Source organism: Nicotiana tomentosiformis, chromosome 7 (genome assembly GCF_000390325.3).
Source record: "Nicotiana tomentosiformis chromosome 7, ASM39032v3, whole genome shotgun sequence".
In the NCBI taxonomy this organism is placed as follows: domain Eukaryota; kingdom Viridiplantae; phylum Streptophyta; class Magnoliopsida; order Solanales; family Solanaceae; genus Nicotiana; species Nicotiana tomentosiformis.
In genome coordinates, this window is record NC_090818.1 from 74,328,880 (window position 1) to 74,400,968 (window position 72,089).

At 39.3% G+C, this 72,089-nt stretch overlaps 1 protein-coding gene and 1 non-coding gene across 4 annotated transcripts; both read right to left on the reverse strand.

Annotated features, from left to right (window-relative positions):
• Nucleotides 1–3,595: 3,595 nt before the first annotated feature.
• Nucleotides 3,596–35,983, reverse strand: LOC104097761 (probable anion transporter 4, chloroplastic). Of its 3 annotated transcripts, none has more exons than XM_009604378.4 (8): nucleotides 35,412–35,983; nucleotides 33,595–33,821; nucleotides 33,089–33,455; nucleotides 32,566–32,610; nucleotides 32,343–32,489; nucleotides 18,353–18,490; nucleotides 18,231–18,264; nucleotides 3,596–4,098 (listed from the first exon to the last, which is right to left on the reverse strand). In XM_009604378.4, the coding sequence occupies exons 1-8, from the start codon at nucleotides 35,811–35,813 to the stop codon at nucleotides 3,914–3,916; spliced, it is 1,545 nt and encodes a 514-aa protein (XP_009602673.1). In that variant the 5' UTR covers nucleotides 35,814–35,983; the 3' UTR covers nucleotides 3,596–3,913. The 3 variants fall into 3 exon arrangements, with proteins under 3 accessions (XP_009602673.1, XP_018626877.1, XP_033512415.1); XM_018771361.2 differs by having other exon boundaries at nucleotides 33,595–33,834; nucleotides 35,412–35,551; XM_033656524.2 differs by having other exon boundaries at nucleotides 33,595–33,784; nucleotides 35,412–35,550.
• A 23,638-nt stretch (nucleotides 35,984–59,621) lies between these two features.
• LOC117277110 (small nucleolar RNA R71) lies at nucleotides 59,622–59,728 on the reverse strand. The gene has a single exon (XR_004507389.1). It is a non-coding gene; the product is annotated as a small nucleolar RNA R71 (small nucleolar RNA).
• Nucleotides 59,729–72,089: the final 12,361 nt, after the last annotated feature.

Here is a 72,089-nt window from a genome sequence, read left to right on the forward strand (position 1 = left end):
ACTCTTATATTTCAAAGATTGCAACTAACAATATTAATGGCATCAGATATATGTACGAAATGCAAGGGTATAGACAAACTCAGAGCGATGCCTCATTGTGTCCGTGGTTGGACGTTGTATCCTCTGAAGTTGAAGAGTGACTCTCTCCGGAAGATGTGTCCCAGTTGCTCTTTCGAACAATTATTTCGATGCCCCTGACTGTTTGCGAGATGGTCATTGTGGTTTTCTCCCGCTTGAATACAGGGAGGTCATGTTGCGACCTTCCCACTGTTCACAAGAACCATTTGGTGATTGTCCCCGGTTGTTAACCGGGGCGATTATCCTATCAAGATATTGAAATATAGTGTAAGGATCCGACCGGTCATTTTACTTTCTAGATCCCCGTTCTCCTAATTAAGACTCCCCGTATGTGCTTTTACTGTTTTATGACTTGCGGGGATAGTTGGTTTATTTTTAGAAGGGTTCAGGATGAAATCGGAACACTTAGTTCCTTAATAGTGTCCTAAGATGGCTAAGTTTCACTTGAGTCAACATTTTGAGTAACTGACCTCGAAACCGATATTTGATGGTTCCAATAGGTTCGTATGATAATTTTGGACTTGCGCGTGCATTTGGATTGAGTTTCAGGTGATTCGGGGGCATTTCGGTGCTTAATGTTGAAAGTTGGCTTGAAGTAGACTTTGGTGTAATCCATATCCGTTTAGGATTCTGAGCCTAAGAATAGGTCTGTATGGTGATTTATGACTTGAACGCAAAATTTGGCACCATTCTGAGTTGTCTATGTATGATTCGTCGCATTTGAAGCTAGTTGAAGAAGTTTAAAGTTCATAAGTTGATTAATTTGGTTTTAGGGTGCGATTCTTAGTTTCGAGACTTCGAGGAGGTCCGTATTATGTTTATGAACTTGTTGGTATAGTTGGATTAGGTCCCGGGTTACTCGGGTAAATTTCGGACCACCCAGAGCTAAGTTCAAATTTTTGAAAATTCGTTGTTCTGGTTTCCTTCTTCACGAACGCGGAGAAGACCTCGCGTTCGCGATGAAGGAATTGGGTTGGGGGGAATTTTGTTCTATGCATTCGCGATAAAGAGCTCACGATCGCGATGCTCTGGGCCAATGGCCATCGTGTTTGTGTTCGCGTTCGCGTAGGGTAAGGCCAGCTGGGGAGGGGTCAGGTTGTTGGTGTTCACGTTCGCAAAGAGGCTCACGCATTCGCGAAGGGTAGGTCAGGCAAGACTCCGCGTTCGTGAGGCTTGCTTTGCGTTTGTGAAGTGCATTTTTTTGGGGTAGTAGCATTTTTAAAACACAGGACTTAGGCTCATTTTGTTCATTCTCTTAACTCTTGGCCGATTTTAGAGCTCTTAGGAGAGGGTTTTTTACCTAGCAACTTGAGGTAAATAATTTCTACATAATGTGAGTTTAATACATATATTATGGGTAGATTTTAACATGTAAATTGTGAAAAATTTAAGATTTTGTACCTAGGTTTGAAAATATGGGATTAGACCACGAAAATAATTATGGAATTGAGTAAAAACTATATATTTGTGTTTGTGACGTTATAGGTAATATTTATCTACAAAATTTTTTGGAATCCGGGCACGTGGGCCCGGTGGTGACTTTTAGAAGTTTTCCAAATTGGGTTGGGTAATTACTCTAATAGTTAAATTATAAACTTTTGAGAATATATTGATTAGTTTGTACGACCTTTGGCTAATTTCGGATTGCTTGGCACCAATTTGAGGCAATTAGTATGGTTGAAGAGCCGAGTAGTGAACTTGAAAGCGTGGCAAGTCTCTTGCCTAACATTGTAAGAGGAAATTATCCCTGCAGGTGTTTAAATTGATTATTTGATAATAATTGTGGGTTCTACGTACGCACGAGGTGACGAGTGTCCGTACGTAGCTAAAATTCATGCTTATATCCTTGCAGACTTAGGACTTTACCATGCGATACTTGTATTATTTGAACCCAACTTGTTAGTTTAATTACTTGAATTTATAATTGAAATTGGATAGGGATTTTATGAGACCGAGCTTCATTATCTTGAGTTTTGGCAGAATACTTGATTGTTAGTGGAAATTATGCCTTCTTTGAGTAGAATTCCTATGTGGTAGTCGTTGACCGAAGTTGTAAATAGGTTGGTTATGCCAAATACCTTTTTAGGAGCCATAATTTAAATACGAAATGTAAAAACAAAAATTAAACACACAAATTAAATGCGAAAATGAAACACGAAAAGTAAACACCAAAATAATACGCAAAAATTAAATATAAAAATTAAGAGATGGAATGAGCGCACCGTGATTAAATATTAAAACTTGAAGAAATTGTCCATTAATTTAAAGCTTGAAACTTGCTCCAAATATTTGCCAAAATGCTTGAAACGTAGATAATTATGAGAAAATTGAGAGAAGAATATAGATAGAAAGTTAGAGATTAGAGAGAGAATGATAGAATTTGTGTGGAAAAATGAAGAAGGATGGAGAGTATTTTTAGTTAAAAATAGGGCCAAAGTATAATTTAATAAACTTAGGGGTTAAATTAAAAGTTTAGGAGTGGTAGGGGTATTTGGGGGGGGGGGGAGGGGAGGGGATAGGGGAGCACGTTTGCTGCTTTTGGCTGTTGCCAACGGCTCTTTTTGAAAATAAAGCCGTTGGCCAACGAATACTTTCATTTAAAAAAAATTCAATGGGTTGTCGAGTCGGGACCAGGCCATAACTGCGCCGGGCCGTCGGGACAAAATGGTCATCCCATCCCATCTCGCGCCCCTTGAACCCCCCCCCCCCCCCCCCCCACACACACACAACCCATCCCACCTTCCCCTGCCGGTCCGGGATCAGGTCGGGTCTGGCCGCCCCGTTGCTTTGGACACCCATATTCTTGATACTATTGAGCCTCAAAATTTCTCTACTTGTTCAACTACATATTTATCTTAGCCTCATGAAGGGCCCTCGATTAACGGTGCCTATTTATTATGTATAGCTTGAGAAAGAATGAATATTTAGGTTGATGTTGCACAATTTCTAGGTATATAAGAGATCAATATTGCAGGTTTAAAAGTGGGCTTAGAAATAACAAAGCTTTAACATGGTAATAGTGAGCTGAGAGAAATTGCTAGTTAGAGCAGTTCGAGAGAATACATCTTGTAAATTATCGTGATTGATCGAGAGATAAATGCGGTAAGTTAAGGAATCCAATAATTGGGGAAGTCAAAACTCTAAACCTCCTTAATCTTGCATATAACTTTGTTAATTAGTTGATAATTTTAGTATATTTCTTTAGTTGCAATAATTTTAGTTTAAAAACTCGAAGTCACCATTTGATAAGCTGGAAAATTGGTTTACTTGACTTCTTGGCGATAGTAAAATTTGTGACGGATACGTTAATTTCCTGTGAAACTCAACCTTGGACTCATAAACCAGGTTATATTTATAGCGATCACTTAGTCCTTTTTATATAGCATAGCTGGGCTTGATCAAAATACATGTTATTTTGACGTGTAACTTAAAATGTAATCATTTTAAAACGGCAGAATTAGCGAAACTTTGATATTAGAAGTGCCAATATAAGCAACCATTTAAGGATCAAAAGAGAGGTACCAATGAAGTTAAACATACCAGAAACTCTAAACGTGTTAGTATTACATATTATCCGGTATGACTTATGCAGAAAGGCTACAGGAACTTGTAAAAAATAAAAACAGCAATAGCAAAAGACTCTGAAAGGTGACTGGTATTTACATTGTTTGGCACTTCTTATAGTGAAGAAAGAAACTGGGATATGGTACTTCCATTCCCTCGTTTGATAATGAAACACTATAACCTATCATAGACCTATCCATCCTTTTACACTGATGAAGTAAACAAGAAAAGAAACCACCTAACCTAAAAAAAAAAGAGACAAAAATCTAATCTAAGTGGAATCATCAAAGTTTACTCTCAACCCTGTAGAAAATATATTCCAGAAGACAGCAGCAGAAAAATACAAGAATGCTGTAAGCAGCAAAAATCCCTTGAATGATCCCACCAGTTCAACAAAAAATCCAGCACCAACAGTTCCAATTATCGCAGCAAATGTACCAGCAGTGTTTGATAGACCTATACAGCGAAAAAAAATAATCTGGTTAGCTCACTGAAACAGCATAAACAAGATATATGCATACAGCCGTTGTCTAGTCCGCAATTGAGCTGCCAACACATGATGTGATTTTCCATAACACAAATTGCTTTCATGGGCAAGCATGCATGTTAGAACATACTAAAAACCCAATATGTTATACTAACATCAGCTCAACACAAAAAAAAAACTAGGCCAATTTACTCGATAAATTGACACTCTGACGTATACCATGAGGTAGAGTTTTAGTTAATTCAATAATACACTATCTGGACACTGTAACGACCCAACCGGTCGTTTTGAGTTCTAGCATCCCGTTCTTTGCTTTGACACTTTGAGTAATTTCGTATGATATTTTATGACTTCCAACATGGGCGGTCTGGACCCCGAAGGGCTCGGGGAAGATTTGAAACCTTATCATGCAATTTGAAAGTTTAAAGAGCTTATTAGATAGAACCTTACCCTCGATTCTAGTAATATCCCTTTGGTTCATGTTTTAAAGTATTAGTTTATATGATGTATTTGGACTAGTATGTATGTTCGGATTAGGACCCAAGGGGCTCGAAAACATTCCGCCACTACATCATGAAAGTTGGGATTTTAACAACAACAACATACCCAGTGTAATCCCACAAGTGGGGTCTTGGGGGTAATATGTACGCAGACCTTACCCCTACCTTCAAGAAGGCAAAGAGGTTGCTTTCGGGAGACCCTCGGCTTAGGAAAGATAAAAGGAAGAGCAACAGCAAGCACATCAATTAGAAACCGAAGCAAAAATACAAAGATACAAAACTAAAACTGAGTACTGCAATCAGAAGGCCGGGGCGAAAGCAACGACAAATAATCACAGAAGCCAAGGAATACGAAAATACATAAATAACATTAACCCATGTACTAAAGCTACCGTCACAGACAAGGACAACGCTAGGCGACCTATCCTAACCCTTTACCTTAATTCTCAACCTCTACACCTTCCTATCCATGGTCATGTCCTAAGTGAGCTGGAGCAACGTCATATCTTGCCTAATCACCTCTCCCCAATACTTCTTTGGCCTACCTCTACCTTTCCTTAGGCCCTCCAGGGCCAACCTCTCACACCTCCTCACTGGAGCATCCGTGTCTCTCCTCTTCACATGCCCGAACCATCTAAGTCTCGCATCCAGCATCTTGTCCTCCACAGGGGCCACACCTACCTTGTCCCGAATAACAACAACAACCCAATATAATCCCACTAGTGGGATCTGGGGAGGGTAGTGTGTACGCAGACCTTACCCCTACCTTGGGGTAGAGAGGCCGTTTCCGATAGACCCTCGGCTCCCTCCCTCCCTCCAAGAACTCCCCACCTTGCTCTTGGGGTGACTCCAACTCACAACCTCTTGGTTGGAAGTGGGGGGCGCTTACCACTAGAGCAACCCACTCTTGTCCCGAATAACATCATTTCTAATTCTATCTAGCCTGGTATACCCGCACATCCATCTCAACATCCCCATTCCAATCAACTTCATCTTTTGGATATGAGAGTTCTTGACTGGCCAACACTCCGCCCCATATAACATAGTCGGTCTGACCACCGCTCTGTAGAACTTATAGGTGGCACATTCTTATCACACAAAACACCTAAAGCAAGCCTCCATTTTATACATCCCGCCCTAATACGATGTGTAACATCCTCGGCGATCTCTCCATTCTCTTGTATAACCGACCTAGGGTATTTAAAGCTCTCTCCCCTAGGAATGACTTGAGAATCAAGCCTCACTTCTCCGTTTACAACCTGAGTCGTACCACTGAACTTGCACTCCAAGTATTCTGTCTTGGTCCTGCTCAACTTGAAACCTTTAGACTCCATGATCTGCCTCCAAATCTCTAATCTCCCGTTAACACCGCCTCGCGTCTCGTCAATCAGAATAATGTCATCTGCAAATAACATGCACCACAGTACCTCTCCTTGTATGTGGTGCGTCAGAGCGTCAATCGCCAAGGCAAATAGAAATGGACTGAGGGCCGACTCCTGATGTAACCCCATCATAACTGGAAAGTGTTCCGAGTGTCTCCCACGGTCCTCACTCGAGTCTTAACTCCATCATGCATGTCCTTAATAGCCCTAGTGTAAACCACAGGAATACCTCTAGCCTCCAACATCTCCACAAAACTTCTAATGGCACTTTATCGTAAGTCTTCTCTACGTTGATGAACACTATATGTAAATCCTTCTTCCTCTCCCTGTACTGCTCCATCAACCTCTTAACAAGATAAATAGCTTCTGTAGTCGAACGTCTTAGGCATAAATCCGAATTTGTTTCAGAATATCCACAATCCTTCTCAACCTCAACTCCACCACCTTCTCCCAGACTTTCATAGTATGGCTTAGTAACTTGATGCCCCGGTAGTTGTTGCAACTTAGGATATCACCCTTGTTCCTATACAACGGGACCATCGTACTCCATCTCCATTCTTCGGGCATCTTCTCTGTCCTAATAATGACATTAAATAACCCAGAGAGTCACTCCAAGCCCGCCCTACCCACGCTCTTCCAAAATACCACCGGGATCTCGTCAGAGCCGGTAGCTCTCCCCCTGCTCATCTTACGCATAGCCCCCTTAACCTCCTCGACTCTTATACGCCTATAATACCCAAAGTCCCGACGACATTCAGAGTGTTCTAATTCGCCTAGCTCAATGTTCCTATCCCCTCTTTGTTCAAGAGTTTTATGGAAGTAAGTCTGTCATCTACGTCGAATAAGTGCCTCATCCAACAAAACTCTGTCGTCCTCGTCCTTGATGCACTTCACTTGTTCCAGGTCACAGGCCTTCTTTTCTCGCACCTTGGCGAGAGCCGGTCGCTCTCCCCCTACTCATCTTACGCATAGCCCCCTTTACCTCCCGACTCTTATACGCCTATAATACCCAAAGTCCCGACGACATTCAGAGTGTTCTAATTCGCCTAGCTCAATGTTCCTATCCCCCTCTTCGTTCAAGAGTTTTATGGAAGTAAGTCTGTCATCTACGTCGAATAAGTGCCTCATCCAACAAAACTCTGTCGTCCTCGTCCTTGATGCACTTCACTTGGTCCAGGTCACGGGCCTTCTTTTCTCGCACCTTGGCTAGCCTGTAAAACTTCTTATCCCCTCCTCTACCTACGAGTTCTTCATACAGGCGTTCAAACGCAGCGGTCTTAACAGTAGTAACTGCTAACTTCGCTTCCTTCTTGGCCATCTTATACCGCTCCCTATTCGTCCTCTTCACCTCCACGTCCACGCTCTCCAGAAGCTTCAGATATGCCGCTTTCTTGGCCTCCACTTTATCTTGAACCTCAGTACTCTACCACCAATCCCCTTTACGGCCACCAGTTGAGCCCTTTGAGATCCCCAAAACCTCTCTAGCAGCCTCCCTAATACAATTCGCAGTCGCGGTCCACATACTACTTGCGTCCCCACTACTCCTCCATACTCCCATAGCCAGCAACTTATCTCCCAACTCCTGTGCTCTGTCTTTAGTCAAGCCTCTCCGCTCGATCCTAGGTAGACCAAACACAGCCCTCTTTTTTCGCTTCCTCGTAATCTCCAAGTCCATGACCAAAAGCCTATGCTGAGTCGTGAGGTTCTCGCTCGGGATGACCTTACAGTCCGCGCACAGACCTTTATCAGACTTCCTGAAGAGTAGATAATCAATCTGGGTCCTGGTCACCGAACTCTGAAAGGTGACCAAGTGCTCCTCCTTCGGGAAACTAGAGTTAGTTATCACCAAATCAAAAGCCTTAGCAAAATCCATCAAGGACGTACCACCTCTGTTTCTAACTCCGAAACCGAAACCTCCATGCACATCATCGTAGCTCCCAGACGTCAACCCAATGTGGCAATTGAAATTTCATCCTATGAAAAGCTTCTCAGTGTGCGGATTACCATGCACAACCTCATCAAAATCTTCCCAAAAATGCCTTTTGACCTCCTCGTCCAAGCCCACTTGAGGTGCGTGCGCACTAATCACGTTTAGAGTAAAAACCCCAACAACTAGCTTAATGTCCATCAACCTGTCGTTCACCCTCCTAACCTCCACCACTAGCTCCCGAAGATCCCTATCAACCAAAATACCTACCCCGTTCTTGCCTCCCACGCGTCCAGAGTACCAAAGCTTAAACCCATCTACATCCCGTGCCTAATCACCCACCCATCTAGTCTCCTGTAGACAAGCTATATTGACCTTGCTCTTATGGAGAATCTTCGCTAACTCTACAGGCTTCTTTACTACCCTTACCCTCTTGAGTCATTGTTTTGGTTTGTAGCACTTTGCTTCACGTTTCGAGCCTTTAGACAAGTCCATATAGAGTATTTGAACTTGTCGGATGGTTTCGAGGGATCGAGGGAGGGGGAGAGGGTGAGATTCGGCATTCAGGGAAGGTTCTAAGTGAAAAACCTATGCAGATCTGGCGCATCACGTGGCGCGGCACAACAGGTTATTTTGTCTGCAAATTGTCCTTTTGCATAAATCTATGTTGCTCAGACTCTCCGAAAATATCGTCAGGTATGTGTCAAATACTCCAAAAGTAGTGCATTTTTGGAGGATTCAACACGGGCGCGAAAACATTTTGGAAAGTCGGCACAATATAGGTATAAATAACCTCATTTCATATTTTGAGCTTATTTCATTATTTTTGGAGTTTGAGAGCTCGAGTTGAGGCGATTCTTGAAGCGCTTTTCATTTACAATGTTGGGGTAAGTGATTATAACTCGAATCTATAACTATATCATCAAATTCATCTTGGAAACATGAATTAAAGGGGAAAGCAAGTTGTAAGGCCACGTAAAAGTTCGCCAAGTATATAAGGTTTCACAGTGCCAAACGTCAAGCAAATGTGTTCGGAAGGTTGTAGCTCGCCGCGGTACAGGTTTATGGACTATGCAATGCATCGTGATGTAGGTAGAAGAATTTGTAGAAAATGGCGATTCTACGGTCAATTATGCTAACCACGGATCGGATCCGCTGACCGTAGAACCATCGCGGAACGCGTCAGAAGCAACTTAATTTTGAGGATCATTTCGCAGTGGGTTATGTGGACCGCATAGCCATTCTACGGAGCGCATATCCGTTGCATAATCAGCATGAGAATTTTTGGAAGGAGACTTTGCGGTCCAATATGCGACCGCAGAATCGTTCCGCTGACCGTGGATCCGTCGCGGACCTGACCGGACCCAACCCAAATTTGGAGGCCCATTTCGCGGACCGCATAACCTTTCTGCAATGCATTCCGTGATCGTGGATTTGACATCGGAGGTTATTTTTGAGAATATCTTTATCCGACACTATTTTGATATAAGACCTTAGGGGTTATTTTAGAAGGCATAATCTGGCATATATAGAGAGGGGGGGTGGGGAAAGGTCTAACACTTCTACACTTCAAATTCTTGCACAAATCTTGGGGATTCAAGAGGGAAAACTCATAAGGTCTTCTACTAAACAGGTAAGAATTTATCCCTAGCTCACATGCAATGTTCTATAATGAATCTATGAGTACGATTTTTATGTTAGGGCTTATGGGATGGTGATTGGAAGCCATAAGCCCTTAATTTCGAATTTGGGTATATGTGAAGAGTGGGAGGTGTGATTCTTGAGTTGGGAGTAAGTCGTTAGGCATGCATGTGCCGCTGAAGGTGGTGTGGGGGTTGTTGAACTGTTATGGGTGAATTGTTGACTTGGGTATTGGTTGTGGGGTGAAGATATCTCATAGTAGGGAGCTGTAGTCAAGAATGCACACTATGGGGAATGGCTCAATATTATTATGTTGTTATAGATTGAAGTTGCTAAAAGTAGTGGAATGTTGTATGATCCTAAGGAAAGCTTAATCAAGGTATGTTCGGCTAAGCTCCTTCCCATAGAATTGATTTCTATGAGGTTTTCCTTGATCTTCCAAAGTATGATTTCCACATGCTTCATGCCTTAGCTTCCAAATTGCTAGAACATGATTATGGGTGAGAAGTAACTATATGATATCCATGTGTTCCTTCCCAAGTCATGACTTTTATGCTACGAAACTACGTATTTGAAATGCTTTAAAGATTGAATTACCAAATGCTCATGAAGCTCTACATATTTCGTATTGCTAATGCCATGCTCTATTCCTTCAAAATATTTCAACGTCATTAGTTTTCAAATGCACATGAACATGAAGTTATGCATCTCTATGATTTCAATGACGCAATGCATATGTTATGAAATGAAAGAAAGCATTTGATATGTGGCCATTGCAGCAAGAATGAAGATTATCATGTATGGCCAAGAGTGCTAAAGAAATTAAAAGATTCTATGAAAGGTTAGGAGATGAATGCATTTCTTTTATATAGAAATGGTTTTTGGTAGTATTGTTAGGTCACCGAGAAAGGGTGGGTTATAAAGGCCCAAGCTCGAAACTACACGTACCGGTGTAGGAGATGATTGAGGAACATATCCCCTTTTGTATTATGTTGAAATTATTTCCCCTTGATTGTGATGAATTGATTGCTAGCAAAGACTATGTCGACCCACACGGCATTGTGGAGAAACGGCCTAGCCGATCGGGCCGAGATCGGACTCCATGCCACGTGCATGGTGGTGTGTCGGTAACCAATGAACTCCCAACCAAACATGTTAATGCTTATATGAAAATTGATTATGTCTTAACTTGGCATTTAAATATTATTGATTTTCTTACTGCTTCCATATTTCTATCTTCTTACGTTGACATTCCATTCCATGTGAGCGTACTTAGCTTTACATACTAGTAGTAATCCATATGCACTAACGTCCCTTTTATCGGGGACGCTATATCTTTAATAGATGCAGGTGGTTCCTTAGCAAGCCGCACAGGTTCTTGATAGGTGTACCCTCTCCTCATCTGACTTGGTGAGCCCTACTCCACACCGGGGTCTTATGCTGTTTCGATTTCTAGTACATTATGTTTTGAGGTATAGCCGGAGCCTTGTCACCGGCACTTCCATACTATACTCATGTTTATTTAGAGGCTCCGTAGACATAATGTGGGACGTGTCTTATATGGGGAAAAACAAACTAAAAATGACGTTTTGTCGGATGTTTCCACTTCTAACTATGGACTTGTAATATTTTGGTAATTATCAATGAAGTTCCTTTAAGTAATGAAAATTTTGTGTTGTACATTTACATCCTCCCGATTGTCTTACTCTTGTTTATTCTTGAATCATTCATGGGTAAGGTTGGGTAGTAGGCATCAATAAAGCGTGCTTGACTAGGATATCTCAGTTGAGCACCGGTTCCGCTCTCCAAGGTCGGGGCGTGACACACGTGAAATTTTATAGAAAACCTTAAATCATCTAAATGAAGATTTGAATGCCTAAACGACCTTAGATTGAAAATCGAAGCATAGATTTGGACTCGTGAGGTTATGGTCAATAGGATTTGATATTAGTTTTCGAGTTTGACCATGTGGGCTCAGGTTTAACTTTGAGTTGACTTTTGACTTAACCTTAGATTTTGATTGATTTAATGAGTGGAATAGCTTTGTTGACATCCTTGAACACCCTTATGACTAGATCGAGGTAGTTTGGCGGATTTGAACCGAGGCAAGGGTGTTCTTGAGAAGTAGAGTTTGCTTGGACCGAGGTAAGTTGAGATTTTGACCTCAATGAGGAAATTTTCCCAAATTATCTTGTTTTCTACAGGCTACGTGTTTGGGGGTAATATATATAAGAGGTGACAAGCGTATATGTAAACGCCATGTGATTCCATGTTTGGGTAGAATAATAAGCTTTGTATGCTATACCTATTACTTAATTTGTTTCATGACTATTTCTGCAGCTTCCCATGCTATTATCATGCCATAGGCATCACTCATATACTAGTTTAACATGATTGAACATTGTATGCCATGACTAGTTGTAGCATGACTATCTAAGCATTTCGCTTATACTAGTATAATGTAGCAGGGATCCTTCACATGCTAACATTATAGTTGATGTGTATGCCAGATTACATGTTTAAATTGTTAGTCATGCATGGAACATGTGCATATTATCATTTGCATGTGAGTTTTACACATAGATGTAGTTATGGCACATTGAGTTATCCGTGCCGGTTATGAGATGCACATTGAGTAGTACGTGCAGATTGCTTTGTGTATATTGATTTAGCTATGCAGTTAAGACGTGTAGATCCTCGTTCTTGTTGAGATATTAGTTAGGACATGTTACATCATGTTCCGGTAGCGCGTAAAGGATTTACAATCCTATTTGCGTGTGGATTAGGATCCATCACTCTAGAGTCGTCCTCCCTTGTTTCACTCTTGGTAGCGTAACGCGGGTTTGTAAGAATCTAACGAGTTTTTAGTTTGTTGGACATTCTGACGATATCGGTTGATGTAAAGTTCGAGTCTTTATCATGCATATGCATTCGTAGACTCTTGTTGCATTTTTACATAAAGGTTAACTGGTGCATATCATTAGATATATGTTTTTTCAATGTATTTTTACACAGAGGCGTAGCTAGGATTTGAAGCTTATGGGTGCAAGATTCTAGTTCAATTGAGTTACTAAGTTCTAAATTAATAATTTGTACAAATTTAATGAATTTCATAAGACAAATACAGAAGTTGAACAAAAGCTATTGGGTTCGGCAGAACTCGTAAGTGAAGAGCTAGCTCTGCCCCCTGTTTTTACACATGCATTAGGTTATTTGATGAGAAAGCATGTATCATTACATGCTTAGACTGTGCATATCATTATATATGTTGTTTTGATGTATTAATACATGCATTGAACTTGTTAGTTGAAATAGGGCGCATCACTTTATATGCTCTATCTGTGCATATTATTATATGTTTTGGTTGTGATTAGCTTATTGTACTGCTTTTATGCACTTTCTCTATTGTTGCTATGCATTTGAACTGCACTGGTTAATAAGAGAATATTTTGACTAAACCATCACCACTACTTTCTTAGGGAAATAGTAAGTGATACTTACTGAGTACTGTGTCGGTGTACTCATACTACAGTTCTGACATTGGAGCTTCCATATATTGGAGCTGAACGGTGTACTCATCACCTCCGTTTTGTATATTTCAAACAGATGTTGTATTTTACATATCAGCATTGTATTCCTATTCTTAATCATGACTTGTGACACCAGTTCTTGGGGTAGTTTATGTTAAATTTCGGATTTTAACTTTATTATTTATATAATTATCTTTCGCTTGAGTTATATCTGTGTTGGTTAGTTCTCCTAATGGATTGGGTTAGGTGTCATCACGATTTGATGGGATTTAGGTAACCTCGAGGCCAAAAAGAGTTCTATACACGTCACGCTTCACACCATTGAAGCAATGGTAGCTTTACCTTTTCTTTTTCTTTTTTCATTGGCCTTCTTAGCTATTTGGAATAAAGGGGCTAAACTATTAAGACTTGAAGTAGTAAAATAGATATACCAGTGACATAATGAAAACGAAAGAAAGAAAAGACAAAATGGCCCGAGTAAAGCAAAAGTGTTACCTGTAAGGCTGTAACAGATAAGTTCCTTCATACTTTTGTGAAATGTGCACTATCTAAACAATTAATTTGAATGCTTTGCTCTGATTTTCCAATGTCTAAAAGTAAAGTAGTAGAGGTGACCTTAACAGTGCTTTCATTGAACTATCGAGGTGTGGCTTAGTTTGCATATAGAGGTGCAAAGAGATCTTCTGCATTTGCACCTCCGAATATTCCATGGGCACATGAAGAGGAGAGAGGAGAAGGGAGAGAGTTGGGAACCAAATAAATAGGTAGAGTTGGATTCAAGTACAATTTTCGTCGCAAAGACCGAAAAGCCACCTTATTAGTACGTTGGCAATGAGATGTTAGAGGTAAATTGTTAAAAGAAGAAACGGATACATTGCTATCCTACTACATCGATGGAGTAGGTTAGCAAACCCTATATATATATATATATATATATATATATATATATATATATATATATACACACACACTCCCTCCATTACAATTTATTTGAACCTATTCCTTTTCTAGTCCGTTCCAAAAAGATTGACTTCTTCCTAAATTTGGAAACATTTTAACTTAAATTTTTAATTATATCCTCAATGAGAATCTTTTACAGCTACACAAATACTCTGGCACGTATAACACCACAAGTTTCAAAAGAATTATAACCACACAAATGTTATGACTTGTTTAGGACCACAAACTTTAAAAGTCTTCATTTCTTTCCAAAACTCCGTGCCCAATCAAATTGAGACCGAGGGAGTGTGTGTGTGTATATATATATATATATGTGTGTGTATATATATATATATATAGATTGTTTTAGACCACAAGTTTCAAAAGCATTTCATTCTTTCTTAAACTCTGTGCCCTGTCAGATAGGTTCATTCTTTTTTAAACTTAAGGAGTAGTACATAAAGAAAACAGAAGAGGAACAAGGAAAGGAAGAAAGAAAGATGAAAGTATATCTTGAGGTTTTAGGAATGGACTTTGGTGAAGGTGCAAAAAGGTGCTGCAGCAGGAGTGTTAGGGATTTGGGCAGTTGGGGTCAGATACAACCATTGTGATTTTTCCTGATAAAATAGACTGATAATGACTTGGGTGACTGGGATATGGATTCATTATTATTATAATTATGTTACTTATCCATTTTGCATTCAGATATAGAAAAAGAATAGGGAAAAGGACCATCCTTAAATTTTGATAGAAATATCTTCAAACTCGAAAAAAATAGGCAGGGGTGCAAATGCTTGAAAAAAAATGATTTTAAGTTTACAAAAGATCTAAATATATAATCTCACTTTGACCAGGTATGGATCTCTAGAGCAGAGTCCGAATTATTGGGAACTTAGGGGAGAGGGGTGGCACAAAATTATGACATTGTTATGTTACATGGAAAAATTGAATTTTCATAAGATAAAAGTGGCGTGTACCTAATTTTTGAAATAGAATAATTTTTTAACCAGGTTATAAATTTGTATGTGATACAGATATTACTGTAAGATATAGAGAATTCTAAGTTTAGAGAACCCCTAATTTGCCTTAAAAGGAAGAATTACTTAGTATTTGACTGATACCGGTCGAGTAAACTGAAATAGATATAGAGGATTCATATAGCCAACCCTTACTAGTTTCGGATTGAGGCAAACTTGACATAATAATGATAGTAGAAGAAAAAGGTATCTATTTGGGATGGATGGAGCACAAAACCCAAAATAGTTTACCCTAAAGTAAAGACACCAAATACAATTGAAAAAGTTAAAAGCTCTAGGAGAAACATCAAGGGAAAAAACAAGAACAAGATCTGTTAAAGAATTCACGATTTAGTACTCCGTTCAGTTAATGTTATATGCACTAGACATGGTTTTTAAGACAGAAAGGAACACGCTTGACATATAAACTAAACATATATAATTACCAAAAGTGCCTTAAGTAGCATCTAGTGGTTTTCAACATGCCTGTCAATTCCTAAAAGAGCATGTCAATACGAACAAATGGAATTTTTAAAATAGAAGAGTTTCTAGATAAAAGAAGATGTTCATATGTTTGACCAAAGGGGAAACAATGCTATATAAGATGGTGTTGAGGTAGTAATACAGCCGTTGTACAGTTATGCGCCAAGGAAGCATGTTAAGCTTTTACATGATCATTAATTCAATTGAAATAATCAAATCAGACTTCCTTATTAAATGTACACTGATCTGCTAATAAGCTGTTCAAAGTTAAACCCAGTAAAACGAAAAACAAAAAAGAGAACCAAGAAAAGAGGAGTAAAAAGATCACAGCAACAATGGCAAACAATGGCCATACGGCAGTGGCATAGAGGTGCCATGAAATCTTGAATAACCTGGTTGTGCATATATACCCTTATCTGGGGACAATACTAAGTAAACAACTAGGAAAAATAATTGAGACCAGAGAAAATACTATGAGGGTGTTGCGGACATCTCTTTGAGAATACTTTCTGCACAATGACCAAAAAAATAATCTTTGAAAGATCTTGGCCATGTTTTTCTTTCTTATTTTTCTAGTAACCTCTTCCAAAATGCTCCTGTTTTCTTTCACTATTTATCACATGAGAATGTCATTTTTAGGACATCTAAAATGCCCGAGGAATGGAGGTGGAGTACGATGATTCCGCTGTACAAGAACAAGGATGATATTCAAAATTGCAACAACTATATCGGAATCAAACTGCTAAGCCACATTATGAATATTTAGGGGAGGGTGGTGGAGATGAGGGTGGGGAGGAGTGCGTCTATTTTTGAGAACCAGTACGGCTTCATGCCGGAGCAATCGACTACAGAAGCCATTCATCTTATATGGAGATTGGTGAAGCGGTATAGGGATAGGAAAAGGGACTTGCATATGGTGTTCATTGGTCCGGAAAAAAACGTACGACAAAGTCCCAAGAGAAGTTCGATAGAGGTGCTTGGAGGCATAAGGTGTTCCTATAGCGTACATTATGGCGATTACGGACATGTATGACGGGGTTAAGACCCAAGTAAGGCCACTGGGAAGAAACTCGGGACACTTCCCAGTTGTGATGGGGTTGCACCAGGGGTCGGCTCTTAGCCCGTTCTTACGCCTTGGCGATGGATGTATTGACGCAACACATTCAGGTGGAGATGCCACGGTACATGTTATTTGCAGATGACATTGTGCTGACAAACGAGACGCGAGGCGGAGTTAACACTAGGTTGGAGGTCTAGAGATAGACCCTCGAGTCCAAAGGCTTCAAGTTGTGCAGGACTAAAACCGAGTACATGGAGTGCAAGTGAAATAACTCAAAAATTGAAGTGGAAGTGAGGCTTGATACACAAGTCATCCCCAAGAGAGGAAGTTTCAAGTACCTGGGGCCAGTAATCCAAAATAGCGGGGAGAGAAGATGTCACACACCGTATTGGAGCGGGTGGATGAAATGGAGGCTTGCATCCGGTTTTGTGCAATAAGAAAGTTCCACCAAAACTTAAAGGTAAGTTCTATAGAGTAGTGGTTAGACCGACTATGTTGTATGGGGCGGAGTGTTGGCTAGTCAAGAATTCTCATGCCCATAAAATAAAAGTAGCAGAAATAAAGATGCTGAGATGGATGTGTGGGCATACGAAGAGGGATAGGCTCAGGAACGAAGATACTCGGGAAAAGGTGGGGGAGGCCCATGGAGGAGAAGATGTGGGAAGTGAGGTTGATATGGTTCGGACATGTGAGAAGGATATGCACTAACGCCCTAATGAGGAGGTGTGACAAGTTGAATATGGGGGGTCTGAGGAGATGTAGAGGGAAGCTGAAATGTATTGGGGAGAGGTGATTAGGCAAGACTTGACTTACCGAGGACATTACCCTTGATAAGAAGTTGTGGAGGTCGAGAATTAGGATGGAAAGTTAGTAGGTAGTAGAGCTTGCTTCCTGCCCTTACCGGCGGTTTTAATATTACTCTTATTTTGTCTTATTCTTGGATGTCTATCCGTATCTGATGTTGCTTCTGCTCCGGCTTTGTTACTATATCACTGTTGTTATGTAACAGCTCAGCCTACCAGTGATATTGTCCGCTTTGGACCTAGGCCCGTAGTGTTTTAAAACACGTCATATGTGACATCCCAGGTGAATCCCACATCGACAAAACACGGGAGAGATGCTGGGTATATAAGTAAAACAAGCCTTAGACCCTAGTGACGCGTTTTAAAACCCTACGGGCCGAGGCCCAAGACAGACAATATCACTAGTGGGCTGGGATGTTACATGTTACTATTTTTTCCAGGACTTTTTCATTACTATTTTTCTTTTGCTTTATTGCTGTGGCTATGCTGGCCTGAGCGGGGTCTATCGGAAACAGTCTCTCTACCTGCACAAGGTGGGCATGGTCTGCGTATACACTACTCGCCCAGACCCCACTTGTGGAATCCCACTGGATTTGTTGTTGTTATTGTTTGATTTATCACGTGAGAAGCGGATGCAGACAGACAGAAAATGTGAAAACTTCTCAACCAGTATAAGCTCACATTATACAATAACCACAATATGCTGTTTCGTGTGTGCCAGATAAATAGTTGCATAAGAACAAGTAACTAAATTCAGGAGACAGGGCAAGATCATTCGAGCAACTGGCACAAATTGCACGAGTAAATGGACAAGAATTACCGTGGAGAACGCCAGAATATTGTGGTGAAATATCCTGTTAATGGATGTAAATGGAAGATCAGTTCCATAAATGAAAACTTTTGCTTTACTGATTCATAAAATATATATTTTTACATTCTAACCTGAAGGTTGACAAGGAAGCCACAATGACTAAATGCTTTCAGCCCTACAGCTAAAGTAAGCCAAGCAGATGCGATGGAGGGGCTTGGTGCCATAGTTAAACCAATAAGGGAAAAACCAGCGCCAAAAAACCCAATTGACTGCAAATGGAAAAGAAAAGTTGTGTTAGATGATAGTCTTACTTAGTGTGTCACAAAAACGAAACAAAGCAAAAAAAAAACAATTTGAATATTCCATTGAATCAATAACATTCAACAAGCTTTAACTGAGCATTGAACAAAAATTCATTTATCAAGAGGTAAAACAACAGTTTCTACTGAGTAGGGCTGCTTTCAGCTAACACTTTGACCTGAGTAATCCCGCGGAACCAGTGGTTTCGGTTAACCAGTCATTTTCTGTCAACATGCTATTCGAAAATATTCAACTTTTGACACGTAAAGAGATGTGCCTCGAAATAACTGTGAGCCCCATTTTTTAGTAGCCAGTGTTTAAAAGGTGGAGCCACAAGGGCGGAAACCATTTTTCCTATAAAGGGGTTGGACATTCCCGCGAGACAAGATGTAAGTCTCATTTAATTTTTATATTAGTTCTTTTAGAAGAATAAAGTTTAAAAATGTATAAACTATGAAAAATTATGAAATGCATTATAGGTTGGATAAAACTCAAGCGCAGAAAATGCATATAATATTAAATATATATAGCAGGGTAATACAATCTGATGTGGCATCTCTCAAATGTCAGGGTTTCTATTTATCTCCTTTCTTAGAGCTTTGCCTTTTTAATGAAGAAAATATAGTCCTATGTTGGAAAAAATAAACAAACAGTCCTGTCTTTTACAATTCCATTGGTTACAATACTCTGTCAAGGTGAAAAACCCCCAACAGGCCAACAGACGCTTCTTCTTAAATTCCTTTTCTAACAGTCACTCACTCTTGCCCTCTTAATTACCATACTTGTCTTTCTCTTCATCTTCTGTTTTTGAGTACTCTTCTTTTTTTCCACTTGCCACAGAGGAGTTATTTCTCTCAATTCTCAAGGTAAATCTCTTCTTTATAATTTTGGAATATAGTTGTTCTCTTTCATGTTTAGTTTGTTTTCTCCGCATTCAAGATGAAGAGATGGTATCTCTGATTATTATCTATTCCCAATTTTAATATTTAAGATTTTGCCTTTTTGTTATTCCACTTCTAGCGTATTTCACAAAATTTTGTGATTAGTTTTCTGCCTGTTACGTTTATTCATTGATGTGTATCATAGTCTAATAATTTGTGTTTGTGATCTACCAAAATCTTTCAACAATGACATTTTTGGCAAAATTCAGTTTACTAATTACCGAAAGAAATGCCAGTACTCATCTATTCATTATGGAAAGAAGATAGAAGCTGCTATCCTTTATAAATAAAAGAAGATAGAAGCTGCTAGAAGCTGCTATCCTTTATACATAAAAGAAGTAGGTAAGCTTGGCAATGAGCGAGCAAGCATCGTGATTACCCTTGAGATGGAAAGAAGTGGAGGTTCAGTGTAGTTTGAACTTGCAAGGTCATAAATATCTTCTACGTAGTCCATTGTATATTAGCTAGTAGGAATTACACAAAATTAACATTTGGTTCCTTCTCTTCTTTAAAGTCTATTTGTAAACTGATAGGACTATCTTTGTAAGAATTAGTGAAATTCATGATTATTTGTCAAACAATAATTGTTTTTTTACTTTTATGATGTTCACAAACTCAATTACTGTAGTTTTGATTCCGTTACTTATTCTGAGTTCATCTTTTACTGATTTTTTTAAAATTTTGAATGTTATGTGAACACTTGATGGTTTTTATTCCTCAATTAACTTGTGTATAATTATATCTTTAATGCTGCAGTTACTCAATTGATTGTGTGCATCATCAAAGAATGTTTTAAATGGTAGTACAATACTTTACTCCCTCAATCTCAAATTATTTGTCGTGTTTCTCTTTTACACGCCCCTTAAGAAACATTAATTAGGAGGGGTTGTTGACTATTTTACCCTTATTTATATCTTAAGATATAATCTATTCATTGAATATTTATTCTATTTATGTGTCATCTCCATCTTCAAGAACAATTACTACTAAGGGTAAAATGGGGGAAAATAACTACTTTTGTCTTGAACTTCTAAAATGGCAAATAATTTGAGACATCTATTTTTAAAAGTCACGACAAATAATTTGAGACGGAGGAGTAAATAACTTTCCAACTGCAAAGGGTGTTGTAAACAAAGGGTAAATGCTAGGAACTTGAGTTTTTAATCAAACAATAGGTGCATGACATTGTTTGTACATAAACTTTTCCCAGCTAATGGATGATTAATATATTTTCTCACCTTGTTATATCACTAAACTATGATAAATTGATATGATTTGGTGTGAAATCTGAGTATTTTTTGAAGTTTTTTGCAGTGTCTGAAAGTTCCTCGACTATCTAATCCTCATTGTTGCTATGACAATTTGCTGTGAAATCTGACTATTTTTTGAAGTTTTTTGCAGCATCTGAAAGTTCCTCGACTATCTAATCCTCATTGTTGCTATGACATGATTCGCTTTGGGGACGTTCTCTTTCCAGGTTTGCTGATATAAATTTCATCTAAGGTCAATAAAAGAGTGACTTGTGGTTGGTGCAACTTCACGGCTTCGTATCTCTCTGTATATGACTATCTAATAGGGATGAAACTGTTGCAGATAAAAGGACACATGTTGATACTAATAAGGATTTACCATGGACTACATACTTAAGAGAGGAAGAACAAAGGAACAATATGAATATAAAGCTCGAAGAAGCTTCCATTAGTTTTGATTTGAACTCAAGAAGCAGCTGTAACTTCTTTGGCATGAATACAGCTACATTAGAAACCATTGGAAATAGAATATTTTAGTTTTTTTTTCTAATCATACAAGGCCAAAAGTTCTGTACTCGACTCAAAAAAGTGCTAGTATAACTTTTTATCTGAAGCTCCTATTCAAGGTATATTATCCTTTGTCTATGTAATTAGTGATTTATTTTGTGGTAAGGAGAGATAATTTGTAGTAACTAATCTTGGTTAATTTAGTTACTAAAACCATGCCAGCTTCAGTAATAGAAGACTGAGCAAAATGATAATGATACAGTTAAATTGATGAAACAATTCCCTAATGCTGTACGGCTATTCCTTCTACACCTGTAGAGAATTTAATTCAGGTCATTTCCTTTTGCTTATGAGCTTTTGTTTGATATTGTCGTGTTTACATGATAACTTTTGTAATGAATTTGGGTATACTTTGGTGATTAGCTCTCCATTTGCTAGGAATTGGAAGAATCTAAGCATGGTGAAGAGAAGTGTCATTGGTGTAGAAGTAGCCTATATACTGAGTTCGGATCAAGCAATTTCTCAATTTTCTTTTGCTTCTTTCTCCTTAGTTAAGCAATTTCAGTTTTAAATCTTGGCTTTTGCTCGTATCGCCATTCTCACCTTCTTTTCTCCTTATATCACTATGCATTTTCCCACTTTTAATACATTTAGTTCTGTGTTAACTAATGAAATACCTTAGGATGTAATTAGTAATTAAATCAATAAGAAATTCAATAGAGGGTCAAAAAAAATGATGGACTAGAAGGTAGCATGGCATCTATCTTTTGAATGAAATTTTTTTTTCCTAATTTTTTGGTTTTCCCCCTTTTTTGTTTACTTTATTTTAGAAATCTCAAAAAGTCTCCAAATAAAATTACTAATAAATGTTACTTATGAACAATATTTAAATGTACGTACTATCACTAATAATTATTATCATTTACAATAATTAATACGCTTATTATTTAACAACATTTAAATAGGAAGGGAAGGCAAGAGGACTTGTGTTACATAATCTTTTTCTCTCCAAGTAAGAGGGTAATTTTTGCTTGTATTCCTCTTCGACTTGCTTAGGGCTGCGACATAGTTGTTGTATGACTTACATTATGTAATTTGTTTTTTATTCTAATATTATTAATGTAGGCGCAGCTTGAACGATTGGGAAGTAAATTCAGTGTCCTCTCTTTGCTCCAGTTGCATAACAGTAGGCCTTTAAGCTCCAGAACTGATGCTATATTGAGGAAGGGAGATACAAATGGGAAATTCACTGTCAAGGCTTGCTATAAACACTTAAGGGACTTATCTGCCTCCATTCCTCTTTGGCCATGGAAGTGTATTTGGAGGAACAAAGCACCTTTAAAGGTGGAATGCTTTGCTTGGTTGGTCACATGCAGCATGTTTAACTCAAGAGAATCCTCAAAAAAGAGGGATCAATATTTGTAGTAGATGCTCACTATGCAAAAGGCAAAATGAGGACATTAATCATCTCTTCATACATTGCTCTTTCACAAAACAAATCTGGGATTGCATTTTGAGCATTGTAGGAATTAATTGGATATGCCAAGTTCATCAATGGAGTTGCTGCAACGCTGGAGCATTAAAGGGATGGGAAAGGCAAAGTTGTAAACATGGAATTCAATTCCTTCAGCAGTCTGGTGGGTCATTTGGATGGAAAGTGTAATAATTCGAGGAGACGCTAGTTTAGGAGACTTACGGATTTTCTCCAAAGCGTAAGCAGATTGAGTGCAACAACTTGGCTCGAATCATTGGTCGTCGGGAATCCTCACGTGGTGGAATAACCCCCTATTGCCACAACCTAAAACCCTCTTTGTTGGATGCAAAGAACTACTAACCCTAGTCACCCTTTTATTGTGTGTATCAGACTCCAAATACCGATAATGGTGTTTATATAGACTATATTTAGAATTAGGGTTAGATTGCCTAATGGGCCATCTTATTAGCTAGCACCCCTTCCCAAAAGGTTATATTTTTCCAACATCTCCCACTCACACATAAGGGAGTGCTTAAGCTCCATCAAGCTAAGGGAAGAACACATTTTCCTTATCTTTCTCTTGCATCATTCATACCGGATAAATAGGTCATGCGACCAGCACACTATGAGAGCACGTTGCTATACATCTGTTAGGAATATATAGCCTCTCGTCGTCATCATGATAGCCTTCAAGTAGATCATATGAAGTATGCTCAGTGCCCTAGATCATTTGAATCACATCGATACATCCTCGAGATCTCATGTATCATAGTTTCTTGTGTTCACAATTATGACTCATAAATCATAACAGGTACCAACAAACACAAAATGAATGAGATTCCATCAAAGATCTTCCTCTTCGCACGAGTCTCTCAACTTGAATTCAATTAGCTTTTCTAGTCATGCTCTGCCAAACCAAATCTTCCATGGTCATTTCGTAACATGCTAAGATAACGAATATCGAACCAAGTTTCGTGCCACTAATAAGAGTACTCAATTTGGGGTGCTCACACAGCAATAAGTTGAGATAAAACTTATGTTAACCCTTTTGTGATGTGATTCTTCGAGTTAATAAAGAACCAACCGACCAGAATCAAGATCTTGAAATGAAAACGTGGTTTGTGGGCCGATTTCAAGAAACAGCGTATCTCAAATTTTAGGACTCGGAATATGATGATTCAAAAACGAGGTGAAAGATGACGATTTAAACTATAAGAAAGACTATTTACTCGTTCAAAACAAGTAAATATTGGTGCTGCACCAGTTCAATGAAAGCAATGATTCTATGATATCAAAAGAACGAAGTTAGATCAAGAAACGTGTTCTTGAATAATCAAGAACTAAAAAGTTCCTCAAGTCACCACTTGGAATCAATTAACATGATAAAGAAACACCATACGCAATTGAAAACTAGATAAAGACTATCGCCACCTTGTTTGGAACCAAAAACAAGGATAAAGAAGACAAAATAGAGAAAAACACTCTATTGCAAATTAGGGCAAACCTCCAAAAACGTGAATCCTCTAGGAAGAGCATGAGAACCCTTTATATAGGCCTATGGTCTCTTCTTTGATGACTACAATTCCTATTCTAATAAGGAAATAAAATAGCTAAAGACAAGGAAAGTAAAATCCCTATTCTACAAGGAAAGAAACTAGAATCCTACTAAAAGGAAAATCCTTATTCTAAAAGGAAGACAATAAAGAAAGTCTAAACCTACCAATAAAAGGAAACACGAAATCCTTTCTTGTAAAGAAACAATAAATCCTATTTTAAGAAGAAAAGAATCTTGGCTTCTTAAGATCATCCTTGAGCTTTTTGGACTTCTTGCGCTTCTAGAAAATAAGTCTATATGTTTAGACTTGAGCTCTAAAACATGATCTTGGGCAAAACTAATAAAATCTAACATAGATTCTTCCTTTTCATCATTTTAGTTTGACATTTGCACGCATGGTATGAAAACATGTGCTACAATATTTTCTCCTTTCACATGGAGCATGTCTTTATCTCACACGATAATGTTGTACAGATAATGTTCAGACACCATATGTATCCGAACTGAGTTCCTTGATTTACTCAATAAATGTGAACTCACATCTGGCCTCTTAAGGTAGATTAGGTGAAACCTATTTTCACCAAAAACACTAAATGACCTTTGCCATTCCTTTGTGCGACGCTAAAGATTTTTAAGACGTGCTCTCAAATAATCCGTATGATAATTTGCCTAAAATCTCGTCTCATCTCCCATCAATACTAAATTGATGGAAGGGGCCACATGTGTGAGAATGTTGACCTCTATCTACCTGATATACCTTTCAATAATATTAAGAAAATACACAATAAGAATTTATAATACAAATGTATAATAAACATTCATAATCAGAATGTACATAAACATTTAAATAATAAGTTTATACAAAATCAAAACTTTATTTGACATCAAAAAACAATAAACATCTGAAACGTTTGGGAAAATGAAATAATAAACCAATAACATATCAAAGCCTATGTAACCCTTGAGATCTAGCATGTTCAATAAACACATCTCTAGGAATTGGCTTAGTCAAAGGGTCTACAACCATTTCTTTTGAGCAGATATATTGTACGTTCACTTCCTCGCGTGTTACTTTGTCTCTCATATAATTGAACTTGAGATCAATGTATTTGGTTTTTACAGTGATATTTCGGATCCTTGGTGCTTGTAATCGCAGCTTGACTATCACAATCGACAGTCATTGGATCAGCACTTATTGCATCACCAATCAAATGCCCCAAGAATCTTTTTAACCAAATATCTTCTTGTGCAGCATAGGAGAGAGCCACAAACTCGGCTTCTATTGTGGATAAGGCCACACATGATTGCTTCTTACTATTCCGTGATATAGCACCATTATTGAGCAGAAAAATATATCCAGAGGTGGACTTTCTCTCGTCCATATCTCCTCCATAATCAGCATCAGTGTATCCCCTCAAGCACATGTCATTGCCTTCATAACAAAGTGCATAATCAGAAGTTCCCTTCAGGTACCTCATGATCCTTTTAACTGCTTTCCTTTCCAGTGTGCTGGGCCAGCATTAGATTGATATTTGCTTACCAAGCCAACTACGAAACAGATAGCAGGTCTAGTGCACAACATGGCGCACATTAGACTACCAACTGCACTGGCATAAGGAACTCAGCTCATTTGCTCCTCTTCTTTTGGAGTCTTAGGATACATTATAGCACTCAAGGCATTGCCTCTGTTGATTGGAGTATCAATAGGGTTACTATTATGCATATTGAATCGTTCAAGAACCTTTCTGATGTAATTAAGAGACAACAATTTCCTTGAACGTTCTCTCAAAATCTTTACTCTGAGAATATATGTGCTTCACCCATGTCTTTCATTTCGAATGGGATGATAACCAGGCCTTAACCTCGTTTAAATACTCCATATAATTTCCTGTTATTAGTATGTCATCAACGTATAATGATATAATCACAAATTTGCCCTTAGATCTTTTGCTATAAACGCAATGATCCGTAAAGACTGAGCTTTAGCGTTTCATTCGGTGGTTTGAGACTTTGAGTAGCTTCATATGATGTATTATGACTTGAGTGTATGGTCGGTATTGGTTTTCGAGTGGTTCGGGATTGATTTGGAAGAATGACTCTCGATTTGGAAGTTTTAAGTTGGAAGAGTTGACCAAGGTTTGCCTTTTGGATAAACGGACTCGAAATCGGGTTTTGATTATTCAAATAGGTTTGTATGATGATTTTGGACTTGTACGTATATGCGGATTTGGTTTTAGAGGTTCCTAGAAGAATTCGACACTATTTGTCGAAAGTTGGCAATTTGAAGAACTTAAGAGTTCATAAGTTTGACCAAGAGTTAGACTTTGATATTATTGGACTCCAATTGGTGTTTCGAGATTTTGGATAGCTCTAGTTGAATTGAACTTGTGTGCAAAGTTTGGAAGTAATCCGAAGTGTGTAAGTGTGATTCGGACACTCTTTTGAAGGAACGAAGATTTAACAACTTAAGAGAAATTCTATTCGGTTTGAGCCTCGATTCTTTGTTGTGATGTTCCCGTGGGTGTTTTGGGCCTTTGGATAAGTTTGGATAATGTAATTGTACTTGTTGGTATGATTGGATAGGGTCCCAAGGGGCTCGGGTGCGTTTTGGATCGCTGATTGAGAGACTAGTTAAGTTAAAGATTTGGAGTTTGACCATGGTCAATATCGGGTCAAGACAACCTCTTTTCGGTGTTTTGAGTGCGCGAGCAGGTTCATAGCGTGTTTTATGATTGAAATGCATATATGGTTTGTGTACGGGAAGTTCCGAATGAGTTTTGGATGCTAAAACAGAGATTTTGCGATTGCTGATTTCCTGGTGCAACAATTCCGAAAATATCGGTTATGTCCCTGAAATTTTCAGACTTCGTTTAAAATTTCAAAACATCATATCTCCCTCATTTTAAGGCCAAATTGGGTTATTCAAAAGGCTATTTTGGATGTAATCTCGCAAAGATTGTGTTGGGCTAATCAAATGTGAGTTTCGGGATAGATCTGATTCGAGCTGGGACAGCTGCTGCGTTTTTTTTCTTGTTTTGAAATTTAGTTACTTTTTCTTACAAGGTTTTGGAGCTCAGGAAGAGGCGAGTTTTGAGGGAGTTTTCATCTACTTCATTGGGGTAAATAAACCTAACTCGAATTTATGATTATAACATGAATCTATCATTGATTTTGGCTCCAAATCAAGGAATCTTAAAGAAGAAAAGAATGTTTTGGCTTGAAAGCTAAAAAAAGTGCATTTTGGGGGTTGTGACAAAACTTTTCTAAAATGAAATATGGAGCTTTGGACCCCAATTTGGAGTCAGTTTTGGATGAAACTTGTATTTGGACTCGTATTCAAATGGATGTTCGAGATTTGTGAGTTTTGTCGGGTTCTGGGGTGCGGGCTTGGGTTGACTTTTTGATTGACTTTGAGTATTTGACTAATGATTCGACTTTTATCGTTTTGGTTTGATTCCTATGGCATTATCTTATATTATTGAGTTGTTTTTGGCTAGATTCGAGCCGTTCGAAGTCGATTCGCAAGGCATTTTTAGAGTATTGATTTGGCTCGTTTGAGGTAAGTGTCTTGCGTAGCTTTGTTGAGGGAATTTTTCCTAATAAATAATATTATTTGCTACATGCGGGGGTGATGCATATGCGAGCTGACGAGCGTATATGCATATGCCAGGGTTATCCATACTTGGGGTAAATTATATGCTTCTTTGTGCATTGTTGAATTTTGTGACCTTTTGACTTATGCTATATTTACTTCTATGACTAAGTGAGTTAATTTATCCATCCTAGAGATCCTGTTAAAACATATGACAACTTAAAGGAATTTAATGAGCTATTTTTGAGATTGTTGACGTACTTAACTTGGCAGGAGAAATTCTTACATCATGAAGACACATCTGTACCTGTTATTTTCATGTTACTTGAGCTTCTTTATCCGTAATAAGAGACTACGATTTGGGCCTTAGGGCAATGTTTGGCACAATGGGTATTTCCATGCGATTGATATGATGTTGACATGATGGGTATTTTCGTGCGGTTTGAAATGAGATTGGCACGTGGATTGTTTCCATGCGGAGAGGATGGGTGTTGGACCTTACGTTATGGTTACTCGTTCCTTAGACACATACATGTACTCTACCTTGGTTTACATTTATGTTTTCTATCTTGTGTGTTACTTTCATGTCTATGTTTCCTTACTTAGTTTACCTCTATGTTCCTATTTGGTATGTTACTACAGATTTATGTCCCTGCCCTGTTTGTTACCGTTACATCTACGCTTTTTACTTGATTTATTATTGTTACATTTTCTTACCTATTTCATGCCTTTACTTGTTACGTGCTATTACTTGCCTTTACCAATCACCAGACTTTACCTGTCACATGCCTTTACTTGCCACACGTCTTCACTTACTACATGCATTCACTTGACAAGTGAGGCTTGCTCAGTTGGTAAAGCACCTCCACCCACGATCGTTAGGTCCTGGGTTCGAGTCACGCTGGAGGGGAAGTGTGGAAACACTGTAGATCCTCCTAAATAGGGGGGATTTAAAAAAAAAAAAAAAAGGTCATGGGTTCGAGTCACGCTGGAAGGGAAGTGTGGAAACACTGTAGATCCTCCTAAATAGAGGGGGATTTAAAATTAAAAAAAGACTTACAATATGCTTTTACTTGCTGCATGTCCCTACTTGTCATATGATCTCACTTATTAAATGCCTCTACTTGATACATGTCTTTTTACTTGCCATACACCTTTACTCGTTTCATGTCCTACTCTTCTATGCTTAGTCGGATTGGGTGACTATTAGACTGGTTGTGATGCTTTGTGGAAGCCTTGTCATAATATATAGGAGACTAGCTCTAGGGTGCTGGGTTGCTTATCTTACTTTGTTTGAGTGTGTAATTCCTAGTTGAATTTTGCATGTTCGTTTTCTTGATGTTATGTTATGAACTTTCCTGTGCTTGGTTGTTCTTGAATAATTTCATATGAACTGATATATATTTGGATCGGGTTGCACGCCGCAACGGTATATGTATTGATATATGAATCGAGTTGCACGCCGCAACAGTATATATATATATGAATCGGGTTGCGCGCCGCAACGGTATATATATTTGGATCGGGTTACACGCCGCAACGGTGTGTGTGTGTGTATATATATATTGATATTGGAATCGGGTTGCGCGTTGCAAAGGTATTTGTTAGTGATATTTGGTTATGATCCTTGCGCATACTTCATGATTATTGTTTCCTTTGTAGAAATGGTTTATACAATTATGTCTTGTTTGCCATATTTCTTAACTAGCTCCATAGCTCTCCAGTTAATGCTCTTACCATTATTCGACATATCTCTTGCCTTGTTTTCCTGCTTATTATTTGCACAGGTACATAGTAAGTGAATATCTTTTGACTTAAAACCTCGTCACTACTTCACCGAGGTTAGTCAAGATACTTACTGAGTACATGGGGTCGATTGTACTCATACTACACTTCTGCACCTTGCGTGCAGAGCTGAGTAGCTGTGGAGGACGAAGCCTTGCATTGAAGATGTACTTGCGTTCCGGATATAAGCTAACACTTGTTCTTGATAGTTTCGGATTGTACTTCTGTTTATGTATCTCAAACAGATGATGTATTTATTTTTGTACCAGTTTTGTAAATCTAAATCTTAAGATTTAGTGGTTCATGACTTGTACTACCAGCTCTTGGGATGTAGTATAGAATTCAGTCATTTTTATTCCTTGTTATTAATGGTCTTTCACCTGAGTTACCTTATTCTATGTTTGGCTTACCTAGCACTGGGGTTAGGTGTCATCACGACTAGGCGAATTTTGTGTCGTGACATGATCTTCATGAATCAATGTGAAGCCACTAGAAGTGATTACACTATGAAAGCGTATATACCACACCACTGCCTTGAAGATTGTTTAAGACCATAAATAGACTTCAAAAGTCAACAAACCTTATGTTCGTGGCCTTTTTGGATAATACCCTCATGTTGTTCCATCTAAATCTCTTCACTCAGTTCTCTTTTGAAAAAGGTAGTTTTTACATCCATTTAATGCAACTCTAGATCCAAGCTAGCAACAATAGCCAGAATAAGGCGAATAAAGGTAAATTGTACAACATGTGAGAAAGTCTCGTCGTAGTCAATCCCTTCCTGTTGTGGTTACCCTTTAGCAACTAATCTCGCCTTATATCTCTCAACTGTGTCATTAGCCTTGTGCTTAATTTTGAGAACTCATTTGGTTCCAATAGCCTTTTGGGAGATCAACTAGTTCCCAAACTTGGTTCATTCTCATGGACTCCATTTCTTCTTCCATTGCATTTATCCATTTATCCTTCGAAGGGTAGGAAAGAGCCTCTTTCACATTTCTTGGCTCATTTTCCTCCTGTAGGAGCACCGTGAAAGTTCTCCCCCTTCAATGCCAAAATGACGACCGGATTCTTTGACGGTTACTATGTCTTATTTGGGATTGGTTGAATCTCAAATTTTCCCCGTTTAGACCAACTTCATCCCCACTTGGACCAAAATCATTTGTCTCGCTCCCACTTGGAACGAGATTATGTTCACTCCCGTTTGGAGCAGGATCATTGTTCATTCACATTTTCTTTCAAAAGAAATCAGAAAGAAACTACCTCAAACTTGTCCCCAAAGAATAAGGAAAAAACTGAAGCAAATCACTATTTTGCCGGAAATAGTAGGTCTGCCTCGCCAGAACCCAGCTCCGGTGATCGAAAAAATTATGAACCTGACTGGGGTAGGTTCGGAATAAGCCTGCGAACCACGGGGAGAGAATTTACTCCAAAACTGCCAGGAAAAGAATTTCATGAGACAACTTCTTAAGGTCACCGGAAAAAACTGTTTTGAGGGAGGAAACTCCTACAAATATGAAACCCTATTACTGGGGGAGAAAAACTCACCTCAAAAGGTAGCAATGGCTCTGATACCATGAAGATCTCAAGAAGTAGAAGACTTCTTGTATTTCTGTGCGACTTTACATCCTATGAGCAAGGGAACTTATACAAAGCTCCTACTGCTAATTAAGCATATGGACCACTTTTATGCTCGACTATTGTCATTTTCACCAATTTCCATGTCTCTTTTTGTTTGATTGGTAAACCAAATTCCACATTTCTTACATGCTCTAGATTTACTTCCTTTCTTTATCTGTTGAATCACTTGCAAGTCTGAAAACATTTTGGTCCATTCTAAATGCGCCAGCAATTCACCAAATGGATTGTTTACTGTCATTTATTTTCATTTGTTGCAATGTGATTGGGTCATTCGGAAAGAGGCCTGCACTGATTAGAAGCAACACCATCATTTCTGGCTCAGAGCAACAAAGTGCATATTCTTTGGAGCCAGCAAGCCTCATGACTTCAAATGAAGTTGAAAGCCGCAACTCTATAGTATTCTAGATGGCTCCTTCCTCTTAACATTAGACTCACAACCAGAGAATTATCAGCATGACTAATAGGCAATAGTTAGCTATTTCAGCAGGTTCTCCCAGATATCTGGTTTTTCTTCTCCTTCAAACCTCTCTCTCCATCCCCTTACTCCTGAAAAAACTTTACCATATAATTTGTAGTAATGAAGTGATTAGATCTCCATTGTGAGTTAAACACTTGATCCCCACCAACCTAGGTGGTTATTCCAAATGTGCATGAGTCTGCACTCAAGGTTAAAATTGCTTTCAATTTAGACATATAATCTGCTAATTCCAACTCTCCATTCCAGTTAACTACCAAATGAAGAGAGAATTTCCATTTATCCTTTTGGAGGTACCATAAATATAAAATATCTCCACATGTCTTTGCTTCCACAATTAAGCACCTGCCAAGCTCAACATAATGTGACAGACAATTGTGACGAACTTGCAAGATGTTGTGATTCTTGTCTGAGATACTTTGCTTACTTTTATCTCTTTTAATTGTGTTGGGGGACGCAGAGATGTTAACACCTATTCTACTATATGGAGCAGATATTCGAAGCAGTGGGGAGACTAGCTCAATGTGGTGAGAAAAGCACAAATAATGTGTTATCAAAAATGGTGATCCAAAGGGAAAAAATAACAAGGGATAGAGAGAAAACATACCTGCATAACTTTCCGGGTTAGGGTCACACTTATGCCTCTTTGGATCATCATGTCCGACAGAACCCCAGCAAAATAGCCAGTCAATGCCATCATACTCCATGGAACAGCACTAAACCATGCTGCTTGTCTAAGATCAACATGATATATCTATAAGGACAGAAGCAGCTATATCACTACAATCATCACAAAAAATATATTGAAGTCTATCTGAGGATGTACTCACAGTTTTAAAGTAAATGGGCATCCATGATAGTATAACAAAGAATCCCTGCATAGAGCAAAAAAATTTACCAAGACTGATTAATCAAGAAACGAAGTATAAGATATAAAAAGTACATATAGTTCAACTTAGATATGGTTGCGGGGCAATAGACACATGCATAAGCAAAGAGCCACTTGCTGCAGAGTTTTAAAGTTTGGCAAATCAGAAGACTTCGACAGATGTTCAGAAACAGAAGTGCAATAGATACATATTGCACTAAGAGGAGACATACAGGAAGTGCCTTACAGCAAGTTATGAAACTCAATAATTTGAAACAAAGAGAACTTCCTTTAGGATACAATTAGTTCTCAATTTTTTCACCCAATACCATGGTGCTTTATAGATTCTTGATCCACTAAGATATGGACTTCTGGATAAGGCACTGTAGATTAGCACCTCTATAAAGTTAAACAAGCTAACATAGAAGTAGAAAATGGTGCATTGTTAAAATGCTAATTGTACTATTAGAAATAGATATATGTACCCAGCTATGCATGGCATTTGCAACAATTATAGACCATGTCGGTAGTTTGGAGAGTAAACGCCTGAAAGGAGGGATCCCTTTGCTGGTCTTGGATTTACCCTCAACTACAGTGCGGATCTGCCCCTTGTTCTGTATATACCTCAACTCATGAATGGATATCTGCCGACTTTGTTCGGGAGTACTAGAAGTAGCAGAAACCCAGACCAAAACCCATAGGAATCCGGACAAGCCAAATATCACAAATGGTCCAAATAGACCACCTTGTGACATAAGAATAGGAGAAAGGGTAAGTCCAATAGCACTGCCAAGCTGAAAACCAGCCATGGCAAGTCCGACAGCCCTCGAGCGCTCAGTAGGAGGAAACCATCTACAAGGAAAAGCACCAATGAATCTTAAAGCTATAATAATTAATAAGTTAAACCAGATCATTCAGTTGTGCAGACTACTACTGAATAGTATATCATAGAGATCATATTATAAATTCAACAGGTTCTTGACTTCAATACCTTGCAATCATATTGTTCATGCAAGGAAGAGCTACCCCTTCTGCAACACCCAGCAGCATCCGCACGGCAAGTAATGCCCATAACGATGCTTCTGCTGCCCAAGGAGTTAGAAGAGTGGCCATGGACCACAAAGCCACACCCCATGCCATGACTAACTTACCTCCATAGTAATCCACCAGAGTCCCCCCAGCTATTGGCGAGATCAAGTATCCCCAGAGAAATGATGACTGCCATTAGTGACTATTTCTCAATCAAAACATTGATTATCAAATGCAAGGTCATAATAGAAATTGTAACACCATTCATACTATTTCTTTTGTTATAAGTTACAGACTTTGTACGTGTATTATTATAGCTTCTGTAGTAACACATGAATTCAGAAATAGGTCACTACCTCTGAAAATCTAGTTCTTTGGATGATTCTAGAAATGCATATTTATTTTTATTTTTATTTTTTTGATAAGGTAGAAATGCATATTTATCAGGAAAATATTTTACCATAAAAAGACTCCAACAATCAAATTCAACCCACATTTAGTAGGTGTCCAACATAAGAGGTAATTGGAACAAAAAGGTTTAGCTTTGAAATTTTCACACCAGAAAATACGAGCATTGAAACAAATACAATTTTGAGCAATTTTTAATACAAGCGAATTCAATTGGTTGGGATATATTCCCACTTTTCTACCAAAAAGTATATGAAATTCTTTTCGCATTTATAACATATAAGTTGAAGTTGTTCAATATAAGTGAATTCAATTGGTTGGAATGTCTTCCCACTTCTCTACCTAAAAGCCTATGAAAAGCTTTTGGCATTTATAACATGCAGGTTGCCTCATGTGAGCGTCGTTCCATGGAAACCATTGGATCTTGTAAACGGAATCAAGAAACCCCTCCCCCTCTCCCCTCCCCCAAACACGGACTTTATACGGTGAGGTGGGCCGTGGGGAAGGTGATTGTTTGGATTTGATTTATGTTGTATTAGCAGTTTATAGATTGTTCAAACAGACATGTGCTAGAATATCTAATTTGTATCCTTAGATTTTGTCACATTTAATCCCTCCTCCCGTTCACCCTCTCCTCCCCCATAAGGAAAGAAAGCAGAGAGAAAATATAAAATGTTAGATCAAATCGATCATGAAAGAGCCAGACCACAACAAAAGAAATTAATTTTTGTTTCTTTTAGAACATTAAATTTGGATCTAAAAATTAATGAAATCAGATTATTTTATAAGATACGTTACACCTTGACAATACTTTAATACCATTTCTGACTTGCATTCCAAGTAGGTAGTCACCTAGGATCTAAGAAAAGGTAAGACTTTAAGAATCAAACCAACTTTTCTTACACCAGATCCACCATCTAATATTTCAAAGAAACAGTTATTAGTGTAAAAGATGAATGACGCAATATCATGACTTTAAAAACGTAGCAGAGTAAAAGATGACTCACTTGACTTGATTAAATTTTGACTTGCATTGTTGACGAATAAATATGAAAGTCAGCACTGACACTAAGCCAATGTAGACAGAATATCCTAGTTGAATTTTTTTCTTTCTTTCTTTCAGTCAAGAGAATGCTGCATCTAACATCTTATGCCAATAGACTTGCGGACTCAATTTTCTAAAGCCAATATTTTGAACTTGCTAGTTTATACACTAGACATTTCAGAGAATAAGTAATTCAATATATACTCCATATTCTGAAGCCAATTAACTGCAGTCGGTGGTTTGTATTAGTTATCTATCCAAGAAATTACATTTATTGGATGCTTATGTTTCATGAGAAAAGTCACAACTAAATCAATTCAGTTTACCTGAACGACGCCAGCAAAAGATTGACGCCAACCATGAGAAAGGGATAGGGGAACAATAGCGACAGACATAACAACTCGATCGGCGTTACATAAAGCCAAAGACAAGCCTAACATTGCCACTACTTTCACTCTCTCCGATGTGATGAACTCCCCAAAGCTCTCTTCGACTGATTGAGCATTATTTGAAGACGAAGACGCTCCTCCTATTCGCCAATACCCAATACTCTGATGAGCTGCAAACTCGCTTCTGTTAGCAGTAAACGATTTGAAACAGTTGTGGTTCGACGAGAATTTGCAGTTTGAAGGCAACTTCACGTTGCATACTAATCGTCTGCCAGAGTAATTAGGTTTCCTGAAGGTTGAAATAGGGCTATGACCTCGGAGAGTCGCCGGAGAATTCATTTTTAATTTAGTCCTAAAAAGCGGAGGCACAGTGCTGTTGACGCCGGTGTGTGACGACCACAAATATAAACGGAAACGGAAGATACATCGTTGAAGGCATTTAACACGAGTGGATAAAACGGCGGCCGTTTAAACTTGAATCGTATTTCCACACTAGGAGTACTACTGATGATAACCATGATTATATAGTTAATATACACCTCAAACATATACTATTTACCATTAGTAGCTATAAATTCACCAAATTTATCATTGGTAGAATGTATACCAAATCCATAAAATAAGAGATTAATTGTTTGGAACTAAAACAAGAGCAACAATAATTGGTTAGAGCACCCGCTTAGTTAGCGGAGGTCTTGAGTTTGGCTCTCAACAAAAACATTTTATTTTTTTATATTTCTGTATTTCGCCTTGATTGTATTTATTGCGTAAAATGAATACAGTCAATACAGGTTATATACTTTGTATGTATCCGTGTATTTTATCTTGGTTATAATTGATATTGTATTCGTTGCGCGAACGAATATAGTTGACACGGGATTTATTCGTTGCACATTTGAATACAAGTGATACAAGCTGGTAACAATTGAGCAGTAGCTACTAATGGTAATTAGATAAACTATTGCTAGGCTCTAAACTATAGTGCTTTATGAAAATTCCTATATTTGAAAAGTACTTTTATCAAAAGTATTTTTCAAAAAAGTACTTTTAAGGAGAGATAATTTATATTTGGCTACTTAATTTAAAAAATACTTTTGAGCAGCAATTTAGCGTATGACCAAACTCTTAAAAATTAGTTTTTATTTGTATTTTCAAAAGTAATTTTCAAAAAGTATTTTCTGGGGAGAAACTATTTTTCTCTGCTTCTCAAAAACTATTTCTACTTCTATGCAAAAGTATTTTTTTTTCCTTCTAAAACTATGGTCAAACACCTTAATTTTACGGAGAGGGAGCACTTTTGGCCCAAAATAATATTTTTGGCAAAAACAAAAATTGACTAAACAGTATTATAGTGCCATTACATATAATATTTTTATTTAATAAAGGAAGAGAGAGTAAAAACCAAAAAGGTATACTTACTGATAACTTTATCGTACCCTACCTTTACTTTTGTTGATTAAACAAATAGACTTTTCGGTTAAATATATCTACCAATAAGTTAAGAAACATTATCTCCTAAGATGGTAACAATTGTCCCTTTAAAAGTGACTTCTTAAGATATTAAGATGCAAAACCATTATATTACTTTTTTAGTTTTCACGATTCATGATAGGGAAATATTTTCTTGGACGAGAGAGATATGTGATAGCCAAGTGTAATGATAAATGATGAAAAATGCATGATTTTTGGTATAGCTTCATATTATTTTTAATGTGAGTTGCGGGATATTACATGTTTATAAACATAAAATATGATCATTATATGTTTATTGTGTGTAGGAATGAGTTTGAATGGAAGTTGGTGAAAAACGGATGATTTGATGCAAAATGAAGTTGAGAGGCAAGAGATGGGAGCATGCCATCATTGGTGCATTGCATAAAAGGTAGGAACAAAATGGCCTAGGAAGTGAATCAAAACCAGTGAAGTATGGCACTTTGTTACCAACCCCCAGCACGCGAAAGAAACAAAGAAGAAGAAAAAAGTTGGGAGTATGTCAGGGGTCGCGCGTTGCACCAACCCTTAACACGCAACTCAACTTCTCCTTTTCGAGATAGGAGTGCTCAAGGTCGCCCCATACAAAACCTAATTGATATAAATGCATCATAAAATATCCTTTTGAAGCGAGAGACACTACTTTAGGGTTAGACAACACCTAAGGAGGGGAGAACACGCTAGGAGCAAGGAGGAAGATTCAACCACGAGTTTTTCCTTTCTTCTTCTTCCTATTTTTCATTGTTGGTTATGATTTTAATATTGTAATTCTACATACTATTATGAGTAGCTAATTTATTATCTAGATTTTTTATGGAACTTTTGGAGGATGAATTCTTGTTATGTTTTATTATAATTTTGCCTTTGAATATACCTACTTGTTCAACTACGTGCTTATTTTAGTTCATTGAAGAGTTCTCAATTGACTGCGCCTATTTATTATGTATTGCTTGAGAAAGAGTATATATTTAGGTTATTGTCGAACAACGTCACTCCCATGGTTGGGCGTGATCATGCAACGATTTAATCAGTTGCATTGAGTTTCCTAATTTGAGACTTCCCGCAGGTTTGTATAATAATTTGGGACTTGCGGGTATGGATGAGTCGGGTCTCAAAGGGCTCGAAAGTGTTTTGGTGCACTTAAATGTTGACTTGAACTTTAGAAGTTCATAAGATTGACTTAGGTCCCTAATTTGAGTAAATGAGCTCTATTTCGTGTTTCGAGACCTTGAATAGGTCTGTATAGTAATTTTGGACATGTACGTATGTTCGGATTAGGACCCGAGGGGCTCGGGGTATTTCTAATTTAGAAGCAAGTTGGAAAAGCTAAAATTTACTGGTGCACAACAGTGCCTCGCGGTCGTGGAGCTCTATCTCGCGATCGCGTAAGGTGTTCAAGCGATGGCCTTCGTAGTCGTGTGGCCAGTGGTTGCGATCACATAGGATCCACCTAGCTTCTCTTCGCGATTGCATGTCCCTCTATGAACTTCTAAAGTAAACAAAACTTTCGAAGTTCGAGAGGATAGAATGCAAAGGTATTTGGACAAGCTACAGGTAACCTTGTACCGTTTCAAGGAATGGACTTTACAGCATGTACCTTGAGAACAAAATAGCGAGGCCGATGCACTTGCAAGTTTAGGGTCATCGGTCGAGGAAGATGAGATCAGCTCGGGGACTGTCGTTCAACTCTCTAGATCTGTGATCAGGGAAGGTCACACCGAGATAAACTCTACAATCTTAACCTGGGATTGGAGGAATAAATATATTGAATACTTGAAGAACGGAAAGCTCCCATCGGACCCTAAAGAGTCAAGGGCCATACGAACCGGAGCTGCTCAATTCACATTGGCTGAAGATGGAATATTATACAGAAGGACATTCGATGGACCATTGGCAGTATGCTTAGGACCAGGAGACACCGATTATGTTCTACGAGAGGTCCATGAAGGCACTTGTGGGAACTACTCCGGCACCGAATCATTGATTCAAAAAATCATTAGAGCAGGATACTACTGGGATAGCATGGAAAAAGACACTAAGGAGTTTATTCGAAAATGTGATAAATGTCAAAGGTTTGCACTGATGATCCATCAGCCCGGAGAATAACTTCATTCAGTCCTATCCCCATGGCCATTCATGAAATGGGGGATGGATAACGTCGGCCCTCTGCCATCGCCCCCAAGTAAAGCCAAGTTCATTTTATTTATGACTGACTATTTCTCTAAATGGGTTGAAGCATATGCATTCGAGAAAGTGAAAGAGAAAGAGGTTATAGACTTCATCTGGGATCACATCGTATGTCGATTTGGGATACCTGTCGAAATAGTGTATGAAAATGAAAAATAATTTATCGGCAGCAAAGTGATAAAATTCCTCGAAGACCACAAAATAAAAAGGATATTATCAATGTCGTATCACCCTAGTGGGAACGGACAGGCCGAGTTGATGAACAAGACTATTATTCAAAACCTAAAGAAAAGGTTGAATGGCACTAAGGGAAAATGGAGAGAAATTCTACCCGAAGTCCTTTGGGCATATCGAACAACGTCAAAATCCAGTATGGGGGCAACCCCGTTCTCCTTAGTATATGTCTCCAAAGCCTTGATTCCAGTCGAAGTCGGGGAACCTAGTGCCAGGTTTTGACATACAACAGAAGAGTCAAATCACGAGGCTATGAATACTAGCCTTGAATTATTGGATGAAAAATGAGAAGCCGCACTCGTTCGAATGGCTGCACAAAAGCAACGAATCAAAAGATACTACAATAGGAGAACCAACCTTCGCCACTTCAAAGTCGGGGACTTAGTCCTGAGAAAAGTCACCATCAACACTCGAGATCCTAATGAAGGAAATCTCGGCCCAAATTGGGAAGGACCCTACCAAGTCCTCGACATTGTCGGAAAGGGATCTTATAAGCTCGGCACGATGGACAGCGAACAACTGCCAAATAATTGGAACATATCTCTTCTCAAATGGTATTATTGCTAAGGTATGACTTTATTCCCTTTTTTTCATTTATATATTCGACACTAACTCACTGCAGATGATCGATCGAAGATATCAAGACCTCAGGTTTTAAAGCATGTGTTGCACTCTTTTTCCCTTAGATCGATTTTTGTCCCAAATGGGTTTTTCTGGCGAGGTTTTTAACGAGGCAATAATTATGTGCTACCCGAGGACGATTCAACAGTATCCAAGGCTTCTTTACAATCAACCTCGAATATTGGGGGGCATCACCCTCGGATGTTATATTTTCGAGGAAAATACTTCGTGTCAGAGGGTCTCGATAGAGAAACTTTGTAATGGGCCAAACGGTCGAATGAATCGTGTCCGTATAGATTAGTCGAACCCCGATGGAAAAACATGTACGCATGTATAAATTATACAAAGAAGCATTATTTCTATATCAAACACCTTGTGTCTCAAAGAAAATTTTCTACTATACAAGCTCCATACTTATGATTTTGTGAGAAATGGCTCAAAGGCCAAGTGAAAATATACCTCGTACACTCGGGGACTGCCATCGACGATCGACATATTCGAGTAATCTAAACTCAAATTCATAAGACCTCAAAGAGGCACCCCTCGATCTATAGGCCAAGGGCATCACTCTCAGGGACTAACACTTCGAATAAGTTCGAAGTATTATTGGGAAATAAGCCCAAGAGGCATACCTAAAGGCTAAGGCCAAATTAAAGTGGCTCGGAAACATCCGAATTCCGCAATAAAAATAGGCCTTTGAATTCTTTGAAAACTTGGTTAAAAAAGGCTATACTCGGCATGTAATCAAAAGGGTTTCGATAAAATCAGCCCTCGAAAAACCTTAAGAGGTATCAAATTATCTTAACACAAACGTGCTAAGGCACAAAAAGCAAAGGGGTTTCAATCGGCATAGAACCCTCAAAAAACCCAATGGGTAAAGAATACGTGTTAAGACATAAATGAATTTTTTTTTACTAAGTCTTCTAAGCCGAAAAAGGAAAAAAATAGCCATCTTTTAGAGGCCATATCGGCCCAATCTAAAGAGCCTAAGGGCCAATACACTTAGAGTTCGAGATTTTGTTCTCACTCAATTTGGACCTAAGGGTTCCACTATTCCGAGCTCAAATAAAATATAGCTCGAGGATTCATCATTATTTGATATAAAACCTTAAGGGGTATGTTACTGTGAGTTCGAAACTTACTCGAACTTGGCTATAAAGGCAATACATTTACAGCTTCGATCAAGCCATCAGAAATTAAAATCCCGAACATATTGTTAAGCTCGGGGACTCGCTCTCTCTTAACTAAAAAACCTAAGGGTTTGTTCTACTATGAGTTCGAGCTATTGCTCACTCGATTATAGAGGCTATAGTAACCCGATTGCAACAAAGTTTTCACAAGGCAAAGGCAAAACAAAATTTATCATAAATCAGAAATCGGAGACGAAATGGAAAGAAAAGAAATCTTTCATATATGCAAAGTATTTACAAATACCACTCAGGGTCTTACACAAAAAACAAAAGGAGAGAAAAATCCTAAATGCCCAGTCCGCCTCGGGAGCCACATCTTCAGGAGCTTCATCTTCATCTCCGCTCTTGGATCCACTCAGAGAGTCTTCTTCATAGGAAAGCAAAGCTCTGGCCTCGTCCTCTAAAACTTTCGCATTCTCGATATCAGCCGTGAGGTCAAAGCCATGAGCATGTACCTCCTCAAGAGTCTCTCTTCGAGACTGGCGACTAGCATGCTCGGCAACACGGGATAATCTAACCTCAGCAGCATCAGAAATTTCTTTTGCCCGAGTGTTAGCGGCTTCGGCGTCAGCTCGATAGGAGGCCACGAGCGCCTCTGCCTCGGATGTGGCCCTTGCAAGCTCAGCGGCCAATCGAGTCTCGAGCTCTTCAACCTTCTGGGCTCGGGCCAAGTTCTCCTCCTTCACACTTTAGAGTTGATGCTCAACCGAAGACAGTTGGGCCCGAACCGCTTCTTTCTCCGAGGCGAGACGGTCCATGTTCTGCTTCCACCCCAAAGTCTCTGCCTCTTTCATCTTGGCCTCCTCACAAAGCTGCTCAACTAATTCGGCCTTCTGCTGAACCTGTAGGATCAAAGTGTTAGTTGCCAATATCAAGTTAATACGTAACAAGCTCCCAAAATTTTACATTACCCATTCAATGAACTCGGTCTGATCTCGATGAGTTCTTGTCAGCTCGGCTCGAATGCTCATGATCTCCTCCTCTTTTTGCACATAGAGGATTTTGAGGGCATTTCTCTCCTCCGTAAGCTTTTTGAGATCAGCCTCACATCGGGCCAGCTCAGCTCGGTACTTGGAAGATGTTTCTCGATGGAGCGCTGTAGCCTGTACAGAAAGAAAGGAAATCAGACTTAGAGAAATAAGAACAAACACAAGCATGGTAGCATAGGCTAAAACTCACTTGGTTCAGAAGTCGCTGAGCCTCATAAAAAATGAGTGATGCGTCAAGGTCGGAAACATCATCGACCCCCGTGAAGAAACCATGAAATATATCATCCCCTTCGGGGGCCGTCCCCACATCGGGGGTTCCCCATGGATCGGGCACCCCGAAACTACCCCATAAAGAACGTGGGGCCGGGCGGTGAATCGTCAGTATCTTCTCCCTCCTCGTCTTCATCTCGTAGCATTTGGACTACATCGGCATGCAGAACGGTGAGATCAATCTTCGACTTTCGAGCCCTGTTTTTCTTGGGCCTTGGGGTATATGGTGGCGAGGCCTTTCTCCTTTTCTTATCTTCGGTCGGCTTCGGGACCTCCTCTTCCCCGAGGGGAGGGGGCCTCATAACGACATTATCTGCAAGACCTGTATGAGAAGAAATCAAGTTAAAAGGAAGTATTTCACGGGAAAGCATCAAACACGGACATGGGAACTTACCATGATTTTTGGCCTCCCATCGACCCTTGGCCAAATCACGCCACGAGCTCTCAGCATACGAAGAGGTTGAAACCAGTTATCGAACCCAACCTGCAGGGTCCGGGACTGCACCAGGAAACCAGGGGGAAGCTGCACCATAAATAAGAATATAGATGAGAAGAGGTAAAGGAAACATAACAAGTAATCAAATATTATCGGTGAAGTTCTACTTACGCTTCATGTTCTATTCTTCGGGGAATGGCATCTTCTCGGCGGGGATTAAATCGGAGGTCCTGACTCGGAAAAACCGGCACATTCATACTCGGTCCTTGTCCTCGTCTATGCTCGAGAATAGAACCTTCGTGGCCCGGCGCCGAAGCCTTATTAGTCCATCCCGATAAAGATGGGGGCTGTATAGCCTAATGAGATGACCGAGGGTGAAGGACATCCCTTCGATCTTGCTCGAGAAGAATCTGAGCAAAATGACAATACGCTAAAAAGAGGGGTAGATCTAGCCTAGGGTTACCCGATATTGGCAGCAGAAGTCGATTATGATGGGATCAACGGAACCCAGTATGAAAGGGTAAGTATACACACTTAAGAACCCTTTCACATGAGTGGTGATGTCCTCTGCGAGGTAGGAATCACCACCTCTTTATTCTCCCAGTGGCAGTCCTTTTTCACCTGCTTGAGATTGCCTTCAGATATCGAACAGATGTATCTATACATGGGCTCGCATCGGCCAGGAACCGAAGAGGGTTTTTTGACTTTAAAGTCGGAAGCAAGTTCACATGGTCCGGGGATGCACTCTTCGATACGTGGCTCCACCGATGTTTTGCCACCGGCCGACCGCGATAAGGAGGCCTTTTCTTCTTGAGGAATGGTCTTTGATGTTTTTGCCATTGCTATATAAGGTTTAAGGAAGGAAAAGGTGGAATTTGCGTTTTAATAAGAGATTGGCAAACGGAAACCGACAAAGTTGATGGATTTGAAGAGAATAAAAGAGATTTTGAAGATTAGAAGAAGTTTGAAAGTAAAGTTTGAAAAGATTATGAAGGTGGTCTATTTATAATAGCCACTTTGGCGGTTTGAAGGCACTGGTGGCCGACCATCAACTGGTGTTAATTAATGACCTTGGGAACTGCGCAGACGCGACGCTTCAATAGCTTCTGTCGCTTACGTCATGATGTTGACGTCATAATTGATCGAGGTACTAAATCAAAGGCTCAATTTGTTTCTTCTCGTTACACTCCAAGAAATGAGGGGACTATCTATATACGGTCAAATCGGGCCTACCCGATTTTGCTGTTTGATCGAGACAAGGGAGTTGCATTAGGGGTAGCCTCGTAATAAATCAGACCCGAGCTCAAAGATGAGACATCAAGCCTAGAGATCAAAGTGTATGTTGAGACCGAGGCCGGCAACAATCGAGATCAAGTATGACCGACTTCGAGGGGAGCATAATAACGGAATGGCGAGATATCAGTAACCGGTCGAAGATCACGACGTGATTCTCGGGATGGATATCCGTGATTGGTCGAGGATCATGGCGCAAATCTCGGAACGGACCAAATCAGAAGCGGTTAACTAGCTGTTTATACGATTTTCTTCTGTAATTAGAGACATACCATAATTAGGTTTCCTTTACTATATAAAGAGGAGTTCCAATCATTTGTAGGGCATCATGATTTACTGATAAAAATATACATATACGCTGCTTTCTTTGTCTTACTTACTGTCCATCCTCTGCTGTTCTTATTAACTAACCTCGAGACTATCTCGAATCGAGGTCGAGGCATTTTTTGCAGACCGGTTTGATTTATTTTATTGTCCAATTTATCTATTTAATTCGTTGTTTATCAATTGATGCTGGTTTAAATCGCATATCTTTAAAATCACAATATAAGTTTAATTGTTACTCAATTTTTAGGGTAAACAGTTTGCATGACATGAATTGAGGAAGACAACGAGAACATTGATAGGTAGTGTACTATCCATGAAAGGAGATGGAACTTGACTTCTATATGAGTTATTATAGTTTCAGCCCTAAGTGGGGGACTGTGCCATGGTAGATCGGGCCTATTGTGTATGTATGGCCACAGTTCAAGCTAAAGAAAGACTTGAGATTTCACCAAATTAGATTGATTTCACTAGATTGGAGCTTAGCCTCATATGAAAATGAGTTCACAGTTGCCTACAGGCAAGGTTGATCCTTTTATGACAAGTTTAATAAGGTTGAGAAGAATGTATTTGATATATATGTAATTATATCTTGGACAATAGATTAGAGTTTTGACTCTTGAGACGGTCCCATAGGTTACAAGTGTTCGAAGGGAATACTTCGGGACTTACGTGATATTTCATCTAAAGAGGTAACATAATTCTAACGTGATGTGTTGCTAAAGGTTCAACATATTTCTATACTGTTATATAAATATTTTTCGTGAGTTGGAAGAGTTAGTGGATCAAATACGTGGTTGGTTGACAAGGATTTAACAAACCTAATATTTCACCATGGGGTGTGATCTACCTCTTTGAAATCAACATTAAAGTTGGTTATAACTAGCAAGAGTTAAAAAGAGTTGGAGGTCGTGGAGAGTCACGACCCAAATCTCATTAAGTCGTGATGGCATCTAACCCAACCCGCTAGGCGAACCAACCAATAAAATTATAATCCGAACTGAAGACTATATATACATAATAAAGTAAAAGCTATTCAAGAATTGGTGTCACAAGTCATGAGCAAATAAGAAATAAAATACAATGCTGATATGAAGAAATATATTATCTGTTTAAATTTATATAAATAGAATACAAGGTATTTATCTACCATTAATAAATGGTAGCTAAAAACTAGAACGATCATATATCTCTAATGCTTGCACTCAAAATTTGCAATAACTCAGCTTCAATATTTGCACGCATGGTGTAGAAACATAGTATGATTACACCGGCACAATACTAAGGAAGTATTTCTGACTATCCCCCAACAAAGTAATCATGATTTAGTCAAAATACTTTCTTATTCTATAATGACCCGACCGACCGCTTTGAGTATTTTAGCCCCGCTTCTCCTATTTGATACTTTATTTATGTGTAATTGTGATTACATGACATTCCAGTGTGGTTGGTTTGGTTTCAGGGACACTTAGTCCCAAGGTTGAAAGCTTAAGTTGTAAGAGTTGATTGAAGTTTAACTTCTGTGTAGACGACTTAGGAATGATATTTTGATAGTTCTAATAGGTTCGTATGGTGATTTTGGACTCAGGCGTATATCCGGATGTAGATTTGGAGGTCTGTAGGTTGATTTGGTGCTATTTGGCTAAAGTTGAAAAGTTGAAGGTTTAGAAGGTTGATAGGTTTGACTGAGATTTGAGCGGATTAATGACTGAACTAGGGCCATAAAGCCGTATTAATATTGATATTGTTGTAACGCGTACGCCAACCCTCCCCACACTGGGCTAAGTGGTATTGATTTTTAGGTGATGCATGCGCCAGGCCATTTGGGCTGAGTTATCATCATTGACTTTTGATACGATCAGCGATTGAGCTAGGATCCGCCCCTCCGGAGTTAGGTGATAACTCATATTACTTTTGGCCCTGTGAGTACATGCACTTGGTATGTGCTGAGTGAGGGGATTTATGCCAGACACCCGTACAATGCTGAAATTGTGCTTACTTGATGATTTAAGTATAAATTCATTGATTTTGGCATAGATACTTGTCATGCTAGCATAGAGATGTATCTTCCTCATTTTAATTGATACTTTATATCTTGATATTGATGACTTAACTGATTTGATTGGAAAACATGCCTATTTCCTATTAATGTGAATAAGTTGAAATTGTTATTCTTGAGCTGCTTTCCCTTTATTGATATCATTATGCTATTACTGTTGTTGTTTATTGTTGAAAGTGAGTAGCGGAATTTGACAATCTCGTCACTATCTTGAACCCGAGGTTAGCCTTGCTACTTACTGAGTACATAGGGTCGGTTGTACTCATACTAAATTCTGTACTTCATATTTAGATCCAGGTGCTGCTGATAGAGCTGATTGCTAGAGAGTTGTATCATTACCATTTGTGATTTCAAGGTAGCACTGTTGTTTCCGTCCGCAGGCCGTGGGGTCCCTTTTATTATTATGTTTGTGTACTACGGACAACATTGTATTGCCATTCAGACCGTTGTACTTATTTACTATATAGAGCTCATGTACTTATTAACACCTGGTTCTGGGATGATATTTCAGTTGTATCACTATTGGCTACCTGTATTTATTTTATCCTATTTTTGAAAACTATTCCTTATTGCTATTGAAGTTTATTTCTGTATATTGAATATTGGCTTGCCTAACAAGCAGTGTTAGGTGTTGTCATGACTTCGGTGGGATTTCGGGTCGTGAGAAATTGGTATCAGAGTAGGTTGCTTAGGTTTCAAGAGTCACATGCAAGTTTAGTAGAGTCTTGTGGACCGGTAAGGAGATGTTTGTACTTATATTCTAGAGGCTATAGGGCTGTTAGGAAAACTTCTCTAATTCATTCTCTATTGTGCGGATATGTTTATCCTTATGTCTTAACCTTTACTCTTCTATTTTCTCATAGATGGCGAGGACACGATCATCGGGTGCAACTGAGCAGGCGCTAGTACCCAATATAGGGCCGTGAGAGGCTGGAGTCGAGGAAGAGGTAGGGGAGGAGTATGCGCCACAACTAGAGCCCCTGCTCGAGTGGGTGCTGTGGATCCACCAATAGCTCCAGTTGAGGAGCAGGTTCTTGACAATGATGACCCAGAGGTACCAACTCAAGTTCCCTAGGGCCTATTTGTTTCACAAGCTATTCAGGATGCTTTGGTCCGTATGGTTAGCTTGTTCGAGAGTTTGGCTCTGGCCGGGACATTTCTACTGTACTAGTTACTTCCCAAGTAGGGGGCGGAGCGCAGACTCTAGCTACCCGTACACCAGAACAGGTGGTCCATGGTTATCAGACTCTTGAAGTATTACCAATTGGGGGAGTTCAACCTATTATTGCTGCACACCTAAGGATAGGCTCGCGATGTCAGCTGATGAGCTGAAGAGACTAGATAAGTTCAACAAGTTGCATCCTCCTCACTTTAGTGGTACACCTTTAGAGGGCGCCTTGGGATTCTTGGATCATTGTCATGAGATTCTGCATAATTTGGGACTGGTCGAGTTAAATGGAGTTGATTTAATTGCCTTCCATATGTACGGTCTGACCAAGAAATGGTGGCAGGTTTATGAGATGGGCAGACCTACAGGATCACCTCCTCTTACCTGGAATCAGTTCTCCAGGGAAGTTTTGGAGCATTTCATACCCTGCACCAGGAGAGAGTAGTTGAGGAGTCAGTTTGAGTACCTTCAGTAGGGTCTGATGTCGGTTACTAAGTATGAGATGAGTTTCACGGAGCTGTCCTGTCATGCTACTATTTTGATAACCACTGAGGAGGAGAGAGTGAGGAGATTCATTGATGGTCTTCACCATGGTATTCGCATTGCTATGGCTAGAGATGTGGAGTCCGGGACTGCATTTCACTAGGTTGTAGAGATAGCACATCGTATTGAGTGCATTCACATTGAGACCAGAGAAATGATAAAGGGTATGGACAAGAGGTCCTAACGTTCATGGAGTTTCAGTGGTGCATCATCTGGAGGCCATTCTATCAGACCAACTTATCATTCACCGCCATCCAGTTAAGGAGCTTCTGTACAGTCTTCATTCGTGTACTTCCAACATAGAGTTCTCTCCACACTCCATCTATTTAGGGTTCATAGGTACTAGGTTCTTCTAGTGGTTATTTTGGTTCACGAGGTTCGATTCAGGCCTCGCAGTCATTTTCAGTCAGAGGTTGCTATGAGTGTGGAGAGTTGGGGTATGTTAGGAAGTATTGCCCCCATCTTCGCAAAGGTCCAGTGCAGCAGGGAGGTCAGACTATGATTCCTGCACCAGTTGCTACACTACCTGCTTAGCCAGCTCGGGGTAGAGGTCATCCAGGATGTGGTCAACCTAGAGAGGGAACTCAGTCTAGTGGAGGCCGAGCTAGATGCTATACTTTCCCTAGAAGGACCGAGGGAATTGCTTCTAATGCTGTGATTACATGTATTGTTTCTATGTTCCACAAGGATGCTTCGGTATTATTTGATCTTGGTTCCACTTATTCATATATGTCATCATACTTTTTTTTCTTATCTGGATATGCCTCATGGTTCTCTTGATGCCTCTAGGCATGTGCCTACACCTGTTGGTGATTCTATACTAGTGCATCAATCTTATCGGTCCTGTATGGTCACTATTTGTGGTTTTGAGATGAGAGTGGACTTTCTATTGTTAGATATGGTAGATTTTGATGTGACCTTGGATATGGATTGGTTGTCTTCGTACCATGTTATTCTTTATTTTCGCGCTAAGACCATGACGTTGGCGATGCCGAGGTTTCCGAGGTTGGAGTGGACGAATTCTCTTGGTTGCACTCCTAGTAGAGTGATCACATTTTTGAAGGCTCAATGGATGGTTGAGAAGGGATGATTGCCGTATTTAGCCTTTGTCAGTGTTGTTAGTGCAGATACTCCTATTGTTGAGGCAGTTTCAGTAGTGAGGGAGTTTACAGAAGTGTTTCCAGCAGACCTACCGGACATGCCACCCGATAGGGATATTAATTTCGGCATTGATTTGGCACAGGGAACGCAACCTATCTTTATTCCTCTATATTGTGTGGCTCCAGCAAACTTGAAGGAATTGAAGGAATAATTGTAAGAGTTGCTGGATAAGGGGTTCATCAGGCCTAGTGTTTTACCTTAAGGTGCGCATTTGTTGTTTGTTAAGAAGAAGAATGGGTCTATGAGAATGTGTATTTACTATCGATAGTTGAATAAGGTGACAATCGAGAACAAGTATTCACTGTCGCACATTGATGATTTGTTTGATCAGCTTATGGGTGCCAGGGTGTTCTCGAAAATTGACTTGACATCAGGGTATCACCACTTGAAGATTAGGGCTTTAGACATCCCTAAGATTGCTTTCCGGACTCGCTGTAGGCATTATGAGTTCTTGGTGATGTCGTTTGGGTTGACTGATTCCCCAATAACTTTAATGCATTTGATGAACAATGTATTCCATCCTTACTTGGATTCGTTTGTCATTGTATTCATAGATGATATATTGGTGTATTTCGATAGTATGGAGGAGCACGAGCAATATTTGAGGACCGTGCTTCAGACTTTGAGGGAGAAAAAGCTATATGCTAAGTTCTCTAAGTGTGAGTGGTTGGACTCGGTGGCATTCTTGGGTCATGTGATATCTAGTGATGGGATCAAGGTGGAGCTGAAGAAGATTGAGGCAATTAAGACTTGGACCAGACCTTCTACCGCTATAAAGATAAGGAGATTCTTGGGTTTGGCTGGTTACTGCCGTCGCTTCGTAGAGGGATTTTCATCTATTGCATCCCCATTGACTAAGTTGACTCAGAAAGGCACTCCGTTTAGGTGGTCAGATGATTGTGAGCAGAGCTTTTAGAAGCTCAAGACAACTTTGACTATAACTCTAGTGTTGGTTTTGCCTTCAGGACTATGGTCGGTTTATTGTGATGTTTCGCGGTTTGGCATTGGGTGTGTGTTAATGTAGGACAGTAGGGTGATTGCCTATGCATCACGCTAGTTGAAGCCCCATGAGAAGAACTATCCAATGCATGATTTGGAGTTAACAGGTATTGTACATGCACTCAAGATTTGGAGGCATTACTTATATGGCATGTCTTGTGACGTGTATATAGATCATCAGAGTCTTCAACATCTATTCAAGCAAAAGGATTTGAACTTGAAGCAGTAGAGGTTGTTGGAGCTATTGAAGGACTATGATATTGCTATTCTTTATCATCCGGGGAAGGCGAATGTGGCAGTAGATGCCTTGAGTAGAAAGGCGAAGAGTGTGAGGAGTTTAGCATTTATTCCAGATGGGAAGAGGCCTTTGGCTACGGATGTTCAGGCTTTGGCCAACATGTTTGTAAGATTGGATATATTGGAGCATAGCAGAGTTCTTGCTTGTGTTGTATCTCAGTCATCCTTGTTTAAGTGCATTATGGCTCGTTAGTATGATGATCTCCATTTGCTTGTCCTTAAGGACACGATGCAACAAGGTGGTGCTAAGGAAGTGACTATTGGTGATAATGGTGTATTACGACTTCAGGGACGGATTTGTGTTCCTAATATGGATGGGTTGATAAAGTTAATTCTTGAGGAAGCTCATAGTTCACGATATTCTATTCATCCAGGTGCTGCAAAGATGTACCGTGATTTGAAACAACATTAGTAGTGGTGGAGGATGAAGAAAGACATTGTGTTGCTCGGTGTTTGAATTTTCAGCAGGTCAAGTATGAGCATCAGAGACCTGGTGGGTTGCTTCAGAAGATTGAAATACCGGAGTGGAAGTGAGAGCGCATCACTATGGACTTTATGGTAGGTTTGCCATGGACATTGAGGAGATTTGTTGTTGTTTGGGTCATTGTGAACAGATTGACCAAGTCTTCGCATTTCATTCCAGTCACGACTTCCTACACTTCGAAGCAGTTGGCTAAGATCTATATCAGGGAGATTGTCCACTTGCATACTGTTCCTGTGTCTATTATCTTGGATCAAGGCACTTAGTTTACTTCACACTTCTGGAGAACCGTCAACGTGAGTTGGGCACGAAAGTTGAGTTGAGCACCGCATTTCACTCTCAGACAGATGGGCAGTCCAAGCAGACTATTCAAATTTTGGAGGATATGTTGAGAGTCTGTGTCATAGATTTCAAAGGCTAGTGGGATCAGTTTCTTCCATTAGGGGAGTTTGCCTACAATAACAACTACTAGTTGATTATCCAGATGGATCCATATGAGGCCTTATATGTGAGGCAATGTCGTTCACCGGTTGGTTGGTTTGAGCCGGGTAAGGCTAGGTTGTTGGGCACATATTTGGTTTGTAATACTTTGGAGAAGGTGAAATTGATTTAGGAGTGACTGCATACAACACAGTCCAGGTAGAAGAGTTATGCTGATAGAAAGGTTTGGGATGTAGCTTTCATGGAGGGTGAGAAGTTTCTTCTTCGAGTTTCTCCTATGAAGGGCGTAATAAGATCTAGGAAGAAGGGCAAATTGAGCCCTTGGTATATTGGTCCATTTGACGTGTTAGAGAGAGTGGGAGAGGTGGCCTACAGACTTGCTTTGCCGGCCAGCTTATCGGGAGTTCACCCGGTGTTTCATGTTTCCATGCTTCAGAAGTACTATGAGAATCAATCACATATGTTGGATTTTAGCTCGGTGTAGTTGGACAAGGATTTGACTTATGATGAGGAGCCAATGGCAATTTTGGATAGGCAAGTTCAATAGGTAAGGTCAAAGAATATTTCATCGGTAAAGGTTCAACAGAGAGGTTAACCGGTCGAGTAGGCAACTTGGGAGACCGAGCAGGATATGCGGAGCAGATATCCTCACCTTTTTTTATATCCCATGTAGGATTCTAAACTTGTTCGAGGATAAAACTTTGTTTAAGAGGGGGAGAATATAACGACCCGGCCGATCGTCTTGCGTACTTGAGCGTTGTTCCCCTATTTGATGCTTCCGGTATGCTTATTTATTGTTTTATGACTTATGGGGATGGTTGGTTTGGTTACGAGAAGGTTTTGGAGTGAATTGGAACACTTAGTTCCATGGTTGGAAGCTTAAGTTATAAGAGTTGACCAAGGTTTGACTTTTGTGTAAACGACCCCAGAATGGTATTTTAATAGTTTCAATAGGTTCGTATAGTGATTTTTGACATAGGCGTATGTCCGGATTTGGATTTGAAGGTTCTAGGGTGATTGGGCTCTAATTGTATAAAGATGAAAAGTTGAAGGTTTGGAAGGTTCATAGGTTTAACAGAAGTTGACTTTGAAACTTTTGGGGTCGGCTTGTTGTTCCTGAGGTTGGAGTAGGTTCCTTATGTCATTTGGGACTTGTGTATAAAGTTTGGTTACCTTCTGAGTTGGTTCGATAGGAATCAGATGTTGGTTCAAAGTTTAGAAGCTTATGAACTTAAGAGAAGCTCAGTTGATAGTTTGATCGTTGATTTGTAGATGTGGTGATCTTACATGTGGTTAGAGGATTTGGATAGTTACGGGTAGTGTTTACGGATTTGTTGGTATGGCTGGAAGGGGTCCCAGGTTGCTCGGGTGAGTTTTGAACCACCTAGAGCTTGGTTGGAATTGCTAGTGACTGCTGGTGTATGGTGTGCTTTGCGATTGCGGAGCAAGCCTCGTGATCACGAAGTCTCCTTTTTGGGCAGCTGAGTTTTTGTCCTTTGCGTTCACGAATAGGGTGTTGCATTCGCAAAGTGTTGGAGTCTTAGTCTTCATGTTTGCAGACGAAGGCTCGCTTCACATAGTGGAGAGCCTGACTGGAGTTAAGCCTTCGCATTCGCAATGGGTTGATCGCGTTCTTGTAGGCCTGAGGGTCTTATGCATCACGTTCATGGGGTAGGAGTCACATTCATGAAGGGTTAACTGGACGCTGAGGATTTTTGTGCTTTGCGAACGCGAGGCAGTGACCGCAGACGAAGGCTCGCTTCGCATAGTGGAGAGCCTGGCTGGGAGCCGGCTGGAGTTAAGCCTTTGAGTTCACAATGTGTTGATCACGTTCTCGTAGGCCTGTGGGTCTTGTGCATCGTGTTCATGGGGTAGGAGTCATATTCGTGAAGGGTTAACTGGACACTGAGGATTTTTGTGCTTTGCGAACGCGAGGCAGTGGCCACGTTTACGAAGGTATCACTGGGTAGACTTTTAAGAGTCCTTGTTTTGGGACTTAGACCCATCATTTCATATTTTGAGCCCTAGACTTGGAGATAGGCAATTTTTGAAGGGGATTTTCACACAAGGCAAGAGGGTAAGTCATTTCTACTTGATTTTAACATTATATCTTTTTATCCATGGATTATTACACATAGATTATGAGATCTGAAAGAGAAATTTGGGGATTTTGACTATGGTTTTGGAGAGTGAAAATGATGATTTGAACCCCGATTTGGAATCAAATTTTGAAGAAACTTGTATGTTTGGACTCGTATTCGAATAGGTAGTCGGGATTTGTGACTTTTGTTGGGTTCCGGGGAGCAGGCCCGAGTTGATTTTTTGCAATTTGATAAAGATTGGAACTTTATTACTTGGAATCAATTCCTATAGCCTTGTTTGACGTTATTGAGTTGTTTTTGGCTAGATTTGACCCGTTCAGAGGCAAGGGCTTTTTGGAGTATTGATTCTCTCGCTTTGAGGTAAGTATCTTTCCGCTTGAAGGTATTTTCCCCATAGACTACGATACTTGCTATGTGATGGGGGTGATACACGTGCGTGGTGACGAGCTATATGTATACACCATAGTTATTCATGATCAGGGTAGACTCTGGGCTATTATGTGCCTTGTTTTGCTAACATATCTTCGTGTTATTGTGTTTTCTCTACTTGTATGACTACATAAGCTATTATTCATGCTAGAAATCATGTCTAGGCTTTGCGATTATCCGTTTGAGACATGATAGTGCTATTTTATTATGTTGAGATGTTTGCCTTGATTGTCGTCATACTTTCTTAAGTCATGATAATATATCTGCATGTTACATCATCATCTATGTATATTTTTCACATGTTATCTCGCATATTTTTGGCGCCCTTACTTGTGTGACACGGGTTTGAGTGGATTTGTGGCATGTTGGTATTATTTGTGTGGTATATTGATTTCTGATACTGTGAGATGTTGGTATATTAAGATTTGAGCGGAATAATGCTAGAAATGGGGCCATAGAGCCGTGTTAATATTGATATTGAGGTGACGCATATGCTAGGCCCCCCTATTGGGCTAAGTAGTATTGAAATTAAGGTGACGCATGCGCACGACCATTTGGGCTAAGTTATGATCGTTGACTTTTGATCTGATCATCGCTTGGGCTAGGTTCCGCTTCCCCGGAGTCAGATGATAACCCATATTGCTTTGGGCCCTATGGGTGCAGGCACTTGGTATGTGCTGAGTGAGGGGCTTTATGCCAGGCACACATATAGTGCTGAGATTGTGCTTACTTGATGATTTAATTGTGAATTTGTTGATTTTGGCATTGATACTTATCATGTTAGCATAAAGATGCATCTTATGCTAATTGATACTTTATATCTTGAGATTGATGACTTAACTAATTTGATTGGAAAACATGCCTATTTCCTGCTAATGTGAATAAGTTGAACTTGTTATTTTGAGCTGCTTTCCCTTTATTGTTATTATTATTATTATTATTATGTTGTTGTTGTTACCATTATTGTTGACTATTGAAAGTGAGTAACAGACTTTGCCAATCTCGTCACTATCTTTAACCCGAGGTTAGGCTTTCTACATACTGAGTACATGAGGTTGGTTGTACTCATATTATACTCTGCACTTTACGTATGGATCCAGGTGCTGCTGATCGAGCTAACTGCTAGAGAGTTGTACCGGTACCCATTAGTGATTTCAAGGTAGCACTGTTGTTTCTGTTTGCAGGCCTTGGAGTCCCTTTTCCTTACTTTTGTTATTAATATTTATGTATTTCAGATAGTACTGTATCATTATTCAAACCGTTGTATTTATCTATTCTATAGAACTCATGTACTCGGTGACACCTGATTTTGGGATGGTATTTCAGTTGTATCAATGTTGGCTACTGTTATCTATCTTATTCTGCTTTTGAAAGTATTCCTTATTGCCATTGAAGTTTATTTCTGTATATTGAATGTTGGCTTGCCTAGTGTAATGGCCCGACCGGTCGTTTTGAGCTTTAACATTCCGTTCGGTGGTTTGAGATCTTTAGTAGATTCATATTATGTATTGTGACTTGTGCGTGTGGTTGGTTTCAATTTCCGAGCGGTTTGGGATGGATTTGGAAGAGTGATTTCATTTTAGAAGCTTAAGTTGTAAGAGTTGACTGGAGTATGACTTTTGTGTAAACAACTCCGAAATGGTGTTTTGATGATTCCAATAGCTTTATATGGTGATTTTGGACTTAGGCGTATGTTCGGATTTGTATTTGGAGGTCCATAGGTTGATTTGATATGTTTTGGCCAAAGTTGGAAAGTTGAAGATTTGGAAGGTTGAGAGGTTTGATCGGGAGTTGACTTTTTTGATATCAAGTTCGTATTGTGGTTTTGGGAGTTGGCATAGGCCCGTTGTGTCATTTGGGACTTGTACACAAAATTTAAGGTCATTCCGAGTTGATTTGGCATGAGTTTTAGAAGTTGAAAGTTCATTAGACTTGAATTGAGGTGCGATTCCTAGTTTTGATGTTGTTTGGTGTTCCTAGAGTGGTTCGCAGATGCGAGCATGAGCTCAGTTTATCATATTTTGAGACAGTGAGCTCAGTTTGGAGCGATTTGTGAGGAGATTTTCACCCACGTGAATTGGGTAAGTGTTCTTAACTCGAATTTGATTATTATTCATGATTCTATCTTCGATTTTGTCATTTGATTGGTGAATCTAAGGAAGAAAATTTGGGGTTTTTGTCTGCACTTTAAGAGAGTGTATTTTGGGAATTTGAGTACCGATTTGGACTCGATTTTGAAAAGTAATTATATATTTGGACTCGGCAAGTTATGGGTCATCGAATTTTGGTATGGGCTTCGGATTTCGGACAGGCAGGCCCGATTTGACTTTTATTGACTTTTGGAATTTTTTTCAAAGATCGAAGCTTTATGGATTGGGATCGCTTCCTAATGGCATTGTGGACTTACATGGATGATGTTTGGCTTGTATTTGCGCGGTTGGAGGACTAGAGTGAGGTTTTGACGCGATTTTAGGTTGAAGACTAGCCCAGATGAGGTAAGTATCTTGCCTTTGCTTGGATTGAGGGTATTTCTCCGTTGGCTATGATATTTCTTATATGTTGGGGGTTATGTATATGCGAGGTGACGAGTGTATATGCGTCCCCATGTGTGTTCATGATTCAGATAGATCTTAGGCTATTGTATGCTTTGTTTTGCTATCATGCTTCTTTGATATCGTTTTTCTCCATTTGTAATACTACTTAAAATATCATTTATGATAGAAATCATGTATAGGATATTTTCTTATTTATTTGAGGCTTATAGGGCTTTTCTTCAAGCCCCGACCTAGGGGAGCAAGACCGACACTCAACCGAGATATCCCAGTCAAGCAAGCCTACTTAGTGCCTACTTTCCAACCTTGCCATGAATGATTCAAGATTAAATAACAAGAGGTAGTTGATCAAGAGGATAAAAACGTACAATACCGATTTTTCATTAATTAGGATGTTTCTCTAGTAGGTGACAAAATATTTCCAAATCCCTGGTTTTAAAGTGGGAGTAAATGACAAAATAACATTTTAAAGTTCCCTCCATACCAACATAACCCACATTATTTCTACAAAGCCTATAAGTGAACATGAGAATAGAATGAAAATGTCGGTGACAAGGCCCCAGCTATACCTCAATATGATATATAAGAGTCAATACAACATAAGGCCCTAATATGGAATAGACCTCACCAAAATCCGTTGGAATGAAGGATACACTCTATCAAGAATCAACACCACATTCTGAGGTATGATGGTAGGCTATAATCTCGTATGTTAGTCACTTATTGCACTCTAATTCACTGCACTTTACTTGTTTTTAGCTTTAATTGATAGTGTTTTGCACTTATTGTTTGTTTTATGCCTTGTAGGAGTGATTCCGAGCTATGTAGATGTTATGGAATGAAATTGAGTGATTTGGAGCTTTGAAGTCTGAGTAAAAGCCCAAGGGATTAAGCCGGGATCGTGTTCGGGGGTCGAAGACCAAGTCTGGACGTCAAAATGCAAGAAAATCCTGTACTCTGAGAAATGTTCATTGGCGCGGCGCGTGGGGTGGCGCGTCTGCCCATTTTCCTGCTGTCTGTCTGAAATCAACTCTCTGGATTTCCCCACTAATGCCCAGTATGGCGCGTCGCCCCATGCGGTGCGCCTGTGTATTTTTTATAGAGTAATTTTCCTATTTCAGCTAGGAGAAGGTAATTTCGTCTAGGCCCGACCCTACTTGGTATAAGTACATGGAAAAACATTATTTCCTGGACTTTGACATATTGGAGACCTAAGGAGGCTAAGGAGGAGTTGGTGAAGCAAAAGCATAAGGAGTTCATCATTCAATCCTCACTCAAGACCCGAGTTTGGATCGTTTTATGTTTTCCTTTACTTTAAACATATTTGTGATGAATTGCTCTATATCTATGGCGTAGTTCTCTTTAGGGTCTGATGTATTTTGTGTATTGATACTTGTTTGTGGATTATAACTCTAGTTTTATGTATTGAAGTGTTTTTGGATGATTTAACTGTTGCTTCTATATTCACTTGTTCATGTAATCGAGAGAGGCATAACTTGTGATATCTTTGCATTATATTGTTGGTTGAGTTCATTAATTCTTCTTAGTAATCAAAAGAGGCTAGTTGAATTATTGATTAAACCTAGTTAGGAGAATAATCGAGAGAGGTTCTCCTAAAGACCAATCCACTACGCATTCTTGCATATCTTCACGTGCTTAAATTGGTTCATCTTGTGAGGTTGAGACTTAATCGAGGGAGGAGTTTCTACTAAACGTTTGAACTAATAATTGAGTGAATTCGAGAGACTCACTTAAATATTAGAAGTGAATTATCTAGAGTTAGATCCTAAACAATTATCTTGCACCTATCATATCAACCCCTATTTTCTCCCATTGATAACTTCCTTGCTTACTTTTGTTTCGATTGTCATAAGTCAGTAATTTTAGATTATTAGTTAATTTTAGTTATTCATCATAAAACCTTGATTGTTGATTCTCTTGGATAGCAATCAAGCCAGAAATTACTCGAATATTGTTTAAATCCAATCCCTGTGGAGACGATAATTTAACTATACTATCTTTAGTTAGCGAGCATTAATTTCGTGTTGTGTTTTGCGCTCGTCAAATTTTGGCGCCATTGCCGGGGATTGGCAATCAATAGTGTTCAAAATACATTTTGGTGCTAATTTAGGAATTTTCCTTTTATTTTATTCTATTTTCCCTTTTTACGTTTGGTGTTCTTTGACTGTGCACATGTTACAGGACTAGAGTGGTGCATGACTAAAACTTCTACGAAGGAAGTGCTACCATACGAACCCGAGATAGAAAAATAACTGCAACAGCTGAGGAAGGAAAGAAATCTCACCGAGACATCAGAAAAGGTTGGGCAGTCCTCAACTAAAGAACTTATGGCTGGAAACAGTGAAGATAATGTAGATTTGGATGCGAGAGAAGCAGCCCAACGAAGAGAACAAGTTGCACAGGATGCTGAGGAAGCAACTATTAGAGATGCGCCTTCACATCTATGAAGAAGAAAGGGGTCTCAGACTTAATCAACATCAACCCTTGCCTAGGAGACCACTTGGCGATTATGCTAGACCAGTATACAATCAAGGATTATCCAGTATTCGACCACCTCCAATTGCAGCTAATGATTTTGAGTTGAAGCAAGGGTTGCTCCAAACCCTTCAAAACTGCCGTGTCTTCAGAGGGAAGATGAACGAAGATCCAAATAACCATATAATGGACTTCGAGGAGATTATGAACACCTTTTAATACAATAGTGTGTCACAGGATACAGTTTATTTAAGGGCATTCCCCTTCACACTCAAAGATGATGCAAAGCAGTGGCTTAGAAGCTTACCTAATGGATCGATTCGAACACGGGATGAGATGACCAGAAAATTTCCTGATAAATATTTCTCATCAGCTAAGACGTGCAAGTTTAGAAGAGAAATCCATAACTTCTGCCAAAAAGATACTGAGACTGTGTTTGAAGTATGGGAGAGGCTTAAGGATATAGTCAGAAAGTGTCAGCATAGCAAACTTGAACTTTGGATGCAATTCTAGGACTTTTGGGATGGATTGACACCGGCCTCACGTAGAACATTGAGCAATGCAGTTGGAGGCCCTTTGATGAAGAAGACTCCAGAGGAGATAGTCGCAATTCTTGATGAGTTGTCTGAAGATGCAAATCAGTGGCCTTATGAGATCGGTGAAAGAAGAAGATCGACAGGTGTTCACCAAGTTGATGCTAACACATCTGTGCATGTACAACTTGATGCTATGGCTAAAGAATTACGGAAGCTGACCTTAGCTACAATACAAAGTGAGCCTCATACAACTTGTGATATATGTGGAAGAGGACATCCTACTCATGAGTGTCCATCCTCAACTGAGGAAGTGAATGCTGTGGGAAATTATAATGCAATGGATTAGAGGCACCCCGATTTTTCATGGAGTTCACCTAGAGGTACTGCAAATGCGTGGCAACAAAATAACTCTAGACCTCAGGGACAAGGAGCTCTAGTCTTCCAAAATTAGCAGAGGAAGCAATTTCAGCCTCAACAGTCCAATCAACCTGGTCTAGAAGATCTAATGAAGGCCTTAATTATCAAGATAGATGAGAGGTTGGACGCTCACGGGGCAGCTATCAGAGAATTGGGCACTAGTTTTCAGAACTTGGAGAGACAAGTGGGACAAATTGCAATAATATTATCTGAGAGAGTCCCAGGTACTCTGCCAGCTGATACTGAGAGAAATCCCAAAGAAATAGTGAATGCTATGACCTTGAGAAGCGGGCAAGTATTGAAAGATACCACTCCAATCCAAAAAGAGGTGGTACTTGAAAAGGAAAATGGGGAGCATCTAAAGAATGATATTGATAAGAAGAAGAAAGGCAAGAAGGGAGCTAACAAAAAGAAGAAGGAGGAAACTTCGAGAAGGGATGGATCTAATGAGAGCGAGCATATGCCCGCTCTACCTTTTCCTCAAAAGCTATATAGAGAAAAGCTGGACAAAACATTTGAGAGATTTCTGGATATGCTGAAATAGGTTAATGTAAATTTGCCATTCACAGAAGTGCTCTCCCAAATGCCAGCTTATTCCAAATTCTTGAAGGAGGTCCTGACAAAGAAGAGGAAGATAGAAGAGACCTCAGTAGTCAAGCTCACAGGGCATTGCAATGCGATATTGCAAAACAAACTCCCACAAAAGTGTGGAGATCCAGGGAGTTTTACTATACCTTGCTCTTTAGGCTCTATTAATTTTGATAAATCTTTATGTGATTCTGGTGCCTCAATTAACTTAATGCCTCTATCTATTTATAGGAAACTGGAGAAGGAAATTGGAGAGATAAGGTCAGTGCCAATATCTTTGCAGCTGGCAGACCAAATGACTCTGATACTCGAGGGGATAGTGGAAGATGTCTTAGTTCGGGTAGATAAGTTCGTATTTCCTGTAGATTTTATAGTAGTGAATATGGAGGAGAACAAGGAGGTCCCCCTCATCTTAGGAAGACCATTCTTAGCAACGAGTAGAGCAATATTAGATATACACGAGAGAAAGCTCATGCTTAGAGTGGGTGATGAGACTGTAACTTTCGAGATGAATGTAGAAATGGGGGTAAAAAAGGAGAAGCCAGCTGCAAGTATTGAGTGGAAAGTGAAGGGCTCAAAAGAGAAGGCTACGGCGAGTGAGAAAGATAAGTGTGGGGTGCACCCTATGAAGGCGGAGAAGAAGCTGTCTGCATGGATGTGCGCATTAGTTCGAAGGCGAGGAATGGATCCCGACTTTGACTCAGACCGAGACTAGATATTCCGGGAAGTTTCCTTTACCTTATGTTTTTTAATTGTGTATCATGGGGACATGCCACAACATAAAGTATGGGGTGGGGGATAATTGTATGTTGTATGTATATATGTTAGTTTAGTTTTTGTTTTAGTAGTTAGAGATAGAAAAAACTTGAAAAAACATAAAAATTTTAAACTTTTCGTTTTTTCCTGACGATGGATATCACCGACAGGTTTCTTGAGGGATTAAAGTTGAAAAAAAAGACAAAAAGATTTTCTTTTGTTAGGTAGTGTATTAATTCTCCCTTGGTTTTTCTTTGTGCCGCGGTTCTTTTTCAAGGGTTTTGTTTGAACCGGGTATAGTTAGTTTTTATTTTTTTAGGAGTAGGAAACCTTGTGCTATGATTTGAATTGAAAGCAATGTCTCTTGACTTTATTATTCCTTGAGAATAGTGAGTGCTTTAATGTAACACTTAGGCTTAGTTTTTGACTCTTGCATAAGTACCTTAGATTGTATGATCTTAACTTTGCTTAGCTACTTTGACTAGAGTGTCTTGATAATCCGATCCTGAGTGAGTTATGTGCCATGTGGGTGTCAGGTTTTGTGTTATTCCGTGCATTGAATTTGATGTCTAGAACTTTCCTCGTGTGTTTGCAAAGCAAAATAGTAGTTTATTCAGTCTTGGAAGTGATATAGGCATTTCTTTGTTGAGCCAGTTATAAGGTATTACCCACCTAATTGTTATGTATCTTAGTTAACCTCTTTGAGCCCGTAATCCTGTTTCTTTGGTAACCACATTACAAGCCTTACCCATTTGTTTGAATTGACCATCTATTTGAACCTTTTACCTCTCGTGAGCACTTGAATTTGTTATGAACTTTGTAAAAGTTGAAGTGTGTGGTGGTTGTTTTGGCTTTTGAGAGGAATTATTGAAATAAGGAAGAAAGGTGCACTGTTTTGAAAAAGTAAGACCCACTTGAATTGAATAAGAAAAAGAAAAGAAAAAAAAATGTAATTGTATGATTGTGAATAATATTCCTTGATAGTGGTGACTCTTGATGTAATTGTGCTTTAAGAAGTAGGGAGTTAATGTATATTGATGTGAAGGTGGAGTTTTGGTTTGACATAAGTGTGGAGTTTTGAATGGTTAAATGTATGTGTATTAAAGTGCTTAGGGAGGTGTAGTCACTCTTATGAATGTTGTTTCTGAGAGTGAGCAAATTCTTTCTATCTTGATTTTCTAATTGAACTTAATTTTCATTGTGTGTGAAACTACTCTCTATTGTTGTGTGAGGGCACTTGATTCATGAAGGAAAGGTAATGTCGTTGACTTCTGTGTTAGAGTAAGTGAGCCGGTTGTGAAAAATGCATGGTGCTTGTGAGTCAAATCTTGAGGCGAGGATGTTACGTTAGAGTGATTAATCTATTTTAAAAAGTCTTGGTGTGATGAGTTATGAGAGTTGTTGAAAAAAGGTCGTGTTCTATGTGAAGTATAGTTTGATTGTTCGATGACGAGCAATGGTTTAAGTGTGGGGTGTTGATGGTAGGCTATAATCTCGTATGTTAGTCGCTTATTGCACTCTAATTCACTGCACTTCACTTGTTTTGAGCTTTAATTGATAGTGTTTTGCACTTATTGTGTGTGTTTATGCCTTGTAGGAGTGATTTCGAGCTACGTAGATGTTATGGAATGAATTTGAGTGATTTGGAGCTTTGAAGTCTGAGTAAAAGCCCAAGAGATTAAGCTGGGATCGTGTTTGGGGGTCGAGGACCAAGTCTGGACGTCAAAATGCAAGAAAATTCCGTACTCTGAGAAAAGTTCATTGCCACGGCGCGTGGGGCGACGCGGCTGCCCATTTTCCTGATGTCTGTCAGAAATCAACTCTCTGGATTTTCCCACTAATGCTACGCATGGCACGTCACCCCATGCGGCGCGCCTGTGTATTTTCTACAGAGTAATTTTCCTATTTCGGCTAGGAGAAGGTGATTTCTTCTGGGCTCGACCCTATTTGGTATAAATACATGGAAAACTTTTATTTCCTGGACTTTTGACATATTGGATACCTAAGGAGGATAAGGAGGAGTTGGAGAAGCGAAAGCACAAGGAGTTCATCATTCAATCCTCACTCAAGGCTCGAGTTTGGATCGTTTTATGTTTTCCTTTACTTTAAACATATTTGTGATGAATTGCTCCATATCTATGGAGTAGTTATCTTTAGGATTTGATGGATTTGGTTTATTGATATTTGTTTGTGGATTATAACTCTAGTTTTATGTATTGAAGCGTTTTTGGATGATTTAACTGTTGCATCTATATTCACTTGTTCATGTAATCGAGAGAGGCATAACTTGTGATATCTTTGCATTATATTGTTGGTTGAGCTCATTAGTTCTTCTTAGTAATCGAAACAGGCTAGTTGAATTATTTATTAAACATTGTTAGGAGAATAATCGAGAGAGGTTCTCCTAAAGACCAATTCACTACGCATTCTTGCATATCTTCACGTGCTTAAATTGGTTCATCTTGTGAGGTTGAGACTTAATCGAGGGAGGAGTTTCTACTAAACGTTTGAACTAATAATTGAGTGAATTCGAAAGACTCACTTAAACATTAGAAGTGAATTATCTAGAGTTAGATCCCAAACAATTATCTTGCATCTATCCTATCAACCCCTATTTTCTCCCATTGATAACTTCCTTGCTTACCTTTGTTTCGATTGTCATTAGTCAATAACTTTAGATTCTTAGTTAATTTTAGTTATTCATCATAAAACCTTGATTGTTGATTCTCCTGGATAGCAATCAAGCCAGAAATTACTCGAACATTGTTTAAATCCAATTCCTGTGGAGACGATAATTTAACTATTCTATCTTTGGTTAGCGAGCATTAATTTCATGTTGTGTTTTGCGCTCGTCAAGGTACCACCCACATCCATTAAAGATGCAGCGTCCCCGGTGAAAGGGTCGTTACTTTATATGGAATAATACTAGTATGCAAAGCTATAGAAATCCATGTGGATAAAGATATAAAGCCAAAGATAAGTGAAAATTGCTTATCTTCAATGTAGTAGCGAATTTTCTCTCCAAAATCTTCACCTCTCGACAATATGGGGGAATGGGTAAAATCCCGAAATTATATCACTAATGAGTTTGCCCACTGATACACTTCGCGAACACGGCCACTGCCTCGCGTTCACGAAGCACAAAATTACTCTGCCCTAGATTAACCCTTTGCGAATGCGGCCCCCAACCCATGAATGCGATGAATAACACTCATTGGCCTACGCAAATATGGGACCCCCCCATGCGAATGTAAAGTCCAAGACCTGGCAAAGTCCCCAGCTGCCTCAACTCAATGCAAAGACCATACTGCCTCACCTATCGTGAACGCGAAGAAGAAAATTTACCCAGCACAAAAATTCCCTCCGTGATCGCCATAAATTTCTGCAATCGCGAAGAAGGGCCTGACACCAGCAAAAATACGCAACTCTCAAAATGCTCCAGGTGGTCCAATCAAGCCAACAAGTCCATAAATGCTACTCAAACCTATGCAAATCCTCGAAACATATACGATATCATCACAACAACGAATCAAAGACCAAATCGCAAATTGAACTTATCTTAAGTTCAAGAACCTTCAAACTTCAAACCATGAGCCTGATTCAAGCCTAATCAATCCGGATTACAACCAAACTTAGCACACAATCCCAAATGACAAGATGAATGTCACGCCTCGACCTTGGGGAGTGGGACTAACGCTCAACCGAGTTACCCCAGTCAAGCAAGCCTACTTAGTGCCTACCCTCTAACCATGCCCATTACCAATTCGAGAATAAATTACAAGAGATAGATAGTGAGAGAATGAAAGAGTACAACATCATGTTTCATTACTTAAGGAACTTCATTAATGACTACCAAAATATTACAAGTTCATAGTTAAAAGTGAAAACATACGACAATTACATCATTTTAGATTTGATTTTCCCCATTCCTATGACATCCCACAATATGTCCACGGAGCCTCTAAATGAAACAGAAGTGTAGCACAAAAGTGTCACGACCCAAAACTCAACATGTTGTGATATCGCCTATCACAGAACTAGGCAAGCCGACAATCATAAATAACTATGTTTTTGAATTTGAAAACATGATGAAATAAGTTTAACAGTGAAATTCTAATAGATAACCGATAAGAAATACCGCGACTCAATAAAAATTTCCCAAAATACGGGTGTCACTGAGTACATGAGCTACTAAAATGTCAACATAGTCAAACTGCTAATAACACTGTCTAGAAAGATAGAACAATGCTAAATAATTGAAAACAAGGAGAGTCGAGGTCTGCGGATGCAAAAGCAGCTACCTCAAAAGTCTCCAAGCAAATGAAGCTCCAAATCTAGCAACCGTCGTGCCCAGAAGTACCTGGATCTGCACACGCAGTGCAGAGTGTAGCATGAGTACAACCGACCCAATGTACTCATTAAGTAACAAGACTAACATTGGGCTGAAAGCATTGACAAGCTCACATAGGTACAGTCTAAATCCAGATAATAACAGTAATAACTCAGAGAGAAATCCAATAATATGTTTGTAGACAGTACAGAAATGTAGACATACTTTCTAGTTTTTAACAGTCCGAGCACAACACAGATATAATATGCCAAGTATGACTAATATGAGGAATGTCTCATCTCAATATCTACATGTCAAGTATGCATGTCAACTGTAATGCAACACAGTGATAAAGTCATATACTCATACTCTCGGAGTATTCATCCTCACTCAGCATGCTCAATCACTCGGCACTCCCAATCACTCAACACTCTCAATCACTCAGCACTGTCAATCACTCAGCATTCTCAATCACTCGGCACTCGCAATCATCGGTACCTGTGCTCACTACTGGTATGTCAGACTCCGGAGGGGCGGATCCTGTTCAAGCGCTAATATAAGCCAATCATGGCATGCTGCGGTGTGCAACCCGATCCCATAAATATCACTCACAATCAGGCCCTCGGCCTTACTCAGTCATTAATCTCTCCAGTCTCTCGGTCTCACAAAACTCATACCAATCAGCCCAAAATAGTGATACATGATGTAACAATAATGATAACAGAAACTCAGATATGATATGTAAATGATAAATGCGATTGAGTACATAACTGTAATTTAAGAAAATAACTCAACAACAAAACGACCTATGTGGGTCCCAACACTACCAGCATATAGCCTAAACATGATTTCTAACATGAATCACAGCTCAATATCTTTAACACAAAGAGAATACATGAATAATAACAAGATTAGGCATCTACATAATTCCACAGAATCAACCGAGTCACTATTACTACGGTGCACGCCCACACGCCCGTCACCTAGCATGTGCGTCACCTAAACACCAACAACATAACACATAGTTCGGGGATTTATACCCTCAGTATCAAGTTTAAAAGTGTTACTTATCTCAAACCGCGCAAATCCCTACTCCAACATGCCCTTACCTCGCGAATAGGCCTCCGAATGACTCGAATCTAGCAACAAAAAACTTAATACAATCAATACAAGCTATATGAATCGATTCCATACGATAAAGCTAAGTTCTTTAACCAAAATCAAAATGTCAACCCAAAAAGTCAACACCAGGCCCACATCTCGGAATTTGACAAAATTAATAAAATTCAAACACCCATTCAACAACGAGTCCAACCATATCAAAATTACTCAATTCTGATCTCAACTCGACCTTCAAATCCCCAAATTATAGTCTATGAAGTTTCACAAACTTTCACTAATTTTTCCAACCCAAAACACTAATTAAATGGTAAAAACAATGATAGATTCATGTATAACAAACAAATCCGAGTTAGAATCGCTTACCCCAATCAACTCCTTGAAAATCCATTCAAGAATCGCCCAAATCCGAGGTCTCTAGCTCAAAATATGAAAAATGGATTCAAATCCTCGATTTTGATATTTATTACTGCTGCCGACTGGTTCCTCTTCGCGATCGCGGAAAGTCCCTCGCGACCGCGAAGAACAAAAGAATGCTGCCCTCATAGATGACCTCTGCGAACGTGGAAATCTAGCCGCAAATGCGATGCACAGGAATTCAAAGCTACATGATCATGGACCTCCTCACGCGATCACGAGGAACAACCGCGTGGCTTCAGGCCACCCCTCCTTCCTTCTTCGCGAACGCGGTACAACCCTCGTGTTCGCGTAGTACCACTGACCAAAGTTCCGTGATCGTGGACCAACTCCCGCGAACGCATAGAAACATTTCCCTAGTCGCCCAAACAAGCCTTCGCGATCGCGAAACTTCTCATGCGATCGCGAATAAGGAAACCAGACCTGATACATCAACAATAACACAAGTCCAAAATTCACTCCGATTCCAACCCAAATCACACCCGAGGCCCCCGAGACCCCATCCAAACATACCAACAAGTCCTAAAACATGACAAAAACTTAGTCAAGGCCTTAATTCACATTAAACAACATCAAAAACACAAATCGCACCCCAATTCAAGCCTAATGAAACTAATGAATTTCCAACTTCTATAATCAATACCGAAACCTATCAAACCAACTCTGATTAACCTCAAAATTTTCACACAAGTCGTAAATGATACAACAGACCTATTCCAACTTTCGGAACCAAAATCCGAGCCCGGTAATCACAAAGTCAACTCTCGGTCAAACCTTTCAACTCTCCAAAAGAGAGATGCATATGTGATAAGTAACGTGAGGTTTTCATATCATCTTCAACAAAATGGAGATGCTTACATCAAAATCTCCAAGACATGTGTTAGCAACGGGATTCACACAAAATGTGTTAGCAATGAGATTCACAACAAAATGAAGATATTTACATCTTCTAAGTGACGGGTCTTCAGCAAGAATTTTCATACGAAATTATACTGTGTAATAGTAACAGGATTTGCAATTCTAAGAAAGCACGATAAATTCTTTCTCAAGAATATCATACGGATTTTTTCCCTACTCCGATCTTGCCATCACGTGTTTTGTCGCGATTGTCATGTGTTAGAGGGATTGTCAAGAGAATCGACTCAGGCATGTTAAGGCTATCCCTTCTTTCTTTTGGCATGATCCAAATGATACAAATGAAATGAGCAAAATACGCAACTTTCATAAATGACTATATTCATAGAAATACTAGGAATGTCTATATTCTTGATTTCCCATGTGTCTTATTATTCTATCATCTATTCATGGGTCTTAGAAAATACATAGGTTGATAAGTTTATTTTATGACATTAATCAAAGGCATAATGGTCCTATGACGTTCCGAGAGATTTTATTGACATATTTCATATGCACTTCATTCATTTATACATGTATATTGACCCATGACCATATGACGTTATTTATGCATATATTATATGTATATGGGATATGGAAAAAGGTTACGGCGTTATATACGCACCACTACCTGATCAGCTGGTATACGTTGATGATTTTCCCCATAGTGGCCGAGATGATATGATGGGATGCCCTCAGAGGCTTGATGATGTTATGAACACTTATACCTATGCATGGTATGACATTTATACACATATGCATGACATTATAATATTAAATGATTCACAGAGCTATTCAGACATACATATTGAGTCTTTTACTCCATGTTTCTCTCATGTCTATTATTTAATGACTTTCATTCCTTACATACCTGGTACATTATTTGTACTGACGTCCTTTTTACATGGGGACGCTGCGTTTTATGTCCACAGGTCCCGATAGACAGGTCGTGAGTCCTCCAAGTAGGCTATCAGCTCAGCGGAAGATGTTGGTGCGATCCATTTGCTCCGGAGTTGCTTATTTGGTCAGTATGATTTGGACGTGTATTGTTTGATATGGCTGGGCCCTGTCCCTACCTTTATGATAAGTTTGTACTCTTAGAGGCTTGTAGACAGATGTCATGTATACAGATATTTGTATGGCCTTGTCGGCCTATATTTTAAGTATATAATGGATCACATTGGCCTTATAGGCTCGGGTATTCCCTCATGTTTACTCTGTTTATTTCATAACACCCATTCTGGCCCACTTACCTATGATGATGTAATAAGAAAGATACGTTACGTTGGTACTCGATTGAGTAAGGTACCGGGTGCCCGTCACGGCCTATCGGTTTAGGTCGTGACAAAAGTGGTATCAGAGCAGGTCTGTCCTAGGGAGTCTACAAGCCATGTCTAGTAGAGTCTTGTTTATGGGTGTGTTGTGCACCACGCTTATAAGCAGGAGGCTACTGGGCATTTAGGACTATCACTCTTTCTTCTTACTCTAGATCGTGTGGTAGAGCTCAGTTGTAAGAACTCAATTTTCTAAACTCTATCTTATTCATAATACAACGATGCCTACATCCAGAAAGACAATTGGTAGAAATTGAATGTAGTTGTGGAAGAATTGAGTCAGAGGAACTCGATTCGTCATTCTTATGATGGATAAATGTGAGGTCTTCAGCGGAACATGTGTGTACTAAGACGTGTAAGCTTCTTGATAAGGAGCCTTAAGGCAAGAATATCTATCCACCCCTATGGTAAAAGGCAATGAGATATTCAAAAGATAGATACAAATTTCAACAAGTAAAATAAGCAAGATGAAAAAGGGTACGAGCTACCCAGCTAATGAAGATTATCGCAGAGGAATATAAGCTTTTTGAGTTACCTTCAACAATAATAGAGGTATGTACAATTGGCCACACCCATCTCATTTATGCCCTATGGGGGCTAACAGAAGTAATATAAGAGAAGGTAGGATATCAGGATCTAGCTGGGGTTAGGGTAACCCAAAATGGTGGATGGATTGTTAGCGTTAGCTGACATTTCCGAAGGATATTGCAAATGTACTAATAGATCTCCTTGTGAGACGCCCAGATGGTGCACTCTAAAATAGTACAACTAGATATGAGTACTACAAAGATAGGCACTGGAAGCCTGGAAGGGATAAATATTATCTTAGTATGACTCCCATCCCTAGTATAAAGAGAATGTTAGACAACCCGAAGAGCCAGTGGATAGAGCAAGGGGAGCTAAAAGCAAAAGAATGTCTTGTTGAAGTTTTCGGAATAAAGTGATAGACAGAAATGTTAGCAGGGAAATAAGCATATAGTTAATGAAGCATTATGAGTAAGATGTGATATATGGATGACAACGGTAGATCAAAAAGATGACAGTATTACAGAGTGTATAGTTAAGTGAAGGAAAAGATGAGAGGTGACAGGCCTTGAGACAACAAAAAAGTATAGTCCATAAAGTAACATCCTCATTTCGAGAAATAAGTTCGTGACTCTAACGTGATTACCAGAAGGAAAAGTTAGACCCCAGAATAATAGAAATCAGTATGGATTGGTTAACAAGATAAACTAAACATGAATTAGGGACTGAATGATTTGATAGTGGTCGACATCATGAGAATTTCAGATTTTGTTTCGGCGATAATAGAATGGACAACAGAAGAAGATTCATGAGAAAATTCAGAGAATGGTCATTCAGGAAGACGCTTTCCTAAAGCAAGCAATGTGAGCAAAGTTCAGCTTAAGGGACTGTATGTACCAGTTATACTAAGTGTCACCCTCGCGTGTAAGGAGATTTATTATCCTTAGTACAGAAGGATTACCGCAAGGCGGGTAAGGGTCATTGATGATGTGAAAAGACCCCAAAGATGAAGAGGTAAACCATCTATATGTAGATCATCGTAGCACTAAATCATAGTACTCCCCAAAATGGGAGAATATGGAGTAATGTGGCATTAAGTCAGAATTAAGTGGTTCTAGTAACTATGGAATGATAAAGGAAGAATGCGATAAAAATGAGAAAGGGATGAGATTGCACTTATTCAAATCCTAAAGATATGGTACGATTCCAGAACATTATGCAAGCACGACGTTAAGGAGAGGAAGTAAGGGTTCCAGCCCGGGATGTTTTTGATAAATAAGGAGTCAGTGCGAGAGGTAAGTTAAGACAAAAGGAATAACCCAAGAAGATTACGCGGAATATTGAGATGATAATGGGCCAACGAGTAGTTAGTAGTTGATCCAGGAAGAGCCTAATTATGGCTAAACAAGAGGACAAAGACAAATCAACAGATTGTGCAAGGTGAACATAGGAACCCCAACATAGGAAATTCAGTCTCGTAGATATGACATCGTGATCCTTGAGATATATTCATATAAGAGTTGGGGTAGTTAAAGGTAAATAAAAGAGAATGCCATTGGTAAGAAAGTCAAAATATTAGTTCAGAAGCAACCCTACAAGAACAAGAGCGTGGAAATAAGTAACTACGGATAATTATAGGTGGGGAAGAACATCAAAAATTCCGTCAAGTATACGATGTGATAAGCTTGTAACTTTACAAGAGCTAGAAGGTCTCCCTAAATACTACAACGAAATAGCTGCGGAAATAAGGAAGAAGGCTTCAACCTAAGCACAGTGACCTAAATAGGAAATGGTCTTGTAACAATAGTCTCACAACAACATTGTATGCACCTCATAAGGAAGTGGGACCTAGCGTGGCTAATGAGCGGTAAATGAAACCAAAAGTAATATTCGAGACCATATGAATTGCACAAAATTCCGACATACATGGGAACTA

Coding starts and splice junctions, on each gene's coding strand:
- LOC104097761 (XM_009604378.4), bottom strand. CDS start 35,813: ATGAATTCTCCGGCGACTCTCCGAGGTCATAGCCCTATTTCAACCTTC. Junction 33,822..35,411: donor CTTTTGCTGGCGTCGTTCAG/GTAAACTGAATT, acceptor CACTAATGGCAG/TCATCATTTCTCTGGGGATA. Junction 32,611..33,088: donor CAAATGCCATGCATAGCTGG/GTACATATATCT, acceptor TGCTCTATGCAG/GGATTCTTTGTTATACTATC.